A 72,089-nucleotide genomic window follows, 5' to 3' on the forward strand; every position below is an offset into this window, starting at 1 on the left:
TTGATTCTCTAACTGATTAAAAATCTATCTATCTCAGCCTTGAACATACTTAATGAACCAACCACTACAGACACGTTAATCTCTGTCTGCCAAATTTTGGCCCACTCACTTTATCTATATCCCTTTGTAAATTTCTTATTTCCTCATTGCAACTTAGTATCCCACCTATTTTAGTGCCTTCTGCAAATTTGGCTACAGTACTTTCTATCCCTATATCCAAGTCATTAATATATATTGTACATTGTAAATAGTTGGGACCGAACCATGTGGCACCCCACTAGTTACATCTTGTCAACCAGAAAAAGACCCATTTATCTCGGCTCTCTGCCTTCTGTCAGTTAGCCAGTCTTCTTTCCAAGCTAATAAATTAACATAATTTCATGTAATCTTACCTTGTATATTAACCTTTTGTGCAGCACCTTATCAAATACTACATCTACAGGATGCTCATTGTCCACTTTGCTTGTTACATCTTCGAAGAACTCTAGCAAATTAGTCAAACGTGATTTACCCTTCATAAAACCATGCTGACTCTGATGGGTTGCATTTTGATTTCTTTAAATGTCCTGTTATTAATTCCTTGATAACGGATTCTAACAATATCGCAATGACTGAGGTCAAACTAATTGGTCTGTAGTTTTCTACTTTCTGCCTTCCTCCCTTTTTGAAAAAGGGGTTACATTAGCATTTTTCCAATCCATGGAATTCCAGGGAATTTTATAACCAATGGCTCCACTATCATCACTGTCTCTTCCTTTAAGACCATAGGATGTCAGCCATCAGGCCCCGGGAACCTGTTTGCCTTCAATCCCAATAGTTTGTTTAGTACTTTTTTCCCATTCATAGGATCTTTACAGTGCAGAAGGAGGCCATTCGGCCCATCGGGTCTGCACTGACCCTCTGAAAGAGCACCTCACCCTAGGCCCACTCCCCCCACCCTGCTCATCCTTGGACACCAAAGGCAATGTTCTTATTAAGGCCAATCCACCTAACCTGCGCATCTTTAGACTATGGGAGGAAACCGGAACGCCTGGAGGAAACCCACACAGACACGGGGAGAACGTGCAGACTCCACACAGTGACCCAAGGCTGGAATTGAACCTGGGTCCCTGGAGCTGTGAGGCAGCAGTGTTAACCACTGTGCCACTGTGCCACCCAACAGGATGATGATGATTGTTCTAAGTTCTTCCCTTTCTATTACCTCTGCATTACAAGTTGCTGAGGCAAAATATTGATTCGCCATTTCAGTGTTCCCCACTATTAAATCCCCGATCCCATCCTCCAAGGGGCCACCATTCACTTTAGCTACTCACTTCCCTTTTATATATTTAGAGAAGCTTTTGTTATCCTTTTTTTATATTTTGTGCTAGTTTTCTTTCAGAATTTTCTCTCTTTGTTACTTTTTTAGTAACCCTTTGTTGATCTTTAAAAGCTTCCCAATCTTCCTGCCTGCCACCTGCCTTTGCAATATGGTATGCCTTCGTTTTTATCTTTATGTTATCTTTAACTTCCTTGTTCAGCCATGGGTGTTTTTCCCCCCTCTTACAATCTTTCTTCCTCTCTGGAATATATTTTAGTTGGGATGAATTGAATATCTCCTTAAACGACTGCCAGTGCTTATTAACTGTCCTACCTTTTAGCCTTCCTGCCCAGTCCACTAGAGCCAAATCTGTCCTCATTGTAACGTAATTTGTTTAACTCCCGAACCCAAGTTTGGGACTCCAGTTTCTCACCCTCAAACTGAATTTGAAATTCTATCATGCTATGATCACCCTTCCCCAGAGGATCCTTAACTATGAGGTCATTAATTAATCATTCCCCATTGCATAATACCAAATCCAAAATAGCCGGCTCCCTGGTTGGATCCATAACATATTGCTCCAAGAAACAATCTCAAACACATTCAATGAACTCTCCATCAAGGATACCATGCCAATTTGATAAATCCAGTCTATGCGCATTAAAATTATCCATGATTATTATCATGCATTTCTTACAAGTCTCCAATATTTCCCAGCTTATACTGTGGGCCACTGTGCAACTACTGTATTGGGATCTACAGATTACTGCCACCAGAGACTTCTTTTCTTTGCTATTTCTTATTTCTACCCAGTCAGATTCCACATCTTGATCTCCAGTGCCTATATTATTTATCACTAGAGCACTGATCTCTTCCTTTACCAGCAAAGCTACACCACCTCCTTTACCTTTCTGACTATATTTCCAAAATACTGAGTATCCTTGGATAATAAATTCCCAGACCTGGTCTCCTTGGAACCATGACTCACTAATCACCACCAAATCATACCAGTTTGTTTCTATTTGCACTGTTAACTTATTAATTTTGTTCCGAATACTTTGTAATCCAGATACAAAGCCTTTAAGGTTCTTCAATTATCAAATTTCCCTACACTTGTCTAATGCCTTAGTGCAATATTACTTTTGTGCATGCTGTCCCTGCCTTTTATTTTCTGGTAACAATCCACCTCATTATTAACCTGCACTCCTACCTTCTCCTTTAATGTTGATTTTCTAATTTTCCATTCAACTGAACCCTCTCAGGAAGGCAAGGGGATCCAGATGGAAGGAGATAGCCTCTGCAATTGTCCAACAGGTTTGAGATACAGGATCTCATTCAAATGGCAGGAGCAATAAGGAATACACTGGTAGTATGGGACAGTATAATGAGGGGGATTGACACTGTTCTCTGTAGCAAGGATCGAGAATCCAGGAGGCTGTGTCGCCTGCCCCGTGCCAGGGTTCAGGACATCTGCTCGGGGCCAGATAGGAACTTGCATGGGGAGGGGGGAAGGATCTCATTTTCATGGTCCACGTAGGCACCAATGATATAGGTAGAATGAGGAAGTAGGTTCGCCATAGACAGTTTGAGGAGCTAGGCACTAAATTAAACAACAGAACCTCCAAGGTTATAATCTCTGGATCATTAACTAAGCCACTTGCAAATTGGCATTGAATACGGAAATTTAGAGAGACGGACATGTGGATCAAAGACTGGTGTGGGCGAAGTGGTTTTGTTTCGTGGGGCACTGGAATCAGTACTGGGGAACGTGGGGGCAGTACCTTTGGGATGGCTGACATCTGAACCATGCTGGACCAGTGGAGGAAAATGGACTAGTTAGTGATAGGAAGCATGGTTTTGTACAGGGAAGGTCATGTTTCATCAACTTGATTGACAGTAAGAAGTCTTACAACACCAGGTTAAAGTCCAACAAGGTTGTTTCAAACACTAGCTTTCAGGGCACTGCTCATTCCTCAGGTGAATGAAGAGGTATGCCAACGCCGGCATCTCCACATCACAACTGTCTAAGAAGGGTAGCAAGGATAATCCCGGGAACTACAGGCTGGTGACCATTACTTCAGTGGTAGGGAAATTACTGGAGAGAATTCTTCGAGACAGGATCTACTCCCATTTGGAAGCAAATGGACGTATTAGTGAGAAGCAGCAAGGTTTTGTGAAGGGGAGGTCGTGTCTCACTAACTTGATAGAGTTTTTCGAGGAGGTCACAAAGATGATTGATGCAGGTAGGGCAGTGGATGTTGTCTATATGGACTTCAGTAAGGCCTTTGACAAGGTCCCTCATGGTAGACTAGTACAAAAGGTGAAGTCACACGGGATCAGGGGTGAGCTGGCAAGGTGGATACAGAACTGGCTAGGCCATAGAAGGCAGAGAGTAGCAATGGAAGGATGCTTTTCTCATTGGAGGGCTGTGACCAGTGGTGTTCCACAGGGATCAGTGCTGGGACCTTTGCTGTTTGTAGTATATATAAATGATTTGGAGGAAAATGTAACTGGTCTGATTAGTAAGTTTGCAGACGACACAAAGGTTGGTGGAATTGCGGATAGCGATGAGGACTGTCGGAGGATACAGCAGGATTTAGATTGTTTGGAGACTTGGGCGGAGAGATGGCAGATGGAGTTTAATCCGGACAAATGTGAGGTAATGCATTTTGGAAGGTCTAACGCAGGTAGGGAATATACAGTGAATGGTAGAACCCTCAAGAGTATTGAAAGTCAAAGAGATCTAGGAGTACAGGTCCACAGGTCATTGAAAGGGGCAACACAGGTAGAGAAGGTAGTCAAGAAGGCATACGGCATGCTTGCCTTCATTGGCCGGGGCATTGAGTATAAGAATTGGCAAGTCATGTTGCAGCTATATAGAACCTTAGTTAGGCCACACTTGGAGTATAGTGTTCAATTCTGGTCTCCACACTACCAGAAGGATGTGGAGGCTTTAGAGAGGGTGCAGAAGAGATTTACCAGAATGTTGCCTGGTATGGAGGGCATTAGCTATGAGGAGCGGTTGAATAAACTCGGTTTGTTCTCACTGGAACGAAGGAGGTTGAGGGGAGACCTGATAGAGGTATACAAAATTATGAGGGGCACAGACAGAGTGGATAGTCAGAGGCTTTTCCCCAGGGTAGAGGGGTCAATTACTAGGGGGCATAGGTTTAAGGTGAGAGGGGCAAGGTTTAGAGTAGATGTACGAGGCAAGTTTTTTATGCAGAGGGTAGTGGGTGCCTCGAACTCGCTACCGGAGGAGGTGGTGGAATCAGGGACGATAGGGACATTTAAGGGGCATCTTGACAAATACATGAATAGGATGGGAATAGAAGGATACGGACCCAGGAAGAGTAGAAGATTGTAGTTTAGTCAGGCAGCATGGTCGGCGCGGGCTTGGAGGGCCGAAGGGCCTGTTCCTGTGCTGTACATTTCTTTGTTCTTGTTCTTTGTTGATTGAGTTTTGAGGTGACAAAGAAAATTGATGAGGGAAGGGCTGTGGATGTAGTTTATATGGACTTTAGGTAAAGCGTTTGACAAGGTCCCACATGACAGACTGGGACAAAAACTAAAATCTGGGGTGGGCTGGATAGGTGGATACAGAACTGGTTTGGTTATAGAAGACAGAGAGTGGCAGTGGAAGTGTGGATATCTGTAGCTAGCGGTGTTCCGCAGGGATCAGTGCTGGGACCTCTGTTGTTTGTAGTGGATATAAATGATTTTGAGGAAAATGTGGGTGGTCTGATTAGTAAGTTTGCGGATGAAACGAAGATTGGCGGAGTTGCTGGTGTGTTGAGGATTGTCGGACGATTGAACAGGATCATAGAATTTACAGTGCAGAAGGAGGCCGTTCGAGCCTGCACCGGCCCTTGGAAAGAGCACCCGATCTAACCCCATACATCCACCCTATCCCCACACCTCTACCCTATCCCTGTAACCCCACCTAATCTTTTTTGGACACAAAGGGTAATTTAGCATAGCCAATCCACCTAACCTGCACATCGTTGGACAGTGGGAGGAAACCGGAGCATCCGGAGGAAACCGACGCTGACACAGGGAGAACGTGCAGACTCCGCACAGACAGTGACCCAAGCCGGGAATCGAACCTGGGACCCCGGAGCTGTGAAGCAACTGTGCTAACCATTATGCTACCGTGCTGCCCATGTAGTTGGATTGGAGACTTGGGCACATGGCAGATGGAGTTTAATCCGGACAAATGCGAGGTGATGCATTTTGGAGGATCAAATCTAGGTATGAATTATACTGTAATTGGCAGAACCCTTGGGAACATTAACCTACAGAGAGATCTGGACGTGCAGGTTCACAGTTCTCTAAAAGTAGCAACACAGGTGGCTAAGGTGAGTAAGAAGGCATATGGCATGCTTGCCTTCATCAGACGGGGCATTGATACTCACATCTCAGTGGTAGGCAGGCTTCTGGGTTGGTCACTGATGAGCGGATGACAAGGATGTCCCAGGACCGACACTGGGAGGAATGCCGGAGCCCAGGACTGTGCTGAGCACCAAGTCAATGATGTGCCCCAGAGCTGCTGGAGCTATAAGGTTAGAGTTATAAATATCAGGAAGAGGTGTCAGCATTCTTCCTTGGACTCTTATGTCCGATGAGATGGTGTCGTCCCTCTGAGGCAATGAGGCAAACACGGCAAAGGTGTTATCTGCAGTGCAGACCTTGGTGCAGGACGTGTACCCCCATGGCGGGGGATGTCCGCTCCCTGGCCCCAGGTCATGCATTCCAACTTGGAGTGTATGAGCTGCTTGGTGCAGGGCATCAACTGTATGGTGCAGACACTTGTGAGAATCCATGAGTGGCAGCCCCAGAGGTTGGCAGGGCTTCTGGATCTCACTCCAGCTGACCCCCCATCCCATGGAGGAGCCCCAGGAGCCACCGGACACCTCCTCAGAAGGTGAAGACACATTTGGGGACGCCTGACCTTGGATGGGACAGTAGCGGCAGAGATGAGTCTCATTGTTCCCCCCCTCCACGATCACCCTGTTCAGTGGTAGGTCAGACTCAGGTGTCTGTCAGGCAAGAGTCAGACAGTCACTAAGGCTCTGCCCTCATCGCAAGTCATCACCATTCTCCTGCTTCATCCAGTCATACTGAACCTGTGCCCTGCATCATGAAAGGAGCCCTCAAGACGATGATCTCTGACCAGCAGAGCTCAAGTGTGATGGTCTCAAACTCCCTGAGGGGACAAATCTGGCCACCCTACTCCTGGTTGTCTCCAAAGCAGGAGGCAATCAGTGCATTCCGAGCCCTGTGCCCCAATCGGGCCCAGGCCATCGCCCAAGGTCCTTCCTCCACCTCATCCGAGGGGGTTGCACCTCACCACACTCCTCGACCGCCTCCTCATCCGAGGATATGTGATGCTCCTGCGTATCCCCCTCATCCAGCACCTTGCCTTTTTGCAGTTCCAGGTTGTGCAGAGCGCGGCATACCACGATGATGTGAGACACCCTCTGGGGCTGCTATGGACGGCTCACCCTAACCGTTCCCGGCACCGGAACTGCATCTTTAACAGGCCTACCGCCAGCTCAACAAGCGCACGTGTAGAAGCACGTGCCTCTCTGTATAAAATCCATGCAAATGTTTGTGACCTACGCACTGGCGTTATCAGCCACCTATTGAGTGGGTACGCTTTGTCCCCAAAGAGCCATCCCTCCAGCTGCTGATCACCCTTGAATATTGCTGGATCTGAGAGTGTCTAAGCATGTAGCTATCATGGACGCTCCCCAGTAAACAGGTGCTCACCTGCATTATGCACAGTGAGTGGTCGCAAATGATCTGGAAGTTGAGGGAGTGGCATCCCTTGCAGTTCATAAATGGCGCAGAACCACATGCGTGCAGTCTAAGACACCCTGCACTTGGGCAAATCAGTTCTGCGGGTAAAGCGCTTGGCCCTGGCATCCTGGTTTGCCAGGTCCTGGTCAAATTTGATGTACAGGTGAGCCCTCTCCAAAAGCACACTGGTCACCTCATGTATGCACTTCTGTGCGGCAGACTGGGAGATGCCGCAATGGTCACCCATGCAGCTGATGGCACAGAATTTCAGCACAGCTGTGACATACAGGGCCACAGGCATTGGATGACCTCCCCGTCCATGTGGTGCCAACTCCTGTATCACCTGGCACAGGTGGTCCACTGCCTCCCGGGCAGATGCAGTCTCCTCCCACAGTGTATATCTGACATCTGGAGGTACGATGCTCTCCCCCGGTAGACCCGTGGCTGATAGCTTCCCCCCCAAGCCTCTTCTATGAGTGGCCCTTCACCCGGTTGATCAGCAAACCCTGCAAATCCCTCCTCTGCAGGGCACTGGTCCTGCCCACATGCAGCCGCACGTTGATATCATTGCTATTGCTCTACAGCAATCAATAGCACTGCCAGCTCGACTGGCTCCATCATCCTCCTGATCCAAAAACTGAAAGGAAACAAACTGAAATGTGAGGAGTCCTGGCCCAGAGCCCTTTCGGGATTTGGGGTATCCACCTGTGCACATCCCCCCATGTGAGTGCCTGTCCAATGAGCTTCACTCCCTCCAATCACACACAATGGCCAATTCCCCACACTGGTCTCTCGCAACTCCGCTTGACAGATGCGCTTCCACCTCGGTGAGCCTGAGCCACCCACGTGACCCTCCCGAAGGGTGACGATTGAGGGAATATGAATGCATTCATTTGATCTCCGGGGGAACTAAATGTTGCCACCTGTCATATTCTATTACGGCTAACTGATGAGCTCAGTTACCCTCGCGCCTTGCATTAGGGGCAACATCTGTGTCACCTCTCTGTTATGGAGAGATGTGTGCAAGCCATGGAGTTAAATATTTGGGGGCTAAGCTCCCAAAAGGTTAACTATTGGGCACCAATCAGTGGCACACTCATGCATTGCAATACTGACATGATTGACCCATCAGTGGCTGGTACAGGTCACATGATTTGCAAGTTGGCTACAGTTCTGGAAACTTCCAACAGTAATTACAGGACAAAGCTTAACCCTCATCCTTGTGGAATTTCACACCTATCATTGTGTGCGCCCTTGTTTCATTACAATCATTGAAACAAGGGAGCAGCAGACAGTCTGTCTCCCCAGCCAGGTCTTTAGCAAAGAGAAACAGACATTGTTGCTCATCTTGTCTGAAGTAACAATGGGTAACATCTCCTGTGTGTGCTATTTTGTGACTTAAAAAAAATATTTACTGCTTTGTTACAAACTGCACAAAGAAAGTAATTTCCCTATGCCCGAAAAACACTCGAATGTTGCTTTTTGGCACATTATAGTCCATCTGCAATGTTTAAACAATTTTTTCAATGTCACTTTGCTTTTTGTGTAAGTAAAGACTCAAAATGCATTTGCTTTAGTTTGCTGTTAAGATTTAATCTCAGTGCAACATCACTAAGATTGCATCAGAATGTGCAATTTCGGAATGTTGTTTGAGTTGGAATAAGAGGGCGAGTATAAGGAGGGATGTGAAGTTGGCTGAGTGTGAAAGAGAGGGTAGTGGTGAATGATTGATTCTCAGATGGCGAAGGTATATAGTGAGGTTTCCCCAGGTTACGGTACAAGGACCATTGAATTTCTTGCCATATGTTTATGACCTAGATTTGGCTGTCCAGGGCACAATTTCAAAATTTGCAGATGACACAAAACTTGAAAGTATTGTGAACTGTGAGGAGGATGGTGATGAACTTCAAGAGGACATAGACAGTCTAGTGAAATGGGTGGACATGTGACAGATGGAATTTAATGCGAAGGAATGTGAAATGTTATATTTTGGTACAGAATCATAGACTCACTACAGTGAAGAAAGAGGCCATTCGGCCAATCAAGTCCGCATCAACCATCTGAAAGAGCTCCCTAGGCCCACGCCCCCACCATATCTCCATAACCCAGTAACCCCACCTAACCTTTCGAACACTAAGGAGTAATTTAGCATGGCCAATCCACCTAACCTGCACATCTTTGGACTGTGAGAGGAAACTCGGAGCACCCGGAGGAAACCTACACAGACCCGGGGAGAATGTACAAACTCCACACAGACAATGACCCAAGACTGGAATTGAACCCGAGTCTGGCGCTGTGAGGCAGCAGTGCCAACCACTGTGCCGCCATGCTGCCACCGCCAGACAATGCGGTAGGAGGACCAAGGAGAGGCAAGACAAAATAAAGGGTACAATTCTTAATGCGGTGCATAAAGAGAGAGACCTGGGGGTTTACTCTTTTGAGCAAATTAAAACAAATGGCCAAATTAACCAATTAACAAATTCTTTAAAAATTAGTGCAGCTTAAACAAACAACAACAAAGCAAATTGAAAAGCTGATGATGTACTCCAGCCCCTGCAGTGCCCACTGGTCATGAGAGGTCTCAAGCATGCCAGCGGACACCTATCCTCCCTGGACACCCAGGCGGGGCTTAACCACAGAGGACGAGCAGGCAATCAAATCAATGGCCCCCTCAGCCACATACTGCCTAGGCCTGCCAATGTCCACTTTGGTCAGACCCAGAAGCAGGTTAACACGGAGCTACTCCAGTCTGCCTACCTGGAGGAGGATCTGAGGTTATTTGTGCACAAATTATTGAAGGTTGCAGGGCAGATTGAAAAGGTGGTAGAAAAGGCATATGGGATCCTGGAGTTTATAAATAGAGGCATGGGGTACAAAAGCAAGGTGTTATGAAGAACCTTTACAAAACCCTGACGGCAAGACTTTCCGTCCCTGCTGCAACATGTTTTCCCATGGTAGATGTGGCCATCCCTCCAAATGCTCGGCAGTATGGTAATATGCCTATGGGCTATATCACAGTTGGAAGGTATGCGACCTCCAACCAGCAGGTGGTGGTACAGACACACCGTGCGGTCTCTAGACCAAGGTCATGTGACCTGTGACTCTGAAATAGGGGAGACATGTCCAGCCATTTTCAGAAGAAGATTGAGAGGGTAATAAGACATACGTGTGAATGGTTGGTGCGAGGTGCAAGTTCCAGAGGAGTAATTAGCAGACTCCATGATAACGTGATCTGTATCAGATTGCTATCTTACCACATGAGACTCAATAAAAGATTCTGGTTTGGACAAGTTGCAGTGTTTGGTGGATTCCTTCGTGAAGTACAAAGGACCAAGCACAGCAGGCAGGACCAGAAGATCCTGCCAGCAGGAGGGGCCGGAAAATCCCTTCCTGGTTAACCTTAACTGGAGTATTGCGACAAATTCCGGGCACCGCACCTTAGGAAGGATGCGAAGGCTGTGCCGACATTGCAGTACCGATTTATGGTTCGAGGTATGAGCGACTTCAGCTGCATGGATTGAAGAAGCTGGGGCTGTTCTCCGCGGAGAAGGCAAAGTTGACAGGAGATTGATCGAGGAGTTCAAAAGCATGAGCGGTTTGGACAGAGGGCATTTGGAGAAATTGTTCCCATTTGTGAAAAGGCTGAGAACTATGGGAATTTCAGGTGATTGGATAAAGAATCAACAACGGCATGGGGAAAAACTATTTTATGCAGAGGGATGTTCGGGTCTGGAATGTACTACCTGATGGGGTGCTGGAGACAGGTACAATGGCTGTCAAAAGAGAGTTGGAAAAGCAGCTTAGAAAACAATTGGCAGGGCTACAGGGGAAGGCGGGAGACTGGGATAATTGAGAACTTTTGCAGAGAGCCAGTGTGAACACTACAGGCTGAATGACCTCCTTCTGCAAAGTAACTATTCTATGATCCTATAAGTTAACTGGACCTGTGCACTCCCCCCACAGTAAATGGGTAAACTAGAGTGTGATGTGTTGGGTGTTCTGGATCACATACAGGTCACCAACACTTGAAGTAGTGCAACACTATTTTATTAAAAGGTTAACTATTTAAACATACTTGAACTGTGGGTAAATACAATACCAGCTTTAACTAAAGACCTCTGCCTTGTCCTAACCAGTTGATGCACTCAGCACATGGTGAATGTCTGTGTTGCAGGCTGTGAGCTCTGTGCTCCTAGCTAGCTGCTACTCGAATGAGCGGGAACTCTGATGTCCCCTGTCTTTATAGTGCGTGTGCTCTCACTGGTGATTGGCTGTGGTGTTGCGTATGCTGATTGGTCCCACTGTGTGTCCATCAGTGTGTGTCTGCACTATGATATACTGGTGTATATTATGACAGAGTGTACTTGGTTCCATTGCAGTGATTGCCATGATAAACCTATGGAGGTGAGCAAACACTACTAATAGTCTTTAGCAATGACATTTAGAGTAATTTAAGACATGACATGAAAAATCAAAGGGTGCCTTCGGGCCTCTGGTTCCCAGAGCTCTCCAGCACTGGGATATTATTTGTGTCATGTCTGAGTCTGCTGTAGACTGATTGATAAAGATTGAACACCATAATTTGTCATCAACCTCATTACTGTTCGATCATGCGCCGAGATGGCCCTTGGCCTGTTTCCATTCTGCAGTTCCTATGTTCCTCGCTGATAGTCGCACGTTAAAATTACCAGTATCCTGAACCCTCGTATACTTACGAGAAATTTAGCCGGATCTAGTGACAGCACATATTAAAAGCCTTGCCACTTCCATCCACCCACTCTTTCCAATAGCACTCGAATCCAAGGTTGCCCACAAATTGAGCCTGAGGTCAGTGATGCTCGATGCTCAGCACTGATGCCACTGAAGTTAGATTGATGAATGGTGCTTTCCTCATGGTTAAGAAAATAGAAATGAGGGCACCCAAACTTTCATCAACACATCTCATTCTTTTGTTACTCATCAACAGTTGCTTCAAATTCATCAGTAGGTTTGCACGTCAAGGCATGAAAGTGATTCATACGAAGCACGGAGCCAAGCAGTGTGGTTTCTTTTCTCAATGAAGAAGCTGAGTTTATTACCAAAAGTCTATTAATCATAAAGGGTTGGAAGCTGCTCCCCAAACAGCAGGCTTCCTCCTTCTGTGAGCAGCCTAGTATTTAAATGCTTCAGCCAAATCTTGCTCTTGGCCGTGTTCCTGCCAGAAGAGCTACAAATTCATAACAAAGAACTGAAAGGAACATCTTGTTTTTTAAATTTCCGAGAGGAACTTCCTTTGAAGTCTGCCGAACCTTGCTGAAGCCGTCACAGTTTGCACAGTCGTCATTGTGAATGGGAATATTTCTCCATTAAGTTCAGGTCGTTTTGGCACTGATTTATTATTTGCAGTCTCTATATGTGTGCCTTGTTGTCGCCCCTTGTTCTCATTTCCTGCCTAACTTCACGTTCTGGCAATGTTTCTTTTCTTGTTAGGCTTGACGCCCCTGTTCTTGCAATTGAAATAAATAAACGGGGGAAATTCTCCGAGCCCCGCGCCGGAGAATCGCCGCAACCGCGCCGCGACGCCCCAACAACGGCGCGCGATTCTCCGAGGTGCGGAGAATCGGCGCCATTTGCACCGGTGCGTTTGACGCGTCACCGGCCGCTGGAATTGGTGGGGCCACCGATTCGCTGACCCGGATGGGCCGAGCGGCCACCCGGATATGGCAGAGTCCTGCCGGCGCCGTTCACCCCTGGTCGCTGCCGGCGGGAACTCTGCGAGAAGGGCCGGGGGGGGGGGCAGCCTGTGGGGCGGGGAAAAGCAATCCTTCACCGGGAGGGGCCTCCGATGGGGTCTGGCCCGTGATCGGGGCCCACCGATTGGCGGGCCGCCCCCCCCCCCCCCCCCCCGGGCCTACTTTGTTGCGTGGCGACCCCTGAACACCAACGCCATGTTGAGTCGGGGCCGGCGCGCAGAAGAAGTTCCCTGCGCATGCGCAGGATGGCGCAGCCTGACTGCGCATGTGCGGGTTGGCGCGGCGCCCATTTGGTGCCAGGGAGGGAGGCTGGAGCGGCGTGAACGGCTCCAATGGGAAATTCCATTGACAAGTGGCGGGAATCCAGAATCCCGCTGCCAGCGAATGGCACACCAGCGAGATTAGATTTAGATTATTTGTCACATGTACCGAGGTACAGTGAAAAGTATTGTTCTGCGCACAATCCAGGCAGATCGTTCCATACATGAAAAACATAGGACATAAGATAAATACACAATGTAAATACAATCGGGTGAAGCAGACAGAGTATAGTGCTACACAGTAGAGAGGATGCGTGGAGGGACCAGTTCAGTCTATAAGAGGGTCATTCAGGAGTCTGGTAACAGCGGGGAAGAAGCTGTTTTTGAATTTGTTAATGTGTGTTCTCAGACTTCTGGATCTTCAGCCCGATCCAAGAGGTTGGAAGAGTGAATAACCCGGGTGGGAGGGGTCTTTGATTATGCTGCCCGGTTTCCCAAGGCAGCAGGAGGTGTAGACAGAGTCATTGGATGGGAGACGGATTCATGTGATGGGCTGGGCAGTGTTTACGACTCTCTGTAGCTTCTTGCGGTCTTGGGCAGAGCAGTTGCCACACCAGGCTGTGATGCAGCCCGAGAGGATGCTTTCTATGGTGCACTTGTAAAAGTAGGTAAGAGTCAATGTGGACATGCCGAATTTCCTTAAATCATGCGGCCGGTAAAGCAGAGAATCCATCCCCGGATTCCATTCTATTGGAGCACTCTGTGCCACTCAGACACTTGCATTTACACATGCAGATACGCTCAAAATGAAAATTGTTGTCATCCTTCTCAAAACCACACAATGAAATGCAATCCAGAAACTACGCCATGGGAGCGTGGATAAAGGTCATGAGCGGTTCCAATCAGGGTTGTCCCTTTAATGTAGCTATTCCTGTTGTCCTACAAATAATAACATGCATGTCCACAAGGCCTAAATGCAGAATGTCGTTTGTGAGCAGCTATTTGATTGTCATTTGGATATTGGGAAGGAGAACATATTGAGCATCTTTTTGAAAGTTCTCACGGCATCTCGGCTTTTGCAGTGAGAACTCTGAAAGCTGTTCTGAAATGTTGAAGATAAAATTGGGGCAGATTGGGAACAGTGCAATTATGGCTGTTCAGTCAATGCAGAAAGGAACAAATGGAACCGGCCACCCCTCCCCTGCACTGCAAACCAGCCCTGAACCCCCTCCTCCCACACCGTACAGCAGCCCCCCACCCCTGTTTTATCTGGGTACCCCCCCCTACCCCCAAGTATGGGATTGACCTGATCAGCCCCCCGCCCCAAGGGACCGCTGTAATAGGGGGATCCCTCCCCCAGGAATCCCTGTAACAGGGAAATCCCCCAGGGACCTTTGTAATAGGAGGACAACCCCTAGGGGCCCATGCCTAAAGTGAACCCCCCCCCCCCACAGACTCCCCCCCCTACTCACACAGACCACACCGCCACCCCCCCCCCCCCCCCCCCCCAGAAAAGAGACTCTTGTCTGGAAACTAGAGAGTAGTACAGACAGGGGCAGTGAGAAGAATTACAGCTGTAGCACTTAACTTGAAGCTCCATGTGTCCATTCCTTGAAGGCGAGAACAGCTATGACCTGCGTCTGGTTCCCACAGGTCCATTAACTGCAAGCCATTCATAGCTTTCTAGTAGTGGTCTGTGATTGACAGCATCCAAAAACCATCTGCAGCGTTGATTCATTTATCTTCCTTCACGGTTCAGCGGCCTAAGTGGTGAAATCCCAGTGTTTACAAACATTGACCACATCAAAGAGAGGTAAGTGCAGTGCAATCACATGTGTGAGCTGCAGATGTCATTAAGACCCATTTACATGCTCCCATTGGCGTGCGGCGTGGACCTCGATTCTGGGGGTCGGAGCATTGCATTGGGCATCAATCCCGATTTTGGCCTGATGCCCGATTCTCCGTCCCGTCATGGAATGCAATCCGGGCGCCTAGGATGGAGAATCCAGCCCGTATTCTTGATAGATGGTTGTATTATTTTGTTACACAGAAGTCATCTCCTTGTGGGCTTTCAGAGCCAGAAAGCCAGTATCAGAAATCTTTTCATTCTTTCACATTTTAGTTTGGATTTTGGATGAATCCCCATCTGTTCCAGAGTGCCAAATTCCAATCTCAGAAAATCTGCTGAACCGCGAGCGTGATAAGTTTCAGTTTCTGCCACTGCAGCATCTTGGAGTCAGACTGCCAGTAACTGAGAAAATCCCATTTTAACGACATGCTGGTGCACGATCGTGGTTCCCCTTAGTCTACTTGTCAACAGAGTGTAGTTGTGTATTTGCTGTATTTTCTTGTCGAGGAAATAAGGGGTGGCAGATCGCTAAGAGAGCCCATGTTTAACTAGTAATGCTCAAATAATATGCACTAATAATTTGCTTTTGCATTACTGCACTTCTTCAATTCTCTTCAAAGACAGGTCCGACTCACTGCACCATGGGTAGGGCAAGGAAGCAGGTCCCCACTCCACCCCAGATAGGACTGGTGCCAATTCGATACTTAATAGTCCTCCAGGCAACTGAGCCAAACTGCTCCTTGAAGCCCAATTTGTTGTCGAGAAAATCCATTTTACTTGCATGATGTAGTCTGGAGCTACGGTAGGGACTCCACTTTCTTTCCATCCCATGGCTGACGTGCAATCTTTTCTGCTCTTCCTGCCTGCCATATGTTGGAAGGATTTGCAAGTTTACTTAAACCTTCCTGAACCATCAAGTCCTGAAGCAGGATTTGAACCAGGAGCTTGCGGATCAGAAGCAGGACAATACTTGCTGCACCACCAGACCCCCACGTTGGACGACACTGTCCTTAATGATCAAGGCACCTACAAGTTCCTTTTACAGCTTAACTTTGCACTCTGTCCATGTCAAGTTCCCTGCTTCGGGAGAGGAACGGATGGGGGTGCAGTGTACTACCGTTTGTTGTAGAGTTTATGCAGTGATCGTTTTTAAATTCTGACCCTTATTTTCAAATCCCACCACGTTCTCATTCCCTCGACAACTTCCTCAACCTCCCACAACCCTGTGAGTTATCCACGGTAGTTCAATTCTGGCCTCTTGTGCATCCCCGATCTACATCACTCCATCATTGGTGACCATGCTTTCAGTTGCGAAGGCTCGAAGCTCTGGAATTCCCTCCCTAAACCCTTATACCTTTCTTTCGCCCTTTAAAACCTACCAATGTGACTAAGCTTCAGATCAGCTGTCCCGATCTCTCCTCACATGGCTCAGTGTCAAATTTTGATTGACAACACTCCTGCGCAGCGCCTTGGGACATTTTACCACACATTTTTTTACTCAGCGAATGTAAGTCCCTAAGTTAAGCAATCTCTTCCAGTCCTGCTGTGCAGAGTGCGGATAAGCCTCCGCTGAGTCTGTACACTAAAGGTGCTATACAAATGCAAGTTGCTAATGTTGTGATAATCATGTTAATTATCAGCTGGACTAACACTGACTGGAGGGAGGCTTCCACGGGCTCAAATTACCCGGTTAAATATATTGTTGGTAATAAGAGGGAAATTCTGAGTGATCTAGCTTATTACAAATTTATTATTTGTAATAAATACTCAGATGAAAGAAAACTGCCAATGAAAACAAGTAGACAAGAAAAGATGTCAGCTGTAGCTCAATTGGTAGTACTCTTTCCCCGGAGTCAACCAGTCCTGCAGTTCAACAGCCCATCTTGGCCACCTCCGAGCCTCTTCAGCAGCTGCAGTATCTGGCCGAGACATGCAGCCTCAACCAGTGATACTTTCAATATAGGGCCAGAATTTTCTAGAACCAGGCATCTCACCTGAAAGCTCAAAAATATTTTGACCTCCAAGGTTTGTTGAAAGAGTGAGCTAATAACTGGGCGGGGAGGGTAACCGAGATTCCAGGACCTTGGTGAAGGGTGAAAAGAAGGACAAATGGTGCACGTGTTTTAAGGATTGAGAAATATACAGACGGAGGACTGCTCACAAGGGTGATTTAGACTGGGTGAATTCAATGACAAGTCAGACACGGAAAGAAAAGGAAAGAAAGATTGGATTAATAGAGACAACAGACAGAAACGAAAAGTGTAAGGGCAGCACGGTAGCACAGTCGTTAGCACTGTTGCTTCACAGCTCCAGGGTCCCAGGTTCGATACGCGGCTTGGGTCACTGTCTGAGCGGAGTCTGCACGTTCGCCCCGTGTCTGCGTGGGTTTTCTCCGGGTGCTCCGGTTTTCTCCCACAGTCCACAAGTGTGCAGGTTAGGTGGATTGGCCGTACTAGATTGCCCTTAAGTGTCCAAAAAAGGTTAGGTGGGATTACTGGGTGACAGGGATAGGGTGCAAGTGTGGGCTTAAATAGGGTGCTCTTTCCAACGGCTGGTGCAAACCCGATGGGCCGAATGGCCCCCTTCTGCACTGTAAATTCTATGATTCTATGTAAATAAATTGACACTTAATATCTCCAACAGCAATTCAATACCTGAAGGAATGATATTTTGCACTTTTGTTGTTTATTTTCTAGGCCAGTCATTACTAACTGGTTCCTTCTTCTCTCCACAGATGCTGTCATTCCTGCTGAGATTCCTGTATTTCCTGGATGTTGTTTCAGATTCCAGCATCCGCAGTAATTTGCTTTTATTGTAGTGTTTAGTTCACTGCCACTCCTCTTCCAGGGATGCCTCCCCTGAAGAAGTACAGCTCTTCTCTCCATCAAGATTTCCATTTGTCAGTTTCGCCCTGTCCACCTTCTTTGCTTCCCATTCCCCTCAGTGACTGTCTGCATCTCCGACTTACCCCATGTGGATTCCAATTCAAGTTCCACCCCTCATGGTTTGAATCCACCCAGGATTACAGATATCTCCAGGAGATACAATGATCCTCAAACTGCTGTTCCCGCCACATTCTGAGATCCACGCTCAGCGCCATGTGCCGCCATGTGCACACACTCGATCTCTCTCTCTCGAGCGGTGCCACTCTCCCTATCTCAAAGCTGCCCTTGTCCCCAGTTTCATTTCATTCTTCGTCTCATCTGTCGCTTTAGCAAGAAACTTTTTCTTTCCCTTTTAGGTGTTGGAAGAATGCAAGCTCCAAAAACTCATCGACAACAATGGCCATGCAGGATCTTCCACCCGTACCCGCCTCTCGGACCCCATTTCTTCTAACCCCAGCCCTTGTCGTGTATTCCCCATACCCTCTGACCTTCCCCTCTCTGAGACTGAACATGCTGTACTCAGCAAAGGGCACAGCTTCATAGTCCTTACGCCTCCATCTCAATGAATTTCAGGCTCGACCCGATGCTGAACTTTTCTTCCGCCACCTTAGTCTCCACGCTCACTTCTTCGGGCAGGAATCCTCCCCGCATTCTTTTTTGTTCAGAAAATATTTTGTTGAGGCATTTATAATTTTAACATTTTAACCTTTTAAACAACAGAGAGATCCAACAGACGCAAGCCCAGGCCAGATGGTGGAGGGTGAATGTAATGCAACATGAATCCAAGGTCCCGGTTGAGGCCGTACTCATGTGTGAGGAACCTGGCTCGAAGTTTCTGCTTGGCGATTCTGCGTTGTCGCGCGCCCTGAAGGCCGCCTTGGAGAATGCTTACCCGAATATCAGAGGCTGAATGCCCTTGACTGCTGAAGTGTTCCCCGACTGGAAGGGACCATTCTTGCCTGGCGATTGTCGCGCGATGTCCGTTCATCCGTTATCTCAGGTGTCGCCAATCTACCACGCTTCGGGACATGCTTTCTTGCAGTCAATGAGGTAGACAACGTTGGCCGAGTCGCACGAATATGTACCGTGTACCTGGTGGGTGGTGTTCTCACGTGTAATGGTGGTACCCATGTCGATGATCTGGCACGTCTTGCAGAGATTGCCATGGCAGGGTTGTGTGGTATCGTGGTCACTGTTCTGAAGGCTGGGTAGTTTGCTGCAAACAATGGTTTGTTTGAGGTTGCGCGGTTGTTTGAAGGCAAGTAGTGGGGGTGTGGGGATGACCTTGGCAAGATGATCGTCCAATCATAGCCTGTCTCTCTCTCACCAACATCAATCACAGCCTCTCTCTCTCTCACCAACATCAATTACAGCCTCTCTCTCTCTCACTAACACCAATCACAGCCTCCCTCTCTCTCTCCTTCACCCACACCAATCACAGCCTCTCTCTCTCACCCACACCAATCACAGCCTCTCTCTCTCTCTGTCTCCCTCACCCACACTAATCACAGCCTCTCTCTCTTTCACTGAGACCAATCAATCCAGTCAAAACGGTAGTTAACAAGTACTGTGGTTTTAATCAGCTAGAATGTGCCCACCAGTAGCTCCTCCCGCACTGAGAGGCTGTCCCGGATCGATGGGTTATATACCTTCTCAGAGGGGCGGAGCCATAGGCGGAGCCAACAACAACATCAACACAACAACAGTAACAGTGAGTAAATACAATAATATATGCAACAGCCATGCGTGGCTCACCACACTCACCAATCACAGCCTCGCTCTCCCTCACCCACACCTATCACAGCCTCTCGCTCCCTCACCCACACCAATCACAGCCTCTCTCTCTCCCACCCACACCAATCACAGCCTCTCTCTCTCCTACCCACACCAATCACAGCCTCTCTCTCTCCTACCCACACCAATCACAGCCTTTCTCTCCCTCGCCCACAGAAATCACAGCCTCTCTCTCCCTCACTCACAGAAATCACAGCCTCTCTCTCCCTCACCCACAGAAATCACAGCCTCTCTCTCTTTCTCCCTCACCCAATCCAATCACAGCCTCTCTCTCCCTCGCCAACACCGATCACAGCCTCTCTCTCTCCCTCACCAACACCAATCACAGCCTCTCTCCCTCACCAACACCGATCACAGTCGCTCTTTCCCTCACCCACACCAATCACAGCATCTCTCTCCCTCACCAACACCAATCACAGCCTCTCTCCCTCACCAACACCAATCACAGCCTGTGTCTCCCTCACCAACACCAATCACAGCCTGTCTTTCTCTCGCCACACACCAATCACAGCTTCAGCCTGCTCTAAAGGCTCACCTCTCCGCTCCTGATTGCTGAGGACGTGGTTGAGGCTGTGGCTTCTGCTGCCCTCACGGTCTCCAATCTGTTTCTCCATTTGACTGGCGTTAACCGAGTGGAAAAATTAAAATTATCTCCAGGCATCAATTCTGACAGGATCACCTCAAACCCTTCCCCGACAGTGTTGATGGGCCCTAAAGCAATATACTGCCTCCCCTGCAGCCCCCCACCTTCAGAGGGGTAGCTGGTGGCTTCGCGGTAATGACCCTGGACTGGTAATGCACAGGCCCAGGCTTAATGCTGTTAATGCTGCCAGTGTGGGTGCAAACCCCACTATGGCAGCTGGTGGAAATCAAACTCAAATAACTAATAAAAAGTTCTCATCTTAAAAATAGGATGACTATGAAGTTATTGTTAATTGTCATTAAAAACCCATCTGCTTCACTAATGCCGGATTTTCCAGTGCAGCCCTCATGTGACTCCAGGCCACAACAATGTAATAATATTTTTTATTAGTGTCGCAAGTAGGCTTACGTTAACACTGCAATGAAGTTACTGTGAAAATCCCCTGGTCGCCACATTCCGGCGCCTGTTCGGGTTCACGGAGGGAGAATTCAGAATATCCAATTGAGCGAACAGCACGTCTTTCGGGAATTGTGGGAGGAAACCGGAGCACCCGGACGAAAGCCACATAGACACAGGAAGAACGTGCAGACTCCACACAGAAAATGACTCAAGCCGGGAATCAAACCCAGGTCCATGGCGCTGTGAAGCAACGGTGCTAACCACTATGCTACTGTGCCGCCCTTGTGGTTGACATTTAACTGGTCTCGAGAGCAATTAGGGATGGGCAACAAACACTAACTTTGCCAGAGATGCCCACTCCCTTAAGAAAGAATAATAGGCGGTTTTCTCCGTCCTGTCCCACCAGATTTCCGGTGCGGCACACCATTCGGGATTCTCCATTTCGCTGGCTGGTCAATGGGATTTCCCATTCCCACGCCGTCGGGAAACCGGAAAAACGGAGAATCCCGATGGAGGAAAATTCAGCCCAATGTGTCCTAAATAAGAAATTTGCACCGATTGAACCACAAAGCCCCACAAAAACAAGCGGAGCATCCAGCTTTCCCTCCAGTTAAATGGAAAGAATAAACTGCAACCTCGGTGGAAATAACTCAACACTGAACGTATGTGTGACCTTTCAGGTTTGTCTGCACCCCTCACCTCCTGGCAGCCTTGTGTCCAACAGGGGAGCAATGGCATCAGGTTCGCTGTCCAGAGCCAGCGACTGGTTCACTGTCAATGGCCTCATTGTCTATGCTCTGGGAAATGGGATATAATTAGCCCGGGTTCCCAGTCCTGGTCACTGTCCAATGACTCCTGCTGGGAAGTGTGCTGATGTGGGTGGTTACGACACACCTCAACAGTCATGCCCCGCCGCCTCTCCCCTTGGCAACACTCGTAACCAAGAGTCAGCCATGAGGAAAAGGGTACAGTGTCAAGGTGCTAGAGGCTCTGCAGGCGCAGCAAGACATTCGGACAGAAATACAAAAACAAAGCCAATCAGGGGAGCATCCACAAGCCCACAATAATCAGTTTGCACTCCAGTCTCTACAATCCACTTATACCTCATCGGCAAAGTTCTTGCATGAGCATTTCGCTTGCTGGCACCACATTCCTCTGTGCGTTATTTTTAGGCAACTAGTAACCCAGTTATTTTAAATGGGCTAACGCCTTCTGCAAATAGCAGGCCGAGGAATGTGATGTGACTGTGTGAAGCATTCATACGTGAACTTCACCAATCGGAAAACATACTCCCATGAGGTCAAAATATTCTTGGCATTGAGCAAGCCCATGTGGGAATATCTCAAATTTGCAACACAGGCCTGGGACTATTAAACGTCAAATGGCAACTTCTTCGCCTTTGGTTATTTAATAATCATGCTTTTGTTTCCGGTGTCGTAATACCTCTTTTGATATCACAACTCTTTACATATGACACCATAAGAAGGCTATCTTATTCTCACTGAACTCTCTTCACACTGAGTAAAAGGTGGTGTAAGCAGGATACATGTCAGCACTGTGACATATAGGTTTATTCCACTCGTGAATGAAGCTTTTATGAGTTTTATTACTCACAGGAAAATCACATATCCCTCTCTTCACCAGTGACTTCTCTGTTCAAACACTTATCTTTGGGCAAGGGGAATATTTTCTGCTTTTCTTTTTTTTCCCCTTTCACGTCTCTTCACTGCACTGGATCAACAGCTGAATGGAAAGTTCCGGAATGCCATTTTTAGAAAATACAACCACCAAAACCTTGCCTTAATGTTGTCGTAACGCTCTCATAATCCATCCATACCACCTTGCCTCTCCTTTGGAATGTCAATCGTCCAGCCACATAGCAGAAGTGGAAGGAGCTCAGTCTGGTTCTCCTCCTAATTTGCTCATCAAACACACTTATAGAACTCGGCTGGGGAGATGGATTGCCTGTTGCCTCCTGGCTTCATTGATTATAATATCTCTTCACAATGAGAGTTGTAGGAATCCACAAGGATGAGGGTTGAACTTTTGTCCTGTAACTCCTGTTGGAAATTTCCAGGAATTATTGCAAACTTGTGACCTGTAGCACCAATCTTTTGGTTCAGCAAAATCTATATTTTAAATAGGCGAAAAGGTAAGGTTCAATTTAAGTTTTTGATGTTTTAGCGACAAGACAATAGACACAAACTCAGAATCTCGGCAATGCAGAAGGAGGCGACTTGGCCCATTGAGTCTGCACCAGCCCTCTGAAAGAACACCCCACCATGGCCCAATCCCCCACCCTATCCCCCAAACCCCACCTAAGGTCAATTTAGCATGCCCAATCCACCTAACCTGCACATCTTTGGACTGTGGGAGGAAACTGGAGCACCCGGAGGAAACCCACGCAGACACGGGAAGAATGTACAAACTCCACACAGACAGTCACCCAAGGTCAGAAGTGAACCCGGGCTTCTGGTGCTAAAAGGCAGCTAACCAACCGCCTAAGTGGATGCCCCTAAGCACTTTCCAGCCAATTAAATACTTTTGAAGTGTTGGTACTATTGCAATATAGTAAACATGGCAGCCAGTTTTCTCACAGCAAGGTCCCACCAACAGTAGTTGATAATATTTCACTCCATGTGATATAAAAAAAACAACTGAAGGCAATGGATGCTACAAAGGTAATAGACCCAATAGCGTTTGCACAATAGTACCGAAGACCTGTGCTCCAGAACCTACTGCACTCATAGCAAACCTTTTCCCGGACCTCTACAACATTAGCATCTATGCGGCAATGTGGAAGATTGCCCAGATATGTCCTGGACACAAAAAGCAGGACAAATCCAACCTGACCAATTACCGCCACATCAATCTATTCTTGACCATCAGCAAAGTGATGGAAGGGGTCATTGGCAATACTATCAAGCGCTGCTACTCAGCAACAACCTGCTCACTGACACTCAGTTTGGGTTCCTTCCAGGGCTACTCAGCTCCTGGCGTCATCACAGCCTTGCTCAAAAAATGGACAAAAGAGCTGAACTCCAGAGGTGAGATGAGAGTGACTGCCCTTGACATCTAGACAGCATTTGACTAAGTGTGGCATCAAAGGAGACTCAGCAAACTGGAGTCAATCGGAATTGGGGGAATCCACCCACTGGTTTCACTCATAGCACAAAGAAAAATGGTTGTGCTTGTTGCAAAAATTAATTTTTAAAAGGCTAATGGAGAATCGGGTATTATAGAAAGAGGTATACAATAAAGAAATTGAGATGCAATGGTGAATGCATATAAAAGCATTATAAAGCCATACCCTTACTGAATAGGCAGTGGCGTAGCGGCACTGTCTCTGGACTAGTAATCCAGAAGCCCAAAGTAACGCTCCAGGGACCTGGGTCCGAATCCCAGGACCTGAGTTCGAATCCCACCACAGCAGATGTTGGAATTTGAATTCAATCAAAATCTGGAATTAAATGCCTAATGAGGAACGTGAAACTATTGTCGATCATTCTAAAAATGAATCTGGTCCACTAATGCCCTTTATGGAAGGAAATCTGCTGTCCTTACCTGGTCTTAGACCACAAGACATAGGAAGCAGAATTAGGCCACTCGGCCCATCTTCTCTATATGTGACCCACATCAATGTGGGTGACTCTTAAAAGCTTTATGAAATGGCCCAGCAAGCCATTCAGTTGAATGGCAGTTAGGGATAGGCAATAAATGCTGGTCTAGCTAGGTGTGCCCAGGCCCTTTAAATTAACTTTTTATAAAGTAAAACTTGCATGCGATGTGAGCAAGCTATGAACTGGCAATTGTCCTATTTTGCATTCGCCCCCCAGGTGCTGCTTAGCTGTGACTTTGGCCATTAATGTGATAATCCAATTCAGCCCCGGTCTGCACCTGCTGCTGCTCATGTAGCAGTAACAAAATGGTGTGTGTTTAACCATTTCCCTCTTGCTAATGGTTGAGTTACCGGCCCTCCCCACCAAAAACAAATGAATATCATAGAACCACGCAATTCCTGCAGCCATTCAGCCCATCGAGCCTGCGCCAACCCTCTGTAAGAGCACTTTACCTATGTCCACTCCATCCCTGTAACTCTATCTCGGCCCACTCTCCCCCACTCCCCCCTATTCCCGTAACCCCACCAAACGTACACATCCTTAGACACGGGGGGACAATTTATCATGTCCAACCACCTCACCTTCACACCTTTGAACTGTGGGAGGAAACCGGAGCACCCGGAGGAATCCCACGCAGACAAGGGGAGAATGTGCAAACTCCACACAGACAGTCGCCTAAGGTCGGAATTGAACCCGGTTCGACAGCAGTGAGGCAGCAGTGCTAACCGCTGTGCCACCGTGCCACCCCCTTTAAGGGGAGAGAGAAAATAAAATCAAGATTAACCATCAAAGCAAAATGTAGCTCACAGTTTTGACTCAATTATACCTTGACAAAGGAGTGTTCTTAACCATAATGGCTTCACTCCTTATACTGTATATTTCTAATAATGTGATGGAAAAGCTGGGGCATTATTTCAGTGGCTGGATGGAGAGGGATATTATAACATAACTGTCCAGGATTTTTCCAATTTCAGAGGCAATAAATTCAAGAATTGATTATGTAATTCAAGATAATGTAATTTGGTTGTTAGATTAGGACATTTGCCTTGTACTTTGTGCAGCATCTCCCATGCTAGTTCGTTCCTTCTACCTCTTGAGTACACTTATTGGGCTGAATTTAACGCTGGCAGTGGGTTGAAAATCTGGGGTCAACCCTTCCATGGCTGTGCGACGCTTTTCAAAGAGTTACCCAGGCACAGAACATTAGCCCCCTTCTCTCTCCACAGGTCCTGTCAGTCCGCCTGAGATTGTCCAGCATTTTCTGTTTTTGTTTCAGAATCCAGCATCCGCAATCATTTTCTTTTATCTGTCATGGCTGTTTCTGGATCAATTCTATGTTTTCAGTCAATTGACTGCCTGGCATCAGGGCTTCCGTCCCTTTCAAGTCAGTGATCTTGTCTCTAAAAGCTGCTCGCCAATGCGCGGCCTGGCAGCTCCTCAAACTCAGCAGTGCCACTGGGAACAGTGGCCATTGCTGGGACTGCAACCAGCCAGGACCAGCAACCATGGCGACGGTCCCAAACCACAGGGAAGTGGAGTGGGCTCGCTGTGGCCAGTCAGGCAAGAGATAGAGGTGTGGTTAGTAAGGATAGGGATAGTGTTTCTGGGACGAATGGCCCTTGCCACCTGGGGACAGAGGAGGAGATTTGCCCTCTCTTTGTCACAGGGTGCCTGATCAGGAGGGCCCAAACACCAAGACTACAGAGCCGCCAGCTTGGGGGCTTTTCTCACATAGCACAAGCCCCCGCAGCTCCACAAGGGAGGGGAATGGCAGAGAAATTAAACATATAATTTGTGTCTGTTTTCACAGAGGAAAATACAAATGCCTCACTGAAATATTGGAGAGCCAACGGACAAGCGAGATTGAGGACTTGAACATAAGAACATAAGAACTAGGAGCAGGAGTAGGCCACCTGGCCCCTCGAGCCTGCTCCGCCATTCAATGAGATCATGGCTGATCTTTTGTGGACTCAGCTCCACTTTCCCGCCCGAACACCATAATCATTAATCCCTTTATTCTTCAAAAAACTATCTATCTTTATCTTAAAAACATTTAATGAAGGAGCCTCAACTGCTTCACCGGGCAAGGAATTCCATAGATTCACAACCCTTTCAGTGAAGAAGTTCCTCCTAAACTCAGTCCTAAATCTACTTCCCCTTACTTTGAGGCTATACCCCCTAGTTCTGCTTTCACCCGCCAGTGGAAACAACCTGCCCGCATCTATCCTATCTATTCCCTTCATAATTATATGTTTCTATAAGATCCCCCCAAGGAAATAAATATCCGTAAAAAAGCAATGGTGGTGGAATTAATGGGCCTGCCAGTTGATAAATCCCTGGACCTGATGACCTACATCCTTGAGGTAACCTCAATGGAGTGTACAAAACTCTACAGGGCTTGGCAGAGTGGATGCAGGAAGACGGCTTCCTATGGTTAGGGGCTTAGAACCAGGGTACACAGGTTCAGAATAAGAAGTAGGCCATTCAGGATCGAGATGAGGAGGAATTTCTTCAATCAGAGGGTGGTGAATCTTTAGAATTCCCTCCCCTAGGGTGCTGTGGAAGCTCAGTCATTCAGGGCGGCACAGTGGGTAGCACTGCTGCCTCACAGCGCCAGGGACCCGGGTTCACTCTGGGTGACTGTCTGTATGAAGTTTGCACTTTCTCCCCGTATCTGCATGAGTTTCCTCTGGGTGCTCCGGCTTCCTCCCACAGTCTAAAGATGTGCGGGTTAGGTGGATTGACCATGCTAAATTGCCCCTTAATGTCCAAAGATTACGTGGGGTTACGGGGATAGGGCGGGGGATTGGGCCTAGGCAAGGTGCAGATTCAGTGGATTGAATGGCCTAGTCCCGCTCCTATGTTCCTAGTGCCACCAGCATCCTGACCGGCAATAGGTGGTTAGTTCCACGCCCCTGACCACGCGGCGTACTACGCGGTCGGGCTGATTTTCGGGGCCTGGAAAATCGCCGGAGCGGCGCCGGGCCCAATTACAGCATGAAAGTGGATTCTCCGCCCCTGCGCTGACCATGATTTTGGCGCGGGGCAGGGAGAATCCAGCCACTGTTTGCACGCCATTAGCGGGCCCGACCGGTATTCTCCAGGGCCTCCGCTTCTGATGGCCCGAGTTCCCGATGGCACGGTTCACTTGTGCTTTTAAAAATCATGAAACCAGCGTGGCGGCTGCTGAGGGAGAGAGGGGGGGGGGTGTGGTATGGAAAGTGCCCAACATCGCCATAGTGTGCTTACAGTGTGCCGCTGGGCGGGGAGCTTCAGCCAGGGCTGGGGGGAATAGCGGGAGGTGGCCAGGAGGTGGGCTGTGGGGGCTGGGTGGATGGGCATGGAACACCATTGGCGCAGCGAGCAAGGCAGCCATACAGCTGTGCATGCCACTGACTGCCCGCTGCGAACGTAGGGCCATGGGCCGTATATGACCCCCCCCCTCCGGGCTACCAATCTCGGTGCCCTCTGTCTCCAGCCGACCCATCGGCTGTGTGGGCGCGCTCCAGCACAACCAGTGCCACCTTGTTGGCTGGGATGAGTGTGTGTGGGAATTGTAACGTGTATGTGCGGCTGCAGCTTGTCAGTTGATGACAAGCCCCACGCTGTAAGAATATTGACAAAATTCCCATAGATGCTGCCTCGTGTAAGAAAATGCAAACATGAAGAAAGTATTGAAAAAGTCGAATTTCCGGAGATCAAAAATTCTGGGATGGTTTGATCAGTGCTTTTAAATTTACAAAGGGGTGTGACAGGGGAGATACAAGCAGATGTCAAAGGATCCAGGCCCAGTGGACATGGAAATAAAATGATATGCAAAATGTTTAAGACAGGGAAAGTTAGACATGTTCTTACAGAGGGCACTGTGAGGACATGGAATGTGCCACCAGAGAATGTGACTGAAACCAGGACCATGGCCGGGATTCTCCGTTCCCCGCTGCTAAGATTGGGAATTCCGATTGGGCGAAGAATGGAGTGTCGCCCCCAAAAAACGGGTTCCGCGGCAGGGACCCGACCGTTCCCGTTCTCCCCTCCCCTGCCGCTGTCCGCAGCGAACTACTCGCCCTGCGCTGGCAGGAACATGCAAAAAGGTGATTTAAATAAATCTGTATCTGATTGATGGCTTGGAAGTCCAATTCTCCCCCCCACCCCCCCCCGCCCCAACCGCCCCCCGGCATGCTCCATGCTCCACCCTGTAGCCATCTGGGATGGCCACTTACAACAAGAAACATGGACGTTCGCAAAGCCTAAAGGGAAATGTGGCCAATGTAAGATTCAGGCAGGCACAGAGCCTGAATGTATATTTGTGAGCAGAGAATCCAGACAGCATCGAACCCCCAGCCGATTAGCATTTTAATGACCCATCTCCATAAGACAAAGGACTGATACTCAGGTAGCCGATATGATTCCAAACATTTCAGCGCCACTAACAGCAAGGTCAGTGACCGCTTAGGACACGCCAGTCATCAAGGCATCCGCCCTTTATTGGCTCAGATCGAAGGCAGTGACCGAGAACTGCTCAATTAATTGGGTCCAAACCTAAGGACCGCCCAAAAGAGTGTGAAACCCCCAAGGATAAAGAGAGACACCGCCATGTGTTCCTTCTCTTTTTGACCTGGCGCTCCGGCCATGTCCATCTCCAACTGCAGCACCACGACCAGAAGTAAGTTCAAGTTCAAAGCTCGCTACCAGGCGGATGAGCTTAGCTGAACAGCAATTACTTCTCCAGACCCAGCAGATCCAGATTCGAACAAAGGCCACTGTTCCTCTGACCTAAGCCAGGTGCCCGATGTTAAGTACAGGTTGTCATAGTTGTTAGGTGTAGTTTAGCGCGTGGTGTTTATGTTGCATGTATAAGTTAATCTTGTGTGTAAATACAGTATTATTGAACTTGAACTAACTAACTGGTTGTTGGGTCTTTGATCGATATCCGGTTGAACCTTGTGATGGTATCATTTGATACCTGGGGACTCTGAAAGCAATATAATATCAATATCTAGACAAAAGACGGGCAACCTTATTGACTGCCATATTTATAGCGAGCAAATATAGCAACAACCCCTCACAACCACGAGTCACATGGCCGTGGTTTTCTGTGCATCTTTACAAGCGGGGCAAGGCGCCATGGCCTTTGACGGGGAGCAAGGAGCTAAGAAACGTTTTCTCTCTATTCTGGCTTGTTGGGGGGGTGTATGTCTGGAGTTCTGAATTTAGTGGGGAGTGAATTGGTGGCAAGAATGTGGATTTGGGGTTTCGGGATTAGGGTGCCCAAGCTGTACCTCCCATTGCTGCTCGAACAGCATTCCAACCCACACTTTGGATGTAACTTACAGGCTCCTGACTGGTAAGATTGCTGGCAGTATGCTGGAAAGGCTCCTGAGGTCTCCTGGTCATGTCGAGACCTTTCCGACCTGCTCATCAGGACACCCTCATGCCTCAGCAGTATACCAATGGACTAGGTGTGGACATGATCAATCGCCGGACCATCAGATGTTGGCACTCCTCATTGCATTCCATAGATCCACAGCTCCACACCAGAGGAGGCAGGGGATGAGCAAGCCAAGGACCCATACACTGGTGCTGCTGAACTCTCCCTGGAACTCTCCCACTCGTCAGAGGATCAGCTAACCCACCCCTCATTATCACTCTATGCCTCCGGGCCTGATCTGGGATGCCCCACTGTTATCAAGCGGTTTGATCCCATCCATCCAGGACCCGGCCAGGATACGTGACCACCTCGGTGTAAAGTCCTGGCTCCACATCACACTGCAGCGAAGCTTCCAGCAAATGCACACTTCCCTCCATTACCCCCATCTGCAGGACCTGCCCGCAAAATGTTGAGCAGTGCAGCTCAGGGTGACCATGTAGTCAGCGGCTTTTGGATGATCAAGGGAATGCTCACCTTGGTACAAGTCTCTGTCACTCCTCTGCCACCCCCCCCCCCCCCCCCACCCCGCACAGAAATAGATTTTGGAACTCAGCGAGCAAGGTGATCTATCTACCTGGTCGCTTCTGCCGTTGGAGATGCACGGTTATGCGAGCGCCAGGGCCACGCAAGCGTCAGGGCCAGCCCGGGGAAGCACGACAGGAGCCTGCCCAGATCAGCAGGGGCCAATCAGTGAGGCTCAAGTGCCAGCCGTCCATCAGGCAGAGGAGGAGGTGCAAAGGCGGCGCCCCGTCAGTCAACATGCACATCATCATCATCGCCCATCCTTCAAGGAGCTGTCAGATTGCATGTGCCACCGTCGACTCCTGAAAGGAACCACGAAGGTTAGGAGGAGGAAGACCAGTTCCCTGTGGCCTTCAAGTTGATGGTGGCCCGAAAATCCTCTGCCTGTGACTCGCTCCAGGGCTCGAGCAGGGACCTGCGGGATCCTGCAACCTTCCGTGCACAGATGCATCTGAGATGCGACGGTTGCCCTATTCTCCCAGTCAGCAAACCTGGACCAGGCCCACAGGATGTCCAGGATGCTGTATTTGCTGCCATCGCTGGACTGCCCCAGGCCCAGAGGGTTATAGATGGCACGCATTTCACCCTGAGAGCAACGGCTTGACAGGGGTTGTCCGTCATTGGCAGGCAGGGTTCACCTCCCTGAACATGCAGTTGGTGTGTGATCACCAGCTGCACACCGTGCACACCTGCGCATGATACCCAGGCACTTTTTTCCTGGTTCACTCAGAGGACCCAGCGTTTTTGAGGTGCTCCTTCGGATGAGGGTATGGCTTAGTGGGTGACAAGGCCTAACTGCTCAGGCCATGGCTGATGATGCCTGTGCAGAGACCCCAGACCGAGGGGCAGAAGCGGCAACTAGGAGCGTCATCGAGTGGTGCATTGGGTTCCTGGACTGCTCTGCAAGGGTTCTCCAAGACAGCCCCCAGAGGGTCGTGCACATCGTGGTGGCCTGCTATGTCCAGCACAACATTGTGCAACGGTGGTGCGACATGTTGGATGAGGGGGAAGAACAGCAGGATTTGTCAGATGAGGATGGGGTCCAGGAGGAACCAGGCGAGGACCCAGAGTTGGCTTGGTAGGTTGCCGAATGAGTCATTCAAGACTGTCGCAGCAGGGACAAGCTGATCATCTCCCGATTTACCGATTAGGAGGCTATAACACCGGCAGCTCCTCCACCCTCTTCCCCGCACCCCTCCCCTGCGCCCCACCTACCGTCTCCCTTAACCTTTCACTCATTCCCATGACCACAGCACTCCTCCCCCCCCCCCCCCCCCCCCCCCGCCTCTGAGGGTCATCACAGCATCACCACAAAGTGTTGGGCCTGGGTTGACAGTATCAGCGGGTCTTGTCTGCGTGACGGAGGCTGATGACGACTCGCGATGTGCTTAGCTCTGGTACTCCTAATTTTCTAACAATGTCTGACTCTGGACTTTAAGATAACATGCCACTATCCGCCCGGATGATCCCTGCTTGTGCGATGGGGACTCCTTCTCAGGGGACTCAAGATGTTGGAGGAGAGCAGGGAGATGATGAACAGATTTGGCTTTCACTGGGGATGCTGTCAGACTAGGCAGTCTCTTAGAGCGTTTCCCGTGAACTATCACCTTTTGGGGAGGGTGTATGTACGTGGGACGTTTCTGTGTCTGAGCCGCTCTGAGAGATCCCCACCACATAAAGGACACAGTGAGATGCTGGCACACAGGTTTGATGGGCGGTTTCTAGCTGGTGGGATATGTGGGGAAGGCTCCTGGCCAAAGGGATCAGGATATGTTCCCTGTGTTGTGGGTTCCTGGATGGTGGTGTAGCCACTTAAATTGACCAACTCCTGATTTAAAATGGCGAACGGCAAAGGCTGATGGGAAAGTCAGCCAACAAGACAAAAACCAGCAGCTGCAGGTTGGCTGTGTATTTACCTCTGGAAAGGCCAGACACTATCGATACCAACAACCATCAGCATAACAAAACAACAGCCACCTGCATATTAATGAGCAATCCCCAGGAACAATAAGCAACATTTCCAAAACCCGACACTTCGGTGCCAGCAGGAGCCTACACAAAAGGAGGTGAACGACCACCTCAAGACCGCCCATCGATCAGGGAACCACTCCAGCATTGGAGAAAATCGAACCAAGCGATTGGGACAAAGTCCAATCACTTGGGACCAGGTACAGGGTCTGCCCCGAAAGGCGGGAAGCCCCTGGGGACTATAAGAATTGAGCCCCAAGTTCAAATCGCTCTCTTCTCTTCCTCTCCATCTCTCTTCACTCTTCAGCAGCCGATCAAACCTGTAAGTCTTATTTCAACGCTCGCTACGAGATAGGCGCTCCAAGCTACCAACCTGTACCAACTTCGAATCCCGCAGGCTCGCAGACCCGTGAAAGGCCACTTGTTTCCCTGACCTGGTGGGCCAGTTCCAAGTTAAGTATAGGCCTGTTAGTTGTAGAAGTAGCTTAGACGTAGAATTTGTGCATGAGTAGCAATTACTGTGAATAATAAATGTGCTTTGATTTAAATCTTACTAATCGGTGTATTGGATTATTGATCATTACTCGGACTTGAACCACGTGGCGGTGTCATAAAGATACCTGGCGACTCAAGAGCAAAGGTGATAAAACAAAGCAATTAAACAAAGGCAAAATCAGCAACATTATTTGGCGACATCCTGACGGGACCCGATCTAGAAGTGGAAAACCACTCCGGGAGAACCTGTAAGGGGCAGCACGGTAGCATTGTGGATAGCACAATTGCTTCACAGCTCCAGGGTCCCCTGTTCGATTCCGGCTTGGGTCACTGTCTGTGCGGAGTCTGCACATCCTCCGGGTGCTCCGGTTTCCTCCCACAGTCCAAAGATGTGCAGGTTAGGTGGATTGGCCATGATAAATTGCCCTTCGTATCCAAAATTGCCCTTAGTGTTGGGTGGGGTTACTGGGTTATGGGGATAGGGTGGAGGTGTTGACCTTGGGTAGGGTGCTCTTTCCAAGAGCCGGTGCAGACTCGATGAGCCGAATGGCCTCCTTCTACACTGTAAATTCTATGACAACCCAGAATTTGAATTAGAGGTCCAATTGGAAACAGAAAGCCACAAGTGTTCAAGCAGTTCTGATCAATACTCATAATTCAGAAGTGTGTGTCTGCATGCATAACTAACAGGGTGATAAGGTAAAACTGATAGATTTTTTGTTGCGACAAAACTGTCGGAAGTTTGTATTTCGGAAAGGAGCGAAAGCCGTACCCGTATTTACAGCACCGCCTTAATACCCCTGTCTCAAATTTTGAAGAGCAGCATTCGAATAGGAAAGATGGCAATGCAGGCAATGCAGCGCCTCATGAACCCAGAGGAATTTGCGGTCGCAGCGACCAGCAGCAGCAGAGTGGGACAATGTCCCATTTGGGAGGAAGAGATCAGGAAATATCTCAAACGGAAAGGATGGCCCCTTTGGAATGAATTCTGTGACAACGAGGAATCAGGTCCCGGGAGTATAGGACATACTTGGTGGGAGAACCTGAGCGAGATCCACAAAAATAGCTTAGGGAAAGCTCGCAAGCCGATGGCAATCGTGTCCTGCTTGGCACAATTGCGAGGCACAGAGGAGGTCGTTAGGACGCTCCGGAAAGAGATAGAAGGCATACATCGAATGAGCAAGGTCGATGTCAGTGAGGTAGAAAGAGAGAACGTAGAGCTAAGGAGGAAGTTGGCATCAAACGACGGAGAGGTGGATGATGCCTAGTGGGCACACCAGTCTTGTCTGGCGCACTTAAGCAGCTTCCAGTCCCAGTATGAAAAGGCCTATCAGGACACGCAACGTGCAGCCCTGGTACGAGAAGAAACCGAGAAGCAGGTAGAGGCATTGCAGAGGCAGTGTAGTGACCTGAAGGCAGCGTTAAGAGCACTCCATGCTGCCACCACGGAGCAAAGACAAAGCTCATTAGGCCACGCAAAGTGCCGGAAGCAGATTGCAGAGCTGCAATCTCTGCTTTCAGTTCAAAAAGGATTCCAGTAAACCTTTGGAGCAAAATTAGATGAGGAAGACGGCCCTGATTGAGAAGAGTTGAATGAGACAGCGCAGAGATATGTTCAGGGAACATGTGCGCAGGGAAAGCCCCAAAAGAGAAAAGCACCTCAACCCCCCATAGAGCAGATAGTTCAGGCTCCAATGAACCCAGTAACCACCCACCGCACAGCTACATCGCATGACACAGAATTTCTGTACACCACCCCCTTAACAGTGACCCAGTTACGGGACACATGTGAGAAAATCACACCGTTCCTCCCCACCTCAGACCGCACCACTTCTTTGCCAGAGTAAAGCAACAGGCAACCATGTACGGCCTGGATGAGCGAGAGCATGTAAAGCTCACAGTTTTGAGTCTAGACCCTTCGGTCGTAGCCCTTCCCGACCCACAGAACGTAGGAGGAGGCACCCTTGCAGAAATGCATACCGCGGTCCTAGATGCGATCGGGTATAACCGGGGTGACCCCGTAGATGGCCTCAATAAATGCAGGCAAAAGAAAACCGAGCACCCCACAGCGTTTGCTGGACGCCTGTGGATCCACTTTGCAGCAATTTTTGGAGACTTAGACCACGCCCATTTGTCCCCAGACAACATGGCCAAATGGACCCGAACCCTTATCTCCCATGCCACAGAAACAGGACAAAAGGCTTGTGCGAATTATGATCCCTCAGAGGAGGCTCATAACGAGAAATGGGTTGTAAAAAGATTGTCCCGCGCCTGGGAGCAGTCTGTACAAAACAAACCCGCAGTTAAAAATCCCCAAGAAAAGCAGGCAGAAGCAGACATACATGCAGTTAAAACACACCAGAACCTGCTACCTGCTAGTTTTTGCCTGTGTTGGCTGAATTTCCCTTCAGCCTTTGCTGTTCTCCATTTTAAGTCGGGAAGTGGCCAACCCAGGTGGTTACAGCTCGCACCATCGCCACGTGGAATGCAGTCAATTCCATGCAAAACAGTGCCGGATTTGTCGGGTCCGTGATTGGCGCTGTTGGAGGAAGAACCTCAAAGTCTGTTCTTGACCGCGTGGTGCTGGTAAAACTTTGTTTAATTCAGAAAAACTGTGTGCACACAGGAAAGATAGATTCTGCGACTGATCTCCACAGAACAGGTAGACAAGGGTAGAGCAGTTGATGTGGTGTATATGGATTTCAGCAAAGCATTTGATAAGGTTCCCCACGGTAGGCTATTGCAGAAAATACGGAGGCTGGGGATTGAGGGTGATTTAGAAATGTGGATCAGAAATTGGCTAGCTGAAAGAAGACAGAGGGTGGTGGTTGATGGGAAATGTTCAGAATGGAGTTCAGTTACAAGTGGAGTACCACAAGGATCTGTTCTGGGGCCGTTGCTGTTTGTCATTTTTATCAATGACCTAGAGGAAGGCGCAGAAGGGTGGGTGAGTAAATTTGCAGACGATACTAAAGTCGGTGGTGTTGTCGATAGTGTGGAAGGATGTAGCAGGTTACAGAAGGATATAGATAAGCTGCAGAGCTGGGCTGAGAGGTGGCAAATGGAGTTTAATGTCGAGAAGTGTGAGGTGATTCACTTTGGAAGGAATAACAGGAATGCGGAATATTTGGCTAATGGTAAAGTTCTTGGAAGTATGGATGAGCAGAGGGATCTAGGTGTCCATGTACATAGATCCCTGAAAGTTGCCACCCAGGTTGATAGGGTTGTGAAGAAGGCCTAATGAGTGTTGGCCTTTATTGGTAGAGGGATTGAGTTCCGGAGTCAGGAGGTCATGTTGCAGCTGTACAGAACTCTGGTACGGCCGCATTTGGAGTATTGCGTACAGTTCTGGTCACCGCATTATAGGAAGGACGTGGAGGCTTTGGAGCGGGTGCAGAGGAGATTTACCAGGATGTTGCCTGGTATGGAGGGAAAATCTTATGAGGAAAGGCTGATGGACTTGAGGTTGTTTTCGTTGGAGAGGAGAAGGTTAAGAGGAGATTTAATAGAGGCATACAAAATGATCAGGGGGTTAGATAGGGTGGACAGTGAGAGCCTTCTCCCGCGGATGGAAATGGCTGGCACGAGGGGACATAGCTTTAAACTGAGGGGTAATAGATATAGGACAGAGGTCAGAGGTAGGTTCTTTACGCAAAGAGTAGTGAGGCCGTGGAATGCCCTACCTGCTACAGTAGTGAACTCGCCAACATTGAGGGCATTTAAAAGTTTATTGGATAAACATATGGATGATAATGGCATAGTGTAGGTTAGATGGCTTTTGTTTTGGTGCAACATCGTGGGCCGAAGGGCCTGTACTGCGCTGTATCGTTCTATGTTCTATGTTCTATGACTATCCTGTAGCTCGCAAATGTCCGCTCTGCCTGTCCTCAGAATTACCTGCATATATATTTAAAGTTCTTTGGAGTCACAAGCAGGTATTGACGTCACTGAATCATTCAGAACAATACAAAGTGATCAGTATGCATATTTTCTGGTCCCCGTAATGGGGAAACATTAAAGAATACAATGTTTCCTTACAATCTCATGGGTTTGTGCTTAACATATTTAACTTCTAGAAGAGGTGCGAATAACATATTTAACTTCTAGTGGAGGTGCGAATGTGTTGGACAATGGATCCCTTAGACTGACTGGGGCCTCCTGTGTTTCCCTTTTCATATTCAGATGCTCTGTGAGATGATTAAATCACTTCCAATGTGGGTAACTTTAACCCCTTGCTTGCTGATTTTTCACGTAGTATATGTTTAACCCCTTGCCTGCTGGTCCCCCTTTGACCTGTGCTGTTACAATACTTTGAGACATCTTTATTATACCAATCCTGACACATATAGCAATTTCTTCCTCTAACACTCCCCCCTGATGGCTCTTGGTAATGTCCATACCCAAGAAAGCCATATAAACACTCCCTTCTCTCTGTGTATTTCCTTTGAGTGAAAACATATTTTATGGCTATCTTGTGGATTGATCGTGCCTGCTCGCCCATGGGTGACTTCCTACAGTTTTACTTATTTGTTGAAGACACCGACCGCACCTGATCCCATCGGATGGCCAGCCCTCCGGTTCCACGGAACGTGTCCCAAACAACATGGCTGTAAATTCCAGCTACTCCTTTCTCCTCCCCTCCCCCATCTCGGACGAATGCCTTTGGGATGTACTGAGGGGCAATTGGCCTTTCCCCTGCCTTTCTTTGCTTGCAGCACATAACTGTTGCCTATATCAGTACAGCACATGTCCCCAGGTTATCCCTAACCTCACTGTCTCCCATACGCCTGCTGAACGATCCCCTCCGAATATGTCCCACCAGTGGTGTGCCCCTGAGAGTCCTATCCTGATGGTGGTCTGGAGCACTAAGTTCACCTGAATTTTCCCCTTGCTAGTTTGTTCTGCAGACTGCCTGGTAGAATCCTGGGCTAATTCTGTGGCGCGTTTCATTGTTTCTCGAATTATACTGCCCGGTGTCTTGTCAATGTACAGGGAATCGTGCCGCCAGGCTCCGAATAAATACCCTGATCTTCTCCCTGGCAGGTGAATTTCTCCCACTGTCAATGAGTCTGTGACTTGCAAACAGAAGCTATGGCTCCCACTGAGTAAACACCCTGAGATAATCTCCGTCTGCGGTGTTGTGAAGCACCACTGTGTAGGCCCCACCTGTATAGCTTTGAAGGCTTCCCGTAAAGGCAGTATGTTGACCATCACTTTGCTGGTATTAGACAGGGGCCGAAGGGTTTTACATGCACACACACAATATAATACATTGACTCTGAACAGCACTCCGCAGTGCTTATGGATGCCAAACCTTCGCTGTGTGCAATGTACCCCCTGGATCCAGTTCGATAGACCCAGCTCTCCTGTACTGTCCCCAGGGTTTCAAACCTGTAACTGTCCTCAAAGGTGCCCTTTCTTTGACTTTCCTGAGGGACCGCCATTATTAATCTCACCCCTCCCTCAATTGGTTCGTCGCCTGGCCTGGTGACCACAAGCTCATGCCTGTCCCTATGTAAATTTAAGAGATTTAGCCTGTGTAGGGAGGCGAACAGATGCCGCGGGATGGTTCCAAATCGTAAGTCTGTGATGTCAGATTTGATACCGTCAATTGTATCCCTTGCCAATGTATCGCAAGCCCTGCCTTTCTCTTGCTCTTCTGTGGTGTTAATTATTCCTGCTGATAGCATATTGTTTTGGGCCAGGGTTCAGAGAACCCCAAAGTGTATCATGGAGTTCACCTGACCCACACCTTTTAATAGATTGTGGTATGGGGAGCACACGGCCCACTTTACAGGTGGTACAGCAGGAATGGAAAAGCATTTTTAAAGCAAAACAATGTTTATTCTATGAACTCAAGTTAACCTTTTTAAAACATACAGTGAACATCTTAGCAACCATTAATTCAAATACAACCCCCAAAGAATACAACACTAAGTAATAATTGAAGCTTTCCTTTTAACATCCTTAAGACCTAAAACACCTTTTACCAGAAGCACATCAGGTTAAAGTCACTACTGTTATTAGTTTTACATCACCAGGATCGATTACAGAGAGAGACATACCAACCGACTCAAGAACGGCTTCTTCCCTACTGCCATCAGACTTTTGAATGGACCTACCTCGTATTAAGTTAATCATTTCTCTATACCTTGCTATAACTGTAACATTATATTCTGCAGTCTCTCCTTCCTTCCCTATGTACGATATGCACTGTTTTTACAGAATGCAAGAAACAATACTTTTCACTGTATACTAATACATGTGACAATAATAAATCAATTTAATTCAATACAATTCAATTCTGGCTGTGACTGCAGCTATCCAGCTCTGAAAACGAAACTAAAACACACCCTGCAGCAAACAGCCTAAAACGAAAGTAAAAAGCTGACAGACAGCCCAGCTCCACCCACTCTCTGACATCACTGCAGTAAGAAACACCCATTTCTTAAAGGTACTCTCACTACAGATACTTTTATACACACCCATTTATCAACACCCATTTCTTAAAGGTACTTTCACATAACACCTCCCCCCAAGAAAAAAAAAACCATCAACTTCAAGATGGTTTCATTTTTCACCTTTTCACTATCCTTTAACAAATGCATACAGTAAATATACTTTTTCGTTGAAAAAAAAACAACACAAGCAAACAGGTACAACAATATAGTCCAGTTTTTGTTTTTCCTCCTCCAACTGAAATCCTTCTCGATTGACAGTCTCTTTGAACAAGAGGGTCTTGCATGACCCGTCCATTTCTCTATGCCTCGGCATTTCTCTTTAAAGTCAGATACTTTAGTTCAATCTGATCACAGAGTCCCTTGTAATTCTCCAACTCAAGACCATTGGTTATCATAGCTTTCAGGCAGTCAACTGCCTGTTGAAAGTCCACTGTCCACTGAAATTTTTGACGTTTCTTCAGCAAGTCCAGCAGTGGAGCAATCACGCTACAAACCTTTTGCACAAATGTTCGATCAAATCCACTCATGCCAAGAAATCGCATTATTTCACTTCGTCTTGAGGGTATCGGAACTCCTCAAGGAAAGTTACTTGGGCTTTTCCAAATTCACTTTTGGCCTCCTGAAGTTGATTGAATAACTCCATCAGATGTTTTAAATGTTTTTTCCATGTCTAGCTGAAAATTATCAAATCGTCGATGTATACCGCACAATTGGGTAATCCTGAAACAATTTTGTTAGTTAAATGTTGAAATGTGGCTGGGGCATTTTTCATACCAAATGGCATAACTTTGAATTGGTATATACAATCTGGAGTCACGAAACCACCTTCGCATTTTTGGATAAAGGTACCTGCCAGTAATCTTTAAGTAAATCCAATTTGGAAATAAAAGCTGATTGTCCCACTTTCTCAATACAATCCTCCAAACATGGGATAGGATAAGAGTCCATTCTTGTAGCTGCATTAACCTTTCTATAGCCCACACACAAAAGTTGGGTACTTTCTGGTTTTGGTACCATCACTATGGGTGAGCTCCATTGAAGTGGCAACCCACTTCAATTATGCCATTTTTAAGCATACTCTCAATCTCTTTGTTAACCTATGCCACCTTTAAAGGGTTAAGTCTATATGGATGTTGTTTGATTGGAACAGCATTTCCCACATCTACGTCATGTATAGCCATTTTAGTACTTCCCAATTTACCTCCACATATATGCCCATGTGATATCAATAACTCTTTCAGGTCAGTTTGTTTTTCCTCTGGAAGGTAACTCAACAATTGATCCCAATTTTTAAGAACATCCTTGTTTTCCAATTTAATTCGAGGCATGTCAAATTCACAGTCATCTGGATTTGGTTCGTCACTTTGAGTTAGAATCATTAAAACCTCCTTTTTCTCTCCTTCCCTTTCAAAGTATCTTTTAAGCATATTCACATGACACACTCGGTGAGTCTTCCTTCTATCCGGCGTTCTTACCACATAATTCACCTCACTTAATTTCCTTTCAATCTGATAAGATCCACAAAACCTAGCTTTTAAAGGCTCACCTACCACTGGCAACAATACTAAAACTTTATCTCCACTGGCAAAACTACAAACTTTGGATTTCTTGTCCGCTACCCGTTTCATCACATTTTGTGCAACTTTTAAATGTTGTCCAGCCAATTCACCTGCTCTATTTAATCGTTCCCTAAAATTTGACATGTTATCCAATAATGTAATTTCCGATTTCTCACTCACCAATTTTTCCTTAATCAATTTAAGTGATCCTCTTACCTCATGACCAAAAATTAGTTCAAAAGGACCAAATTTGGTTGACTCAGTAGGTGCATCCCTAATTGCAAACAGTACGAATGGAATTCCTTTATCCTAATCCTCTGGATAATCGTGACAATAAGCCCTCAACATTGTCTTTAATGTCTAATGCCACCTTTCTAATGCTCCCTGCGATTCTGGATGGTACATAGTTGATTTAAATTGTTTTATTCCTAAGCTATCCATAACTTCTTTGAATAACCTTGAGGTAAAATTTGATCCTTGATCCGATTGTATTTCTGTGGGTAGTCCATATCTAGTAAAGAATTTAACTAACTCCTCCACAATCTTTTTAGCTGTAATATTACATACTGGAATGGCCTCTGGAAACCTAGTAGACACATCCATTATCGTCAAAAGATATTGATTCCAACTTTTTGTTTTAGGAAGCAGTCCTACGCAATCAATTAGGACCGTTGTAAAAGTTCCTCAAATGCTGGAATGGGTATTAAGGGCACTGGTTTTACCACTGCTTGAGGTTTCCCTATCACTTGACATGTGTGACATGATTGACAAAATTTAATGCCATCTTTACGTAGTCCAGGCCAATAAAAATGTATCTGGATTTTAGCTTGAGTTTTTCTTATTCCCAAATGACCTCCCACTGGTACCTCATGTGCACCTCGCAACACCTCCTTTCTATACCCTACCGGCAATACTAGTTGATGAACTTCTGCCCACTTTTCATCCGCCTGCATATGTAAAGGTCTCCATTTTCTCATCAAGACTTCACTTTTACGGTAATAACACTCTGGTATACACTCAGATTCCTCTTCTGTATATGTTTTCTGATACATCCATTGTATTTCCATATCTTTTTGTTGTAACTCCGCGAATTTTCCTGAACTAAAAATATCCGCCTCATCCCCCACCTGTTCGTATTCTTTTTCAACTATATGATCAAAAATCGTTTCTGATAATTGCACTTCAACTTCATCTTTACTCTTTGATTTCTCCTCTTGTTTTAAGCTGTGACTTTGCGACCTTGTTACTACACAATCCGAAAAATCCCAGCATATTCGTCCTTCAACACTTCAGCTGTCTGATTTTCCACTGGCTTATCATCCACAGTAGGCATCACTCCCACCTGTGATCCAGCTATACCATTACCCAAGATAAACTGTAAACTGTATTCCTAGACAAGATAGCTTCTCTATTACTCCTACTACCACTTCATCACTCTTCACTGGAATTCTAACCTTACCTTATATAATGGAACACTACTCCTCTCACCCTGAATTCCACATATTACCACCTTTTCTGGCAACATTCTTCCCAAACCACATAACTCCTCTCTCTTACCATTAAAGATTGACTAGCTCCCGTTACTCTTAAAATTGTGACTTGTTTACTTGCTCCTCCTGATACACATAAGTAAACTTTACCCACACAAGTAAATTCTTTAAAGAGATCTGGCACCTTCTTATCAATCACCTCTTGATCAGGCTGTACAATCTTTTGCACCTCCTTCGCTTCATTTGGGCTTTCCTTTACCACTTTAACAAACCCCACTTATCCTGTTTTACCACATCAGCCTTCCCAGTGCTTTTCTTCAACCACCAACACTGTGACTTTACATGGCCTAGTTTATTACAGTGAAAACATTTGACATTTTTCATTTTTTCCCACCCTCCTGGATTTCTTTTTTAGTCTGAGGTACACTCTCCTTATTATCTCCCATCAGCTCACCTTTACCTTTACCACTTGAGTATTTCTCATGTCCCCAGTTTCTATCCCTCACAGGCTGAAACTGATGTCGGAAACCAAGCTTTGATTTATGAACTATTTCATAATCATCTGCCATTTCTGCTGCCAATCTCGCAGTTTTAACCCTTTGCTCTTCCACATGAGTTCTCACTAAATCAGGAATTGAATTTTTAAACTCCTCCAAAAGCATAATTTTTCTGAGAGCTTCATACGTTTGGTCTATTTTCAAAGCCCTTATCCACCTATCAAAATTACTCTGTTTGATCCTTTCAAACTCCATGTATGTTTGATCAAATTCTTTCCTTAAATTTCTAAACCTTTGTCTGTAGGCTTCAGGCACTAGTTCATATGCAGCTAAGATGGATTTTTTCACCTCCTCATAGGTCCCTGATACCTTCTCCATGGGCTTCACGATGGCTCCGGTTGGCACTGCGGGCTCCGCACACGCATGTCCCTCCCCTACCACCTCACCCCTGCCCCATTGGTGTCCTGCACCGTGGGGGCTCCTGGTCCCTGCTGCCAAGGGTACCGTTGGCTGGCACTGCACTCACTGGGCGCTGCCATGGGTGTGACCCTGGGTGGACAGTCGGTGGGTGGCGGCTGGTTGGGCGGCGTGTTTGGGGGCTTGAGGGCACGCTGTGGCGGGGTATGTGGTGCGGGGTTGGGCGCACCCATACATCCGGTGTCACTGTGTAGAACCAGGGGCCGATGTGGGTGGTCAGTGGGTACGCAGCAAGATGGCCGTCGTAATGGCGGTCGGTGCCCGGGCGCCGCCCCAGTCCTGTGGAGGACACCCTGGCTGTTCGGTCTCTACCCCCCCAGCCCTCCCCCGGCCATGGCAAGGCCCCCTCCCCCCCACCGCAGCCAGCATGGTCGGTGACCGGGCCGGCAGTCGATCCATGCCATTTTCTACCTCCTCTCTCTCACTCAGCAGCCGCGACGCCAGGTTCCCAACTTTTGAGAGCACAAGTGAACCACGCCATCGGGAACTCGGCCCATCAGCGGCAGTGAATCTCGGGGACCCCACTATTGATATGCCGACTGTACTTTTACCCTGCGCGGCAAGCGACGCATTTACGCCATTTTCGGGGTGCCGGAGCGTCCCGATTTGGCGTCAAACCAGCGCCTGCCCCGATTTTCGATTCGGCAACCGGAAAATCCCACCCTTAGACTCCCAATCGGAGAATCTCGGCACGTGTTAACGTTTAAGAATGGAATATGTAGATGGTTGAAAGAAATCAGATTCAAGGGATATGGGAACAGGGTGAGCACATACGATTCAGCCTTTTGCTGATCTTGAGGATGAACAGGAGCACTGGGCTGGCTGGGGTGGACTGCGTCTGTGCTGTAGTTTTGAAGAAAGCCATGAACCTGTACATAGCACAAACCATGAGGTATTTTTTGTACAACACTTCAGGAATTCACACTTGATGTGGGTTTTTTCTTACAGAACTGGCAATCATGAAAATAAGGTCAGACAAAACTAATGCGAAGAGGATTTAGCAAACAGAAGCACTTTAAATTTTGGGAAGGGTCTCCAGTGATGACTCAGGCGTCCATGCCTAATTAGAGGCTTCTAATTTAGTCCTTACAGCAAGAGGAAGTGTAGCACTCAGAGACAATCTAGGCCAATGTTACCCAAGGTACTTGAGGCAATATAACTAGTACATTTAGAAGAAAGAAAAAAAAACCTCAAATCTGCTGTAATCTGCTATTAATCAATTCCCAATTTGTACTTTTGGCAATAAATCAACCATCTTGTTGCTTGAATTAGGCTTATTTGCTACTTAATTATACAGAGACCAGTAAAACGAATGGGGATTTGTGGCTTGCGCCAAGACTATTTTCAAGGATTTTTGAAATCCTTTTAATAATTTCAGACCCATTTCAGTCTTGTATTTTTACTTTTTTTTTACTGCTTTCTGGATTTGAATATTGCTAGCTTGTTGAAATAAAATGAAGGACAGAGAGTACAGCTTGTTGTTTTTTTACCATTTAACACCTCATGTTTGCCCCCCCACCCACCCTCCAAATTTTGGAATGGAGGTGAGGGGCTCGAAAATGCTGGTACCAGCTGGCGTGTCTTGTTCCTGGCACGCACAATAATAATAATAATCACGTATTGTCACAAGTAGGCTTCAATGAAGTTACTGTGAAAAGCCCCTAGTCGCCACCTTCCGGCGCCTGTTCGGGGAGGCTGCTACGGGAATTGAACCCGCGCTGCTGGCCTTGTTCTACATTACAAGCCAGTTGTTTAGCCCACTGTGCTAAACCAGTGCAGGGCGAGGGCGGGGTAGGAATTCTACTCTTCCACATGCTAAGAGCAATGAAAGTTGTGTGTGGGAGCTTGTTGGAGGGGGAGGGTGGAGTTCTGAAGGCTGCTGATCGGTTGCATGCCTGCTGAAGGGAGTTAGGCATAGAGCATGGAGCCAGTCATGGCTGCCTCAGGCCATCACCCCAGCTTTAGACAATGCAGGCGTTTGACTGCCTGGAATATGTCAATTACAACCTACTTTGAAGTGAATAGAAGCCTTGCAGATCAATGATTCGGAGAGGGTTTCAAGCCAGCTCCAGAAGAGGAACAGCGATGCAAAAGGGTGTTGTGATATGATGATATGCACCTTTAAGAGAGCTTATCTTAAACTACTGTGAATAATACATCGACAGGCTGTGATATAGTAGCCCCATGATGCCATAAGTCTGAAAGCAGTATTAGTCGGTGTCAGTCATGTGTCTCACTGTATCCCAGTGAATATTATCTGTATAGAATCTAATCTTTAAACAAAGAACACACATTATTGTTTTAGCAATCCTTGTGTCTGATTGGTATGCTTATCTTGAAGAAGAAACCAAACGTAACATGGTGGCAGTGGTGGGATCACACTTTTTGAAGATTTGACTGCAAAATATTCAGGCCCTTCATGCAAGAGGTGACAAGAGCTGGTGTGAAAGTGAGACAATGATCAAGACTCACTGGGCTGGATTCTCCGATTTTCAGGCTTTGTCCGGAGGATCCGTGGCGTTTTACGTCAAATAAATCAGCGCCGACCCTGCATTGATCCTCCGACCCTGCATTGATCCTCCGACCCTGCATTGATCCTCCGACCCTGCATTGATCCTCCGGTGAGGGGCTAGCAGCGGCGCCACGTAAAACGCCCGGCCTCCGGCATGGAGAATTGCCGGGTCCATGGCCCTGCATTCGCATGGCGACGACCTGTAGCTGTCGCGCTGTACAACATGAAGCCGGCCGTGTGTAGACCTGACCTGACAGATTGTGCCCCCCTGGACAACCCTCGCCACCCCTTGGCCACCCCTCACTAGTGCCCTCAGCTCTCGCCGAAGCCCCCTCCCGGCCAGCAGCGCGGCTCCCACCTGACTGTGCCGGCGATGGACGCAGTCCGCAGCTGCCATGCCAGGCACCTGACCGCTGAGACCATGAGCCAACGGCGAGGTTGGGAACCCAGCCCATCGGGGATGGAGCATTGAGGGAGGGCCTTTAGATGACGTCCTGAGGCCGTCCCAACGGCGTGCAGCGAGCGTGGCGACGGCACCGTTTTAGCGGGGGCAGAGCGTGCGAAAACAGGCGCCGCCCCCGAATCCATCTTAAAACGGGATTCTTCGCCTGATCGCTGATAACAAAATCAGTGTCGGAGATCGGAGAATCCCGTCCACCGTGAGGATTCTGCAACTTTGTAGGGATTCTCAACAGTACCTCTGTTCTGGGATTTGTTGGAAGGTGCTGTTGGAGGAGGCTTGGTGAGTTCCTGCAGCACATCTAGCGGATGGTACACACGGCTGCCACTGTGCACGAATGGTGCAGGGACTGAATGTGGTGGATGGGGGTTTGATTCACTCTTGTTGGAGGTGGTCATTGCCTGACACTGGTGTGACGCTAATGTTACTTGCCTTGTATCAAACCCAGACTGAATGTTATGCAGGTCTTGCTGCATTTGGACATAGACTCATAGAAAAGTTGGAGAGAGAAGGAGGCCATTTGGCCCATCTTTCCCTGCCAGTCTGAGGAAACTTTCTAATCCCATCTTCCTGCACCAGGCCTGTAGTTTGCAGCATTTAAGGTGTAGATACAGCCACTTTTTAAAAGAGTTTAGGGTCTCTGCCTCCACCACCAATTCGGCAGCGAATTCCAAACCCCAGTGCCCTCTGGGTAAAAATGTTCTTCATCATGCCCCCGCTACGCTTTCTGCCACTTATCTTGAACCCATGTCCCCTGGTTCTAGAATTCTCCATCAAGGGAAACAAAGGAAACAAACATGGACTGTTTCGGTATCTGGGGAGTATCAAATGGTCCTGAACATTGTACAAATACCAGCAAACATCCCACTTCTGACCTTATGACGGAAGGAAGGTCACTGGTGAAGCAGCTGAAGTTGGCTAGGCATAGAACACTACCCTGAGGAACTCCTGCAGCAAGGTCCTGGGGCTGAGATGACTGTCCTCCAACTATCATGACGATTGGAGAGTTTTCTCCCCTGATTCCCATTGACTCCAGCTTTGCAAGTCTCCTTGATGGCCACACTCGGTCAAATGCTGCCTTGATGTCAAGGGCAGTCCCTCTCACCTCACCTCTTGTGTTCAGCTCTTTGGTCCATGTTGGACCAGAGCTGTAATGAGGTCAGGAGCTGAGCGGTTCTCATGAAATCCAAGCAGGTTTTTGCTGTGTAAGTGGCACTTTCGATGACCCTTCCATCAGTACTGATGGTCGAGTGTAGTACTAATTGGCATGACTGAATGTGTCCTGCTTTTTGTGTATAGAATGTACCTGGATAGTGTTCCACATTGCTGGGTAGATGTCAGTATTTTAGCTGTACTGGAACATCTTGACTATGGGTCATTTGAAAGGATGATACCAGAAATGACTGGGTATATAAATCAGGAAAGGATGGGCAGGCTGTGTTTTTTTCCTCATAGAATCATAGAATAAAACTATATATTCCCTGCAGTGCAGAAGGAGGTCATTCGACCCGTCGAGTCTGCATTAATCCTTTGACAGAGCATCCTACCTAGGCCCAATCCCCCAACCTATTCCTGCAACCCCACCCTAAGGGGCAATTTAGCATGGCCAATCCACCTAACCTGCCTGCACAGCTTTGGACTACGGGAGGAAACCGGCGCAACGGAGGAAACCCACGCAGATGCGGGGAGAATGTGCAAACTCCACGCAGTCACCTGAGGTGGGAATCGAACCCGGGTCCCAGGCGCTGTGAGGCAGCAGTGCTAACCACTGTGCCACCGTGCCGCCCCTTGTTTGGATAAACAAGGATGAGGACTGACCTAATAGAGGTCCTTAAAGATATGGGGCGGGATTCTCTGATCCCCCGCCGGGTCGGAGAATCGCCGGGGGGGGGGGGTGCCATGGATCCGGCGATACCGCTCCGACACCGGGCCGCCGATTCTCGGCCAACTAGAGAATCGGCACCAATGGCACCAGCGCCCCCCCCGCCGAGTTCGGCCGAGTCCCGCCGGTGTCGTTCGCATGTGGTCCTACCCGGCGGGTACTCGGCGTTTTGGCTGCAGGGGCCGTCCTGGTGTGGGGAAGGGGGGGATCCGACTCCGGGGGGGGGGCTGCCACGGTGGCCAGGCCCGCGATCGGGGGCTACCCGCCCGGCCTCTATAGGGCTCCGCCATGTTGCTGGGGGGCCAGCACAGTGAAGGCAACCCATGCGCATGCGTGGACCTGTGCCGGCCGTGACGCGCCAGCGCAGGCCCATGCTGGCGCCCGTATCGGCAGCAGGAGCTGCGTGAAGTGCCGCAGTGCCGTGCTGACCCCCTCTGCGGCGCAGGATCGCTGCTCCTCACGGCCAGATGACGCCATCGTAAAACGCTCCGGCGTTTACGACGGCGTCAACACTCTGCTGTTAAAAAGGAGAATCCCGCCCATGATACATTTTGATAGTGGATACAGAGAGAAGGTTTCCACTTGTGCAGAAGAGCATAACTAGGTTAACACTAATGCAAGATGGTTACCAAGAAATTAGACTCATAGAATCCCTGCAGTGCAGAAGGAGGCCATTCAGCCCACCAAGCCTGCACTGACCCTTCGAATGAACACACTACCCATGTCCACGCCTCCGTCCACACTGCCCTATCCCCGTAATCCCACAACGTAATCTGTACATCCCTGGACACTAAGGGGCAATTTAGCACGGTCAATCCACCTAACCTGCACATCTTTGGACTGTGGGAGGAAACCTGGGCACCTGCAGACAGGCGGGAGCACGTATAAACCCCACACAGAGAGTCACCCAAGGCAGGAATTGAACCCGGGTCCCTTGCACTGTGGTGTAGCAATGCTAACTACTGTATCACTGTGCCGATTGGGAATTCAGAAGAAACTTCTTTATCGAAAGAATGATGGAAATGTGGAACCAGTGAGTGGTTGTAATGAATAGGATAGATGTATTTAAGGGAAGAAATCCAGTCTCTTGTCCAGCACTTCAGGTGCTACACAAGAGTTAGACTTCGATGGGCAAGAGTTAGACTTCGATGGGTTTTGATGGTCGATTTACATTAAAAAACATGGAGGCTCAAGTGGAGCACAAACACTGGCACAAACTGGTTGGACCGAAAGGCCTGTTTCTGTGCCATGTCTTTTGTGTAGTCGTCAGTAGGACAGTCATTGGGCAGGCCATTGGGCTCCTGAAATGAGGTTCCGGTTGCTGCAAGTGCCTTGGTCATTGTGTGGTCTTCCCCCATAACATGGCCCCCCAGGACGATGTGGACCTTCAGGTCAGGGAGGCCCTGAAAAAAAAAGACAGGCCATTGGGTGAAGAGCAGCAACAGCAGCAGAGGAGAGGAGGGAGAAGAAGGAAGAAAAGCTGGAGGGAGAGTACTCTCTGAACTTAGATGTTCCCATCTGCAGCACAGTCAGGTGACTTCCTCTTGCCACCTTCTGGGAAGAGGAGTCACCCTCCTCTCCCTCACAGCCTCCAGCATTAGAACGACATCGGTGAAGTGAGGGTCTGTCCTCCCCTGGGTACCAGGCTCTCCGTGACATCTCGCTTCCCACCGGTGCAGTGGAAGGTTTTGCAAAAGCCACACATCTCCCTCAGAGCAACCAGCAGCCTCAGTGATGACTGCCGTGGAAGTCTAAATGTGTCTCATGCTTCCTTTCTTTCATTCCCATTCCCAGCCCCACAGGTATTAATCTGTCAGTAAAGCTTTACCTGTGCAAAAATCTGAATATTAATCAGGTTTCCACTGGAAAAAATTGAGGTTACTGACCCCAGAACAAACCTGCCCCTGTATCCTGCCTCTCAAAAATGTAATTGCTTGCTGCATTCAGTGATAGTCGGACCCATATGCGTGAAATGGGAACAAAAGTCAATTGTCCTTACATTCTCTTTCAAAAAGACATCCCATTACAGCGGGGAGAGATTGGTCATCTGAGGCCACTCGTCTCATGGAGTATTAAAGGAAGCACTAGGAAAGGGAGCCATGGAAACCTTTAAAGGTAGAGAAATAGGAGGCCACCAGAGTTTTGTCTTCTTCAGAAGGTGTTAGAAAATCTTCTTCGACTTCTGCTTGATAAGTCGCCCCCGATGGTCTCAGTGCTTCACTCTATCCATGGGCAGCATGGTAGCACAGTGGTTAGCACAATCACTTCACAGTTCCAGGGTCCCAGGTTCGATTCCCGGTTTGGCTCACTGTCTGGGCGGAGTCTGCACGTTCTCCCCGTGTCTGCGTGGGTTTCCTCCGGGCAAACCGGTTTCCTCCCACAGTCCAAAGATGTGTAGGTTAGGTGGATTGGCCATGATAAACTTCCCTTAGTGTCCAAAAATGGTTGGGTGGGGTTATGGGGATAGGGTGGAGGTGTGGGCTTAGGTAGGGTGCTCTTTCCAAGGGCAGGTGCCGAACCAATGGGCCGAATGGCCTCCTGCTGCACTGTAAATTCTATGATCCCCTCTATGGCTCATAAACATAATTTCCAAGGGAGTTACAAATTGAGGCAGTTGGGTTAGGCCGCATTTAAAGTAGTGTGTGCATTCCTTAGCACCCAAGTATGGAAAATGTATTAAAATCACAGAAGAGCATTGATTCACGAGGGTGCTAACCGGGATCGAACGTTATATTTATGTGAAGGGGGCAGCAGGGTGGCGCAGTGGGTTAGCCCTGCTGCCTCACGGCGCCGAGGTCCCAGGTTCGATCCCGGCCCTGGGTCACTGTCCATGTGGAGTTTGCACATTCTCCCCCTGTTTGCGTGGGTTTCGCCCCCACAGCCCAAAGATGTGCAGGGTAGGTGGATTGGCCACGCTAAATTGCGCCTTAATTGGAAAAAATGAATTGGGTACTCCAAATTTTTTTTAAAATAATTTTTTTTAAAAAAAAAGGTTTGTGTGAAGGGACTTGAGATATCTGGGCAAGGATGCGGAGATGTAGAGATATCTAACATTTTGAAGGGCTTTGATTTGGTGAATTCTGCTTAGGGAATCAATAGCAATCAATAGGGGCTGGTTTAGCACACTGGGCTAAATCGCTGGCTTTTAAAGCAGACCAAGGTAGGCCAGCAGCACGGTTCAATTCCCATACCAGCCTCCCCTAACAGGTGCTGGAATGTGGTGACTTGGGGCTTTTCACAGTAACTTCATTTGAAACCTACTTGTGACAATAAGCGATTTTCATTTTCAATGGGCCATGAGTTATAAATGACCACTAAACAAATGAGGAAAAAGATCAGGAGAATTTTATTTAAGATGTTGGGCTGGAAATTACTTTGCTGCAGGAAGTGGTTAAGTTAGAGATCATTGCACCTGGGATGGAGGTGTTATCTTCAACCGTGGGGCAGCACGGTAGCATAGTGGTTAGCACTACGGCTTCACCGCGCCAGGGTCCCAAGTTCGATTCCTGCTTGGGTCACTGTCTGTGCGGAGTCTGCACGTTCTCCCCGTGTCTGCGTGGGTTTCCTCCGGGTGTTCCGGTTTCCTCCCACAGTCCAAAGATGTGCAGGTTAGATGGATCAGCCATGCTAAATTGCCCTTAGGTTAGATGGGGCTGCTGGGTTACGGGGATAGGGTGGAGGTGTGGGCTTAAGTGGGGTGCTCTTACCTAGAACCAGTGCAGACCCGATGGGCCGAATGGCCTCCTTCTGCACTGTAAAAAAAAAAAAAAAATTTATGAACTCCTGAGGGAATGTTGGGCTGGTTGGGTCTATACCCATTGGCATTTATTTCATAGAATTTACAGTGCAGAAGGAGGCCATTCGGCCCATCGAGTCTGCACCGGCTCTTGAAAAGAGCACCCTACCCAAGGTCAACACCATCACCCTAGCCCCATAACCCAGTAACCCCACCCAACACTAAGGGCAATTTTGGACACTAAGGGTAACTTATCATGGCCAATCCACCTAACCTGCACATCTTTGGACTGTGGGAGGAAACCAGAGCACCCGGAGGAAACCCACGCACACACGGGGAGGATGTGCAGACTCCGCACAGACAGTGACCCAAGCCGGAATCGAACCTGGGACCTTTGAGCTGTGAAGCAATTGTGCTATCCACAAGGCTACCATGCTGCCCCAGATACTGGGGCAGGATACTGGGAGGTGATTTTATTGAAACTTAGAAGATTCTGAAGGAGTTAAAGGCTGAGAGGATATTTCCCCACATGAGGGAATCAAGAACTAGGGGTTCACAATTTAAAAATAAGGGGTCTCCAATTTAAGGTATGGATGAGGAGGAATTTCTTCTCCCTGAGGGTGATAAATCTTTGGAATTCTCTTTCCTGGAGGGAAGCAGAGGCTCGTCATTGAATATATTCAAGCTTGAGTTTGCCCGATTTTTGAACTCCAGGGGCGTCAACGGTTACGGTTATGGGAGGGGGGGGGGGGTCAGGTGGGAGAGTAGAATTTAGGTTACAATCAAGTCAGCCATGATCTTATTGGATTTAAGGATTTAATTTAATTAGGATTTAATAATCTTTATTGTCACAAGTAGGATTACCTTAACACAGCAATGAAGTTACTGTAAAGGTCCCCTGGTCGCCACATTCCGGCGCCTGTTCGGGTACACGGAGAGAGAATTCAGAATGTCCAAATTACCTAACAGCACCTCTTTTGGGACTTGTGGGAGGAAACCGGAGCACCCGGAGAAAACCCACGGAGACACAGGGAGAACGTGCAGACTCCGCACAGTGACCCAAGCCCGGGTACCTGGGAACCTGGCACTGTGAAGCCATAGTATTGAGTGGCTGAGCGGGGTCAACGGGCCTACCATTTTGAAGGGGAACTGTACACAGGTCAGTTGGATTATTTAGGGATTGCTCTAGCAAAGATATGATGGTTGAACGGCCTCCTTCTCTCCTGTCACCATATGGTTCAACGGATTGTGTGGCAGTTTTCACGGTAACTTCATTGCAGTGTTAATGTAAGCCTGCTTCATAGATTATCATAGAATTTACAGTGCAGAAGGAGGCCATTCGGCCCACCGAGTCTGCACCAGCTCTTGGAAAGAGCACCCTACCCAAGGTCAACACCTCCACCCTATCCCCATAACCCAGTAACCCCACCCAACACTAAGGGCAATTTTGGACACTAAGGGCAATTTATCATGGCCAATCCACCTAACCTGCACATCTTTGGACTGTGGGAGGAAACCCACGCACACACGGGGAGGATGTGCAGACTCCACACAGACAGTGACCCAAGCCGGAATCGAACATGGGACCCTGGAGCTGTGAAGCAATTGTGCTATCCACAATGCTACCGTGCTGCCCCTTGTGACAATAAAGATTATTATTATTATTCCAGGGACATCAGCAGCCAGCACCCCCAAACCCCCCCCCGGCCCCTGGCCCCACCAGAAACCCTGAGGCAGAAATATTGTCTGTTAATCAACGCGATGTTTCAATTGAAACATGGTCACTTTTAATTCTGACTAACTATTGCATACTTCTCAACTATATTTACTTACAATGGGAAAGAGATTTAGGGAGATCTAGGTAAAATGGCTACAAGAGGTTTCTGTCAATCAACACTACACTTTATTATTTGACTATTGTTTGTCTTGAGGTGCTCGATATGGGATTTGAGCAGATCTGAGGCATAACAGTGGATTAAGTCCTGAATTTCATATTATTTCAACCCGCTTCTATAGAACAAAGTTGGCTTTAACTTTTGAATGGAGACTTAGAAATACATGAAGTGCTGTAGAATGAGAAAGAGGCAGCCCTTGAACAATTCCTGGGATTTAAGCTGAAGGGGAATTTTAAAGGCATTACAGAAGCTTTTTGCATAGAATGTGAAATAAAAACAGGCCGAGCATCACAAGGCCATAAATGTATGTCCATTGTGATCAAGAGGCTGGTTCCCATTGCTAGTATAATGTTGAAGTAAGTGAAGAATGTCTGAGGCACCCCTCCTTGTGAGGATTTTTTTTTTTAGGAGTCTGATTGATGACATAATCAAGTCTTGGGAGAATGTTTTGTTTTCTTTTCCATCTTTCTTTACAGTTGAACTTTTTAATTCCCAGCTAGCGGCTGAAAAGACTTCTAATAATGGAGCACCTCTCACAATCGCAGGGCATCGCAAAGCGCTTTACAGTCAATGGAGTGCCTTGGAAGAGTAGCCACTGTTAAAATGTGGGAAACAGAGCAGCTATTTTGCACAGAGCAAGATCCCACAGGCAGACCCGTGATAATGACCGGAGAACCTGTGTCGTTTTAGGTGATGTTGGTTGAGGGATAAGTATTGGTCAGGACCAGGAAGGGCTTCCCTGCTCATTGTTAAAATAATACCACAGGGTCTTAGGGTTTATGTATAAGGGGGGAGTTGGGCCTCAGGTTAGTGATCCATCTGAAAGACAGCACCTCTGCTCGTGAAGCAGTCTCTATACTGCACTGAGGTATCAGTCTAGATTGTACGCTCCGATCTCGAGAGCGGGGTGCAAACCTATACAGCCGGATTCTCCATTTCTGAGACAAAGTGTTGATTCGTGGAGTTCTGCGACAGCAAAACTGGCGCTGCGTCTACACCAATTCACTGACTGTTGAGGGGCTAGCACTGGCGCCACGTGGAACACAATCGCCTCCAAAGGAAAACGGTGTCGGATTCACCGGGGTCAGGTTTGGGGTTCGAGAGGCTGACAAGCTGCAGCCGCATATTAGCACTCCACTTCCCACACACACTCATCCCAGCCAACAAGATGGCACTGGTTGTGGTGGAATGTGCCCATCCCATTGATGGGTCGGCTGGGGCCAGAGGGTACCTAGGGGGATACCCATATGACCCGTGACGCTAGGTTCACAGGGGGCAACCAGTGGCATGCGCAGCTGCACGGCTGCTTGGCAGGCTGCGGCAATGGTGTCCGGTGCCCATCCACCCCGACCCCACAGCCCACCTCTTGACCGCCCCTCGCTACTCCCCCCGACCCTGGCAGAAGCCCCCCTAGCCAGCGGCACACTGTAAGCACACTATGGCGATGTTGGACACTTTCCGTACCCCCTCCTCCTCATCAGTGTTGCCCTGTCAACTGGCTTCTAACTTTATTACTATTAATAACCGCAATATGCGAGTGTGTTCCGTGTATTGGACAAATGACCACACAACCAGTATTTAGTATAATCACAGTTTATTATTGAACATTGGTTTAGTTCTATTCTTAATAAATTACACGCTACTACACATTAGTCTATATCTATCAGTTTAAACGACCTTAACTTAACTTCCAAGTGACCGTCTCTGTGCAGGTTAGATAAGGTCTTTATCTGGTTCCCCACGTGTGGCGGCTGGAGGTTGTCTGGTTTGTTTAGGCTGAGTGTCGTCCTTCAGGTGGAGATCGTGGGTCCTTGAACTTGGCTGGTCGATGTGCTGCAGATGGATGACAGAAGCCGGTCCCCCAAAAGAGGCAGAATGTTGGTTGCGCAGTTCCTCTTATCCTCCGATCTTTCGCGCTCTTTTGGGCGGTCCCAGATAGGGATCCAATGGATCGATAGGATTTCAATCACCCTAATCGATTCTGGCCAATTAGGGGCGGGTATCTTGATGGCTGGGCGGGTACTAGTTGTTATTGTCCAAGGCACGTAGGCACTCCTAAATAAGGCAAATAGGCGCCCCTGAGTTTGCTACTAATGGTAAGTTTCAATCTGAAGCCCATTGTCCTGGGAAGACCTCTGAGTCGCCTCTCGCAGGTGCAAAGTTCCGTTTAAGTCTGAGTTGTTGTTTGTAATATACAGAAGTTGTGTCCTGTCAGTGCCCCAACCTGACCACAATTCCCATCATCCTTTGTGGGCGGCCATTTTAGATGGCCACATCAGCCATGTGCATGTATCCCGAGTATTGAAAGCACAAGTGAATCTCGCCATCGGGAAATCCCCCCAGGGAGGCGGAGGATCGCGGTGGCCCCGGAGAATACCAGGTTAGGCCCGCTAATGATATGCCAACGGTGTTTACTGTATGTGTGGAGTGGAACGCCATGATTTTGGCGTCAAAACCGATTTTCCGGCCAATCATGTTTCGTGATTCCTGTGTCGGCCGCCGGAGAATCCCGTCGTTCATATTCTAGCTCAGAGACAAGAGTGCTATCGCCTGAGCCATAGCTGACAAGTGTGCAAGTGCAACAATGCTCAATAGTCATCGACAATCACAAGCACACAGGTGTTTATGTACAAGAACACAACACATACTCAGGTACAGAGTAGTACCTAATAATGTGCAGCTCAGAAGTAGACAATTCAGCACATGCCTCCTTCCATTCTTCCTCATCTAATACTTCAGCATAACCCTCTGTTCCCGTCCCTCTGATATGTTTATCTAGCCTCCCCTTAAATGCATTACTATTCATCTTAACTTCTTCCTGTGGTAGCAAGTTCCACATTCTCACACGCTTTGGATAAGTAAATATCCTCTGAATTCCTGAGTGGATTCCTTGACGACTACATTTATCTTGAGACCCTCCAGTTTTCCTCTTCTTCACAAGTGGTTAAACCTGTTGCTTCACAGCGCCAAGGTGTCGGATTCGATTCCCGGCTTGGATCACTGACTGTGCGGAGTCTGCACGTTCTCCCCGTGAATGCGTGGGTTTCCTCCGGGTGCTCCGGTTTCCTCCCACAAGTCCCGAAAGACGTGCTGTTCGGTGAATTGGACATTCTGAATTCTCTATCCGTGTACCCAAACAGGCGCCGGAATGTGGCGACTAGGGGTATTTCACAGTAACTTCATTGTGGTGTTAATGTAAGCCTACTTGTTGATGCGACCATCAATTCACTCGAAGACACGTGGAGAAGTAAACCATGGTTTTAATCAGCTTAGAACTGAGCCTGCCTGTGACCGGTACAACACTGAAGGCAGCCCCGCAGGTCAGCAGCTCTTATACTTCCTGTAAAGGGGGTGGAGCCATGGGCGGAGCCCGTACATGCCCCAACATATGAAATCCCCTGTGGGTGAAGCCACACAATGGCGCATAGGTAGAGCCCACAGGGTTAATAACATAACACAGTGCACTGGTGAATTATCAGTAATTATACATTCACCACAGTTATGGAATGCTATTTTAAAGGCATAACCTTGCATTTCTAGGCATGTCTTTGTGAATCATTTGTTGCACCCTCTCCAGTGCTACAAATCCATTTGGATTTGGATCCAATTGTTGTCCTGCTAAGTGCGGTGAAACATTGCTCGATGCAAGTTCAGTACAGCTTCTCTATTTTTTAGTTCTATCCCTCTAGAAATAAGCTCCAGTGTTGGATTTGTTTCCCTTAAGGCCTCATCAAACTGCACTGCAACTTTGAGGGATTTATGCATTGGTGCTCCCAGACTCCTTTCCCGTTTAAATTCTCACTTCTCAAGTGACTTGTGCCCTCCTTATTTTCCTTACCGAAATGTAATAGCTCACACTTATCTATGGCAAAACTCATTTACCAATTATACACCCATTCTGCAAGTTAATTGATGTCTTCTTGCAAGTTGTTCAGGTGCGATGCCCAGAGGATTAACTACATTTTCTCGAATAGCTTTATCTCCCCTCTGTGAAATATTTGTAATTTGTGCCTTTTTGAAACAGGTTAATTTGATACAAAAAGAACCTGAAATCATCCTCTGGTGATTGCCATCATGGAAAAAGTATCTACTGAACTTTCTTTGTGAAATTTTGTGAAGCAACCCTGCTATAGTGGTTAGCACTGTTACTTCACAGCACCAGGGACCCAGGGTCGATTCCCGGCTTGGGTCACTGTCTGTGTGGAGTCTGCACGTTCTCCCCGTGTCTGCGTGGGTGTGGTGGTATGTATTAGGGGTAATACGGTACACCACGTGTCGACAGGCTATTGGTGGAGGGATGCCAGGTCCTGATAGGATCTGCCACCTACTGGACTCCACCCAGAAATGCAGGTATAAGAACCCAGCTTTTCCCTCCATTTCCCTCAGCAGCTGCATTCTGCAACCACGCTGCTGGGGATGAAGTTCTGCTTAATAAAGCCTTCAATTGACATTACCTCAACCTGCCTCGCATCATATTGACGGTGCTACACTGGGTTTCCTCTGGGTGCTCCGGTTTCCTCCCCAAAGTCCTGAAAGACGTGCTTGTTAGGTGAATTGGACATTGGGAATTCTCCCTCTATGTACCCGAACAGGCACCGGAATGTGGGGACTGGGGATTTTCACAGTAACTACATTGCAGTGTTAATGTAAGCCTACTTGTGACACTAATAAAGATTATTATTATAAAGATTTTTCATGATATATTTAGATAGAGCTACAATACTGATCTACAGGAGGTCTCGTGGCGCAGTGGGTAGTTTGTGTTCCTGCCTCTGAGTCAGAGGCTCCGGCTTTGAGTCCCACCCCAGGAATTGTTGGTTAAGGAAGGTGCGTTCATAACGCGGTCAAACAGGATGATTGGGTCTACCTGACAATCCTACAAAACGCACCAATAGCTGGTGGTAAGAGCGGAAGAGATTCCTGGTCAGCCATGCTTGATGTGGAGTGAACCTCCTCAAACTATAAGCCTCTGGTGACAGACTGGCAACCTGTTCCGGGAATTATGAGCTATGGAAACAGAGGGAAATCTACTTTAATGCACCACTAGGTGCGGGAAGAGAATTGGAGCAATACCGACCTGACTTTCACACTTCAGTGTGTGCTGTTGTTCATATGCATATACTTGATTGAGAAATTGAAACCTTTTTATTTGGCAATTGTAGAAGATGTAAGAAAGGATGATTTATTGCTGCTGGAAATAGGCCACAATCTCATGTTTCAAGGTGAGACAAACCTACCAAGGTATCTTTAACATAAATAGGAATGTTGTCCTACCATACTTGTGTACACCTTCTTTCAAACTGTACTAATCCTCACGAGACCCACGGTGATGACCTGATTGATCTGCCCATGGTGCTCGTGGAATACGAGGTCCCCCGCTGAGGGGCAGAGGCCCATCAGCTGCGGCTCACAGACTCAACCCTTAAAAGCCGGATTGGGACCGGCATGATCGGTAGTCCTGGTTGGGACCGACATGCTGTACACCGCGGTGTGGCATTTTCTTCTGGTTGGAAATAAACCTCCATTTTGAATCACCTTCTCGGGTCTCCTGAGTTCTGATACAAACCAAACTAAAATGGATGCCGTTCCTTCCTCAATTATAAAATGGAAAATCCAGAGACAGAATTTAGAAATATATTTTCACCAAGAATTAATTAAAATAATAGATTCTTTCTTCCAGGGTGTGATTTGAGCCAGTTCACTTGAAAGACAAACTGTAAAATGTCAACATTTTAGAAAACCCTAAGATTAACACTCTTAAGCGACAATTCATAGCATAGAATCATAGAATTTACAGTGCAGAAGAAGACCATTCGGCCCATCGAGTCTGCACCGGCCCTTGGAAAGAGCACCCTCCCTCAGCCCATACCACCACCTCATACCCATGAACCGACCAAACCTTTTTTGGACACAAGGGGCAATTTTAGATGAGTCAATCCACCTAACTTGCACATCTTTGGACTGTGGGAGGAAACCGGACCCGGAGGAAACCCACGCAGACACGGGGAAAACGTGCAGACTCCGCACAGACAGGGACTCACGCCGGGAATCGAACCTGGGACCTTGGAGCTGTGAAGCAACTGTGCTAACCACTGCCCTCAAGACTATGTGGCAGGTAAAAGGTCCATGTGACCCAATATTGTATATTAATTTCACAGACTTGTAAGAATAATATTCTTGGTCTGATAATGATTGATTGACAGTCCTATCTCTAAAGCACATTCAGCTTTAGGGCAATATATTTGGCTGCTGAGGAGCAACGATATATATTCTGACTGGTACTATTCCCATATAAACGCTTGATATAAACCTACAAAAATAAATGGGTTAACACCTGCATTAAGAAAGGGCACAGAGAGATCTGGTGCAAGTGAGTTAAATATTTTTACTGGAACGGTGTTCGTTGGAAAATATACCTGATCAAGAGTTTTTCTCAGAACCTTTGGAAGATCCAAGAACCTTACATTCTGCTTAGAAGGGTGTTGGGAGGAGTACTTCATCAGAACCGCTCAGGTTTATTGATGAGGTTACTCAGTTGAACACAGTGATACAAACTTATACAAACTTGACTTATTTTTCTATAGGCACTGGAAGAACGATTAGCTCTTTATGTGGATATTCTTTAGAATATAGAACATACAGTGCAGAAGGAGGCCATTCGGCCCATCAAGTCTGCACCGACTCACTTAAGCTCTCACTTCACCTATCCCAGTAACCCAATAACCCCTCCTAACCTTTTTGGACACCAAGGGCAATTTAGCATGGCCAATCCATCTAACCTGCACGTCTTTGGACTGTGGGAGGAAACCGGAGCGCCTGGAGGAAACCCATGCAGACATGGGGAGACCGTGCAGACTTCGCACAGACAGTGTGACCCAGCGGGGAACCGAACCTGGGACCCTGGTGCTGTGAAGGCACAGTGCTAGCCACTTGTGCTATCGTGCTGCAAGCTTTATGCTAGCTTTTTAAATTCTGTCCTTGTGAAGATATTTTGGTCCGCAATATCTGACCTCTGGGGGCGTCATAACTGGCAGGGCCCAGAAGGTGTGATGGACCCCCACCCCCCAATCCCCCACCATAGTCTGGGTGACCCCTGGTAAGGATTGCACAGCTATTGCCTGGAAAGTTCAAACTTCCATTCGGCAATTGCCTTGCAATGGGAACCATTAGAAAGTACGCTATAAAGCACAAACTTCAGATAGTTCTGACTGCCTAAAAGTAATAGTTGCCCAGAAAAAGTTAGAAGAATTAAAACTACTTCTAACCTCTGGGTAACTATTGTACTGGCCCCCAGTGCTGACTTCTCCCCAACCACCCACAAGACCCCAAGAACACATCCCATCACACCCCCACGCCAACTCCTCCTGCCTCCCATTGGACCCCCTCTGGCCATCCTCATATCCCACCAGGGGATTCCCGCAACCCCTCTGAGCCCCCGCCGTGGGGACCCTCTGACTATCTCCTGAACTGCCCCGCCCGACAACTGCTCCCAACACCCCGCGGGACTCCCTCCACACCCTCGATCTCCCATGGAAACCCTCAACTGCCCTACTCTCTCCCTGATTACTGTCTCCAAACTTCCTCATTGACCACACCTCCGTGACCACCTGAACACCCCCCACTAACTATTAAACCCCCCTGTGGTGAATGTATAGTGCTAATAATTCACCAGTGCATTTGTATCATGTTCTGCTGTTGTGTTATGTTGTTAACCCTGTGGGCTCCACCTATGGGCCATTGTGTGGCTTCACCCACAGGGAGAGATGTTGGGACATGTACAGGCTCTGCCCATGGCTCCTCCCCTTAAGAGGAAGTATAAAGAGCAGCTGACCTGCAGGCAGTTCCCAGTATTGTTCCAGTCGCAGGTAGGCACTGTTCTAAACTGATTAAAACCACGGTTTACTTCTCCTTGTGTCTTTGAGTGAATTGATGGTCGCATCAATTTAATCAGCTTAAATACAACAATGGAATCAGTCTTCAAACCTGACAGACTGGAACTCGATCCACAGGCCGCGGATGCGAAAGAAATGTTTTCGCACTGGCTTCGATGCTTCAAGGCCTACCTCGCCGCGTCGTCCAAGCCTTCCGTCACTGACGAACAGAAGCTGAGCCTCCTCCACGCATGGGTGAGCCATCGCATTTCTGTCCAGCTCGACGAGGCCGCCTCCTACACAGATGCCCTCGCGCTGCTCGAACGCCTCTACATAAGGCCTGTGAACGAGGTTTATGCGCGACATGGCTTCACCACTCGCCGCCAGCGCCCCAGGGAGTCGCTAGATGACCTCAAAGCCCTCGCACGCAACTGTAATTACCAGGCCGTTACGGCCACTCATGGAGCTCGCCGTCCGAGACGTCTACATGGTGGGAGTCCGGTCGAATTATGTGGACAGCGCCTGCTCGAAAAAGGGGCCCAGCACCTGGACGACACGGTAAAGTTAGCCACCTCTCTGGAGGTCGCTTTTCAGGGCCTTACTGCGTTCCCGCGACCCCCCGACCAGAGACTATCCCAGGCCTGTGCCGCGCAACCGCCCGCCCATTATGGGGGGCTACCCTGCTATTTTTGCGGCCAGTCTCAACACCCCCCGGCAGCACTGCCATGCCCACAACGCGAACTACAGCAGCTGTGGGCGAAAAGGACATTTCGCCAAGGTCTGCCTGGCCAGGACTAAGAACTCAAACTCACAGACCCGATCCACAGACTCACAGGCCTGCAGACCCCGCAATGTGGCAGCGTGTCTGCCAACTCCTCCCCCTCACAACACGTGCGATCCATGGGGGCCGCCATCTTGGACACCATCTGCCTCACCGCCCGCCACGCTCGACGAACGGGGGCCAGCATCTTGGCTGTAATCTGCTACGCCGCTCGACGTGTACGATCTACATGGACAGTCATCGCGAGGCCGCCCCAGGATCTCCGATCACGCCATCGGCTACCCGCGACTCAGCGTGGTTACCCTGGACCAGCCGCGACCCAAGCACCTCTGGAGCTCCATGATGGCCGTCCGGGTTAACGGGCACGAGACGCCCTGCCCTTTCGACTCCGGGAGCACAGAGAGCTTCATTCACCCGGACATGGTAAGACGCTGCTTGCTCCCAATTTTCCCGACGCAACAAACCATATCCCTCGCCTCTGGGTCGCACTCGGTGCAAATCCAAGGGTGCACTACTGCAAACCTAGCGATACAGGGCGCTGAGTACGCTCATTTTAAACTATATGTGCTCCCAGACCTCTGCGCTCCTCTCCTATTGGGACTCGACTTCCAATGCAACCTCAGGGGCCAAACTCTTAAGTTCGGGGGGCCCCTAACCCCACTCACCATATGCAGCCTCGCGACCCTAAATGTCGACCCTCCCCCTCTCTTCGCAAACCTCACTGCCGACTGCAAGCCAGTCGCCACCAGAAGCAGGCGGTATAGCATGCAGGACAGGACGTTCATTAGGTCCGAGGTCCAGCGTCTCTTGCGGGAGGGAGTCATCGAGGCCAGCAATAGCCCCTGGAGAGCTCAGGTGGTGGTCGTCAAGACCGGGGAAAAGTTCCGGATGGTAATTGATTACAGCCAAACCATTAACTGGTATACGTAACTCGATGCGTACCCCCTTCCCCGGATTGCAGACATGGTAAATCAGTTTGCACACTACCACGTGTTCTCCACGGTGGATCTGAAGTCTGCATACCACCAGCTCCCAATCCGCCCTGAGGACCGTCACTAAACGGCTTTTGAGGCAGACGGCCGCCTTTTCCATTTCCTCCGGGTCCCCTTTGGCATCACAAATGGGGTTTTGGTGTTCCAAAGCGCAATGGACTGAATGGTGGACCAGTACGGGCTATGGGCCACATTTCCGTACTTGGACAATGTCACCATCTACGGCCATGATCGCAGGACCACGACACCAACCTCCACCGATTTCTCCAAACCGCCCAAAAACTCAAACCTCACCTACAACAAGGAGAAATGCGTTTTCTGCACAACCAGACTAGCCATCCTCGGCTACGTCGTGGAGAACGGGGTCCTAGGGCCCGACCCTGATCGTATGCAATATGATCCTGCAACTCCGTCTCCCAAGGACCTGAAGAGGTGCCTTGGATTCTTCTCCTATTACGGCCAGTGGGTCCCCCAGTATGCGGACAAAGCCCGCCCACTAATTAAGGCCACTATTTTTCCACTGGCAACTGAGGCCCGCCAGGCCTGCAGCTGCATCAAGGCGGACATCGCCAAAGCCGCGATGCGCGCGATGGACGAGTCCATCCCCTTCCAGGTGGAGAGCGACGCCTCAGAGGTCGCTCTCGCCGCCACCCTCAACCAAACAGGCAGACCGGTCGCGTTCTTTTCACGCACCCTCACCACCTCTGAAATTCAACACTCCTTGGTCGAAAAAGAGGCCCAAACCATCGTGGAAGCCGTGCGGCACTGGAGGCACTACCTCGCTGGTAGGAGGTTTACCCGCGTCACCGACCAACGATCGGTAGCCTTCATGTTCAACAATACGCAGGGGGGCAAGATCAAGAATGATAAGATCTTGAGGTGGAGGATCGAACTCTCCACCTATAACTACGATATAGTATATCACCCTGGGAAGCTCCACAAGCCCCCAGATGCCCTGTCCCGCGGCACATGCTCCAGCGCGCAAGAGGACCAACTACGGGCTATCCACGATGACCTCTGCCACCTGGGGATCACCCGGCTCACCCATTATATCAAGGCCCGCAACCTGCCCTACTCCACTGAGGGTGTCAGAGCCATGACCAGGGACTGCCAAATCTGTGGGGAGTGTAAACCGCACTTCTAGTGACCAGATAAGGCCCATCTGGTAAAGGCGTCCCGGCCTTTGAATGCCTCAGTGTCGATTTCAAAGGGCCCCTCTCCTCCAATAACCGCAATACATACTTTCTCAACATCATAGATGAGTTCTCCCGCTTCCCATTTGCCATCCCCTGCCCTGATATGACCACCCCCACTGTCATTAAAGTCCTGCATAGTGTCTTCACCCTGTTTGGTTTCCTTAATTATGTCCACAGTGACCGGGGCTCGTCGTTCATGAGCGACGAACTGCATCAGTACCTGCTCAGTAAGGGCATCGCCTCGAGCAGGACTACCAGCTATAACCCCAGGGAAAACGGGCAGTTGGAGAGGGAGAATGCGATGGTCTGTAAGACCGTCCTACTGACCCTGCGGTCCAGGAATCTCCCAGTTTCTCACTGGCAGGAGGTCCTCCCCGCTGCGCTCCACTCTATTAGGTCCCTCCTTTGTACGGCCACAAACCAGACTCCTCATGATCGTTTGTTTGTTTTCCCTAGGGGAGCCACCTCAGGAGCCTCGCTCCCACCCTAGCTGAAGACACCGGGACCAGTCCTCCTCCGAAAACACGTTCGGAGTCATAAGACCGACCCCCTGGTAGAGAGGGTCCAGCTCCTACACTCCAACCCACAATATGCTTACGTCGAACACCCCGATGGCCGACAAGATACCGTCACCCTCCGAGACCTGGCGACCGCAGGCTCCACCACTACATCCCGTCCAACCTACCATGTCCAGCGCCCCTACCCCTATATGACTCCCGCGATCCCTCCCACCCACCATATCGGTCCACAGGAATGAAGCTCCGGAAGAGCCGTTCCCGGAGTCCACGCCTGTGCCTGCACCGGACCCATTTCCACAGCCACCCGGACCGGCTGCAACATCAGTGCTTCCGCAATCGCAGTGCACAAACGGTGCACCGGACCGTCTGAACCTATGAGCCTGTCACCCCCAGCCGGACTTCATTTTTGAACAAGGGGTGAATGTGGTGAATGTATAGTGCTAATAATTCACCAGTGCATTTGTATCATGTTCTGCTGTTGTGTTATGTTGTTAACCCTGTGGGCTCCACCTATGGGCCATTGTGTGGCTTCACCCACAGGGGGATATGTTGGGCATGTACGGGCTCTGCCCATGGCTCCTCCCCTTAAGAGGAAGCATAAAGAGCAGCTGACCAGCAGGCAGTTCCCAGTATTGTACCAGTCGCAGGCAGGCACTGTTCTAAGCTGATTAAAACCACGGTTTACTTCTCCTCGTGCCTTTGAGTGAATTGATGGTCGCATCACCCCCCCTACCACCCAACACCCACCAACTGACCACATCCCCCCCCCCTCCCGACCATCTGATTCACCCTCAAACCCCCACCCTGTAATACTACTCACATACCTTACAACTCTAGGCCGCAATTTTCCCAAAAGGGAATGAAGTCCCCGAGCGAGGGCTTTTAGCTGCGAGTTTCCCGGCACTCGCAGTGCTCGATCATAGATCATAGATCCTAGAATTTACAGTGCAGAAGGAGGCCATTTGGCCCATCGAGTCTGCACCAGCCCTTACAAAGAGCACCCTACTCAAGCCCACGTAATGTACCCTATCCCCATAATCCAGTAACCCCCACTGAACCTTTTTGGACACTAAAGGCAATTTATTATGGCCAATCCACCTAACCTGCACATTGTTGGACTGTGGGAGGAAACCAGAGTACCCGGAGGAAACCCACGCAGACACGGGGAGGATGTGCAGACTCCGCACAGACAATGACCCAGCCGGGAATCGAACCTGGGACCCTGGAGCTGTGAAGCAATTGTGTAACCACTATGCTACCGTGCTGAGAAACACATGACTATTCAACGCGACTCGCTTTGAATAAGGGGCCTCAACAGGGAACACACGGCCAAGGCCGCACATTCACACAAACAGGTAGTACCAACCTGACAGTACCACTGCCAGGGCACCACCTCACCCAAAAGGCATGGAGCTGTGGACCCTCGACATTGTTGGAGACCAAGTATGCCGTTCTGTCTGGGCCTCGTTTGTTGGAACCAGTACTAGCAGCACTCACCCAAGGTCCCCAAGGTAGAGGGATTGAATCGCAAAGGCTCAGGTACCTCGGGAATCTGCACATTAGAGTAAGGCTTATTGCCTCATTCTAATATGCAGATTTGACAAAAGGTGATTCCTCCCCCCGTGCCCCCATTGTGGGCAGGATTCACCTTGCAACATCTCGCGAGATTGCATTGGATCTCGCAAGGTGTTGTGAGCCGGGCAGATCCCGGGAGCGGGGTGTCCCAGCTTTCAACGGCTACACTGCGCAGCGGTGCGCTGCTTTCCTGGCACAGCGTGGCCGGAGGATCGCGTGCCTTGCCTCTTCCCTGGATTCTCAAAGTGGCTTGACCTTTAAATATATCTGCTTTATGGCAGGGATGTGGGCCAGGATTCTCCGAGGCTCCGCGCCGCAATCGCGCTCAGTGCGGGGGCGGAGAATGGGCGTCAGACCTGCCATTAAGTCCGATGCTGCTCACGCCATTCTCCGGGGACCGGAGGATCGCCGCCAATCGCACGCCTGCAGTCAACATAGCGTAGGTCGGGGGCCATTGGAAAGAGGCCCCCGCGCCGATTCTCCGCCGGCAACTGGCTGAGTTCCCGCCGGCGTGGTTCACTCATGGTTCCACCCGGCGGGCACTCGGAGTGGCGGCTGCGGACTCAGTCTGCGGCCGCCCTGGTGGGGTCAGGGGGAATCCATCACTGGGGTGGGCCTCCAGGACGGCCAAGCTCGCGATCAGGGGCCACCGATCAACGGGCGCGCGTGATCTTGGGGTGGCCTATATTCTCGGGTAGTCTGCTGTGTGGGCCCGCCGTGTGCGGTCCTCCGGCCGGACGTGCAGGGTCCCAGGTAAGTCCAGAGTGATTCGTGGCCTTTTTCTCGCGGGCGTGAGGACATAGCCCCATTATCAGAGATTTCCACCCGTGGTTTCCTTACCTCTGACTATCCTGCCCTTGATTCAAGGCCTGGCGAGCCTGCTGCACTGTACCTCTCTCACCCAGTCTGAGTCAGAAGGTGGGGCTTCTTTTCCTGGTGAATAAGTAGGAGTGGAGCGACAATCCCACTCTGACTGCCACTCCATGGGCGCTGTGATTGGCTTTTCCTGATGCTGAATGATGCACTATCAATTACGACGAGACGTGAGTAGAGAGTAATCGAGGCTTTATTACGCAGAGATGTGTGGCCTCCTACAGCAGCTTACGAAATGGCTGCTGTTCGGAGAGCACACACATTTATACTCCGCCTACTGGGAGGAGCCAGCAGGCAGGGATCTACCCCCGTACCTGCAGTACAGAGGCATTACCGTAAAACCCATATATACAATACAACAGTGGTGACTACGACATTCACCCTCTGTTAAAAATGAGTCCAGCGGGGGTGGTGGAAAACTATTTACATACAGATTGGTTTTAAAATTACAGAGAAGGTTACAAATTTAGACGATCAGGCGCCTTGATCTATCGTTGAGAGCGCCGCAGTGCTGGAGGCGACTCAGGCGTCGGCTTGGTCTTTGGTGACTCTGGGAGCGTGTCGAAATCCTCTTCATCCCCGGGTGGGAGCAAGGGGAGGACAGATTGTCCTGGAGCGGGGGCTGCGGTGGGGTGCGCTGGGGGAGGGGAGGGTGGCACCGGGGCAGGGGGGGGAGGGGAGTGTGTGGGAACCCAGCTGGTGCCAGATCCCTGAGGGAGACTGTGTCTTGGCGGCTGTCGGGGTACGCTACGTAGGCGTACTGCGGGTTGGCGTGGAGTAGCTGTACCCTCTCAACCAACGGGTCCACCTTGTGGAGCCGCACGTGCTTGCGGAGGAGAACGGGTCCTGGCCCTGCCAGCCACGTTGGGAGCGAAACCCCGGAGGTGAACTTCCTGGGGAAGGCAAAGAGACGTTCATGGTGGGTTTCGTTGGTCGCGGTGCACAGGAGCGACCAAATGGAGTAAAGTGCGTCGGGGAGGACCTCCTGCCAGCGGGAGGCCGGTAGATTTCTGGACCGTAGGGCCTGCTGGATGGCCCTCCAGACCGTTCCATTCTTCACCTGCCCGTTTCCCCTGGGGTTGTAGCTGGTCGTCCTGTTCGAGGCAATGCCCCTGTTGAGCAGGTACTGGTGCAGCTCCTCGCTCATAAATGAGGATCACCAGTCACTGTGGACGTAGGTAGGGAAACCGAGCAGAGCGAAGATGGTGTTGAGGGCTTTGATGACGGTGGCAGACGCCATATTGGGGCATGGGACGGCAAAGGGGAATTGGGAATACTCGTCGACCACATTAAGAAAGTATGTGTTGCGGTAGGTGGAGGGGCGGGAGGACTTCACCAGGCGCGCACGGCCTGGCCGGTAGAAGTGCGGTTTACACTCCGCGCAGACCTGGCAGTCTCTGGCAGGGTGATAGCTCTGACTTCCTCGATGGAGTAGGGCAGATTGCGGGCCTTAATGAAGTGGTAAAAGCGGGTGACTCCCGGGTGACAGAGATCGTCTGTCGCCTATGTAACCCTTTTTATCACCCCCTTAAATGCACTCCATTGCTACAGTACTGTGGGCAACCATGGGAAACAAAATGAAATGAAAATGAAATGAAGATCGCTTATTGTCACAAGTAGGCTTCAAATGAAGTTACTGTGAAAAGCCCCTAGTCGCCACATTCTGGCGCCTGTTCGGGAGGCTGATACGGGAATTGAACCGTGCTGCTGGCCTGCCTTGGTCTGCTTTAAAAGCCAGCTCTTTAGCCCTGTGCTAAATCAGCCCCAAAATAACTGTAATATTGTTTCATCATTTTGTGCAAGGCAATCGTGAATATGTTATTAATTCAGAGACAATACGTTATGGCATTAATTCATGGACTGCCGATCTGGTAGCTGATACTGCTGGCTCGAACTCCTCATGGGCCACCACGTTCTTCCATCATTATTCCAACAACCCGTGGATATTAGATAAGCTCTGCTCTTGACCACCACATCCTCCAGGAATTCTGTATTGCCGCTCCCTAAGGTGGATGCCCCTCCGGGGGTGCTGAATAACATTGTCCCACCTGCCAACATCTTGTGCTTCAACGTTGACAAGCAGTGAAGGCGTGAGGCAGTACAGGACCCTTCACTCCTGTGTCGCTGTATCAATTTCTCCAAGACTCTGACAAGAAAATTCCGGATTTGCTCCTGTCCCGTCGGACTACATCTCCGGAAGCACATTGGAAACCCTGTTTGTGTGAGCTGATGTTGTTTCCAATGGAATTCCGGCAAAGTAACACAGATAGAGAGGAAGCAGCACCCAGTACATTCCCGGCTGCCATTTCCCACTTGAAAGATTTTGATTGCACCCCTCTGTGTCTAGAAATGTTGGCTTTTCAGCAGGTACCACCGGGAAACTCCAAGCACATGTATCTAAGCTGTTCAACTTAGAGTGAGAGCAAAGGAGCAAATAATTAATAAACCTCAAGTCAGATCAGAGATTTTGGGCTGGATTCTCCGCCCCGCCACACTTCTGTTTCACCCCGCTGGCGGGATTCTCCGTTATGTCGGCCGGTCAATGGTGTTTCCCATTGTGGGGCAGCCCCACGCTTCCGGGAAACCCCCGGGGCTGCCGGCCAAATGGAGCATCCCGCCAGCGGAGAATCCCGCCCTTTGTCTTTAATTCCTTCTCTTTCCACTCTCTCTCGCTCTCTCCTCTGTTGGACACATTGAAAATTCTGGGGTATTTCTCTCTGGGCACGGGTCACGTTCTGGTAATTGCCAAATATTCTTGAATGAAGTTTGACATTACGTGTCCCCAGCTGAATACAGTGAAACACACCATGCCTCGGCACTGGGCCGCGAGTGACTGGGGCCCCAAAATGCAGGACAATCCCGGAACATTTCTGGGCTGACTAATATTTGAAAAATGCAGACAAGCTGCTCATCCAATTGTAATGATCTCCTCGGCTGGCCTGATTTATATTACAAGAACACTTGTAGTTAAAGCTATAGCCAACTATATACAAAACAACAGATGAATAATAGTATAAACATGCACAAGCAACCTCTCTCCCAGCTCTCTAGTCAGTCGAATGTCACCTGACTCTAACATTCACTGATACACTAACGCGACTCCTAGTGGTCAGTCGGTGAATTACAACACAACCATGATATCACTCCACCAATCACGAGCTGATTCCTCCCTACATCACCAGTTTGAGTCTATCAGCAGTAAATGCAGGGAGGAATTAGCCTGTGATTGGGTCAGAAGAAAAGCGTGGGAGGGAAGGTAAGTTACAGTTACCAAAGAGAAAAATTCAAATGGCTGGACCCCAGCATCAGGTGAAGTGCTGAGGGACAGGCAGCGAGCACCAGACGTGGGTGAGGCAGCGGTACCCAGCAATGGGCAAGAGAGACACTGAGATCCTGATGGGCAAGGCAGCAGACAGGCCCCAGGTGAGGTAGGGTACAGAGCTGAGGCAGAGGAATGGATGGACAACTCTAGGCCAGGCAGCCGATTGGATGGAGGACCACAGGTGAGACAGCGGAGTGGATGGAAGACCCCAGATGAGGCAGCGGAGAGATTGAGGAACCCAGGCGAGGTGAGAGAGGGTGAGTGGCTGGGGGATTGTGTATAAGGGTTGGGTGGAGGTAAGTGTGGAGTGGTAAGGGGAGAGTGTGTGGGGGTGCTGGGAGAGATGAGGGTAGGGTCAGAATTAATGGCGAGCACAGGGTCCCACTAACTGTAAACCTACCTCTGTCCAAGTCTAACCCTATTCTTGCCCATTGCACGCCCTTGCGGCCATACAGACCCACACTGGGCAGTAGAAACAACCACTTATCACAATTTCTTTCGACTTCCGCAATTCAATGAGATCATGGTGGATCTCATTGTGCCCTCAACTCCACATTCTGCCTACCAGAATAACCTTTGACCCCATATGAGTATGACTATGTCAGTTTTTGCTTGACAGATGTTATTAAGGAGGACAATGCAGGGTCCGGTGCTCGGCCTAGGCTGGGGTGGTCCATCGGGTTTCATTCCCTTTCGAATCTTCTATTGTGCTTTGTGACAGCTGAGTGGCTTACACAGCCATTTCAGTGGGCAGTTAAGAATCAGTCACCTTGCTGTGTGTTTGGAGTCTCTAAACCAAGTCAGGATGGCAGATTTCCTCCCCGAAAGGGCATTAGTGAATCAGATGGGTTTTTATGACAATTGATGATAGTTTCAAGATGGCCATTACTGAGACCAGTTTTCAATTGTTACCACAAATTTATAGAGTTTTGATGAGACCACACCTGGAGTCTCCCGACCGAAAGACGTCCATACTTATCCTGAGAGGGAGTGCAGTAACGGTTTACTGGACTGATTCCTGGGATGATGTGATTATCCAATGATGGGGAATTGAGTAGTCTGGGCCTATATTCCCTGGCGTTCAGAAGAATGAGATTATCTCATTCAAAGATTCTTAAGGGACTTGGCAGGATAGATGCCGAAAGGGTGTTTTGTTGGGCGGAGTGTCTAGAAGCAGGGTTCACACGCTCTGACAAAGGGAGCAAGCCATTTAGGACTGCGATACGGAGAAATTCCTTCACTCAGGATTGTGAATTCTCTACCCTCGAGACATGTCGCAGTTTAGTGATTGAGCA

The 72,089-nt window shown here is 48.9% G+C and overlaps 1 long non-coding RNA gene across 1 annotated transcript; it reads left to right on the forward strand.

The window, feature by feature from the left end:
- Positions 1-17,676: 17,676 nt before the first annotated feature.
- Positions 17,677-20,533, forward strand: LOC140425707 (uncharacterized). Its single transcript, XR_011947936.1, has 2 exons — positions 17,677-17,741; positions 18,549-20,533. It is a non-coding gene; the product is annotated as an uncharacterized lncRNA (long non-coding RNA).
- The last annotated feature ends 51,556 nt before the right edge of the window (positions 20,534-72,089 follow it).

Source organism: Scyliorhinus torazame, chromosome 6 (assembly GCF_047496885.1).
Source record: "Scyliorhinus torazame isolate Kashiwa2021f chromosome 6, sScyTor2.1, whole genome shotgun sequence".
NCBI lineage: Eukaryota > Metazoa > Chordata > Chondrichthyes > Carcharhiniformes > Scyliorhinidae > Scyliorhinus > Scyliorhinus torazame.